A 72,089-nucleotide genomic window follows, 5' to 3' on the forward strand; every position below is an offset into this window, starting at 1 on the left:
GTGTGAAAACTTCTGAACTGAAGGAATTAAGTAAACAATTTCTTTTCTGCTCTAATGAACTTCTTTCAACACTTGAAATACAATGAGATTTAACTTTAAGGTTTGAAAATCTCTATGAAGAGCATAAATTGCTAAGAATAGAATTCACACAACAAGTTTGTGACTACGAAAAAAGGATGAATATTGAACGTCATCATGTAGAGACTTGTGAAAAAGGTCTGGAAAAATCTCGAGAAAAAATTTGTCTTCTGGAAAAAGAGCTTGATGACTCTAAAGTAAACATGAACTATCAACAAGAGTGTTTCAAGGAAAAATAAAAAGGTCTTCTTTCAAACATAAAATGTTTAGAGGAAACTCTTAACTCTACTCTTGATGAAAATACTTGATTAAAAGAGGAAATCTCTATGCTGAGAAAACTTAATGAAAGCTCAACCAACTTATCTTCCTTGTTGGAAATAGGCAGAAGTCATGGTGACACACGTGGTTTAGGATATGAAGGTAGTAGAACTGCTATTCCCAACTGTGAAATAAAGTTTGTCAAATCTGTGTGTACTCAAATAGAGGATTCTCTAAAAGGAAATACTGAACATAGCAGTGGAGAAACTAGTAGGGACAAAGAATCAATTGATGTTCTTTCAAACCAGAAGAAGAAAGCTCATGAAGAAAGGAAGAAATCTAATCCACGAAGAGTAGAGAAAAACAAAGGAGTTCTCAACAATCTTGCATGCACAAACAGGTAACAACCAATAATGTAACTCTTATAATACAAAATGTTATTATTCTTGTGGTAGTAAAAAACATGTTCAGAAGATGTGCAAGATTCGTAAAATGCAAAATGCTCTTCGTTTTGTTTCAAGAGAGTTGGGAAAAATAAACAGTATTCCTAGATTGTTAACCAACAAAGTAAAGGACTATTATACTGATTCCTGGTCTACTCAGTATATACCGAATCATACAGAAAGGGGCATAAGAAAAATGATTTCAAACGAGCAAGCTCTGCCTCTCATCCTTTTAAAGGAATAAACTCTGGATCATTTTTTGATTATGATGACATATCATTTCTCAAGGTGTGGAAGAGAAAGAACAGTCAAAAATAATGCACTGTTTCTTATGAACGAATTTCTCTGTACCCATACACTTCGGTGTTTGTAGAAATTTGTTTAAAATGGGTAATTCTAGTTATTTCCTTTTGAAAAGGATTATCGAAAATCTTTATATAAAAGGTTTCTTTTTATAAGTGGTTAAAATCTTGTAAGATCCGAATTCTTATTTGAATTTTTCTTGATTTCCAATAATGAAAGACCTAAAGAATGATATATCTAATTTGATATACTCATGTAGAGTTCATGATCTATTGACTAGAGAAATTCATATAATTCTCTTCACTGAGAACGAGAGATCATACAGTGAATTTGTGGGAGAATATTGTATCCAGGAAAGTGGAAAGTGTTTTGGATTCCTCTAATAAAGGAAGATTTGAGATCTGTTCTGGTTTGTGTTTTTATTAGATCATGCCATCTCTTACTGAAGTAACGGCTACAAGTTTATGTGAAGGAGTTCTTGAACTGATAGGAAGAAAGGAACTTCTGAAGGAATTATCTTCTGTTGCCCGAAAGGAAATTATTTTTCATGATGTTTGTTGGGCATCTTATAGAGACTTTCGTGATCTTCAAATGATTAATTTTCACTCTACCAATCTTGAAATGTTTGAAGAAAACCTTGATGAAATCATGGAAACTGAGGATAATAAGGATGAATAAGTTTAAACTCTTGTTCAAGGAAAATACACATCAATTTTTTTATTTTCAATGATTGTATTAAGTCTATTATGAATAAAACTATTATGAATAAAATTATTTGATTTATAATTTTTTTTTGTGATGGTTTTTGATTTACATAGCCTGTGCTTGAATGCTTTATTATTGCTATGGATGTTTATGGGATGTTTGATTTCGGTTTTATTACCTTGATATTCGATCTCATAATGTTGTGAACCCTTATGGTTTGAGTGACCTTTTGATTTCGCAGGATTAGGTTCTAGCCCATGTTGGTAGGCATTATCAAAGGATCATGAGGGGTTCTGGAAGAAACAATATGTGAAAAGTCACAATATGTTGAATCGGTTTGGTTTAGCATAAAAGCATATGTGTTTCGACGGTTTTCAACTTTTGCTTGCAATTGTTAAAACCGGTTTTTAACCCTTCTCTGGTAAAGGTTGGTTGTTGTTATTCTTTTGTTTTGCATAAGGATGACAACATAATGATATTTCGATATCAATTCTCCCTGGAAGAAGATGCAAACATATTGGAGAAGTGGATGTGAAATTTGAGGTAACAATGTTGTTAGTTAATTGTTTTCTTGTTTAAGAAAACCCTGATTTTTATTTCATATATATTTCGCTCTTGCTTAACAAAATTTCGGTACAATTGATGTTTTATTCCATGATATGTGTATGGATGTGTGTGTGATTCAATTGGTTCTGGTTAAGAAAAACTATTGTTATCTTGCTTTATTGTGTGGTATCAATTGTTTAGGCTTACAAAATTTCGGTGCAATTGCGGTGTTTTAATGCTTATGTTGATTCAATTGCTTCCGGTTGAGGTGAATAATTATGCAAGTTGATTTATTTTGGTTTGTACGAATTATTTATGGCTTAACGAAAGAAAAGGTTAACGTGATGGATTGTTTATTCCAATTCGATTCCGGATAAGAGAAGCTAAGTTTATCTTAGTTAAATTTATCAAAATGGAGGTTTCAGTTATTCAAGTCTAATCAAATGCCTTAACAAGAAATGCTAGTTAACTAACCTAGTACTTGTCTTTTGTAAAATTTTAAAGGTCTAAGTTATATGGATAATTAGAACCTGATGAGAAAAATAGAGTTATCTTCATTTTGGTCTTATCGAATGAAGCGGTTCTATTTGTACAATCGGTTTAGCAAAAAGGGACTAAGGCGCTTAGTTTATTTTTGGTTTGCTAACCTAAATTGGGAAAATTGCTTCGGGAAATTATTTCCTTGATAACATATAAAAAACAAATTACTTTTTAGTTTCGGTTTTGATATTGGTTATCAAAAATGGTGTATGGAACCCTCGTGCTTAACTTGCAAGTCTATTTTGAGATTTGTAAGATTCTTTCCGTGTTGTCCTTTATTTTTTCGTTTCTTTGTCATTTTGTGACAAATAGGGGGAGAAATATATGGATTAAACAAGTGATACTGGTATTGGTTTTATATTGATTGGTATCACTAAGGAAAACAACAATTGTGCTTAAACGTTTATCTAACGAAAGAGTGAAAGCATAGACTAAGGGGGAGTAGCATATAATTTAATTCGTATAACAAAGACGTGCGGATTGATGAAATCTACCTATCTCACCTTTAGGGGGAGTATTATCTTTGTTATTATAATGTCAACAACGACATTTAAGGATTGAATGAATGCAGGTTATTGTGCTGTTGAATTCGGGAATCAAGCGTATGTGTAATGAATTCTTGTAATTTGTTTATCCATATGATTGTAAGAGTTTTGTCACTAAAATTGACAAAGTGGGAGATTGTTAGAGCATAGCTCGGTTGAACCCACCAAGCGTTGGTATGTCAAGTTTGGTTGTCATATTTTAGCAAATCAAAACTCATTTAAGAGTCACTTGATTATGTACTAGAGTCAACTTTGTATAGGTTAGCCTGAAAGTATTAGGATATGAGACATTACAAGTATTGCGAAGACTTGAAGAAGTGAAGAAGTAAGAAGCTACAAAGACAACATCATCCTTCCACTTGAGGTTAGTGATATTTGACTTGAAATGTTTCATTCCCTAACGTATCTTTCAAGTCGTGCACATTGAAAATGAAACTGCGAAGCATGAACACTCTAGATAGACATAGTATTAAGGAATACAATATGAAGTTTATTGCTTAACCATTAAACTTTGTAGATAAGACATTGACATAATCGTTTAAATGCTATTGTGATTATGTATGGGTATGAGGTAAGGCTTCACAAGGTACGGTATGGTCCAGTACTCTTATGGAACCGGTCCTTGTACCTGGTGTTGACCGGTACCTCATTTTGAGGACCTGTACTTGTACCTATAAGAACGGTCCGGTTCCAGACTGGTACCGGTTTTTTACCTGAATTTTCAGACACAAAAAAAGGCTAACAACAAACTCAAAATACAAAAATTGACTGTTCAAAGTTCAACATTACAACTTAAGTTCAAAATAAACAAATGTTTAAAACAACATTACATACTTCAGTTCAAAGTTCAACATTACAAAATAGTAAAAACAACACTTCCGTAAGTCTGCAACAAGAAATGAAAGGCAACAAAAAATGATGGGGGACTTCTCAAACAATGGTATTGGATGCACAGCCTGCACTTGCAATCCTAGGCCACAAATATGCATATTCATCTCCAATAAGGCTAGTGATAGCACAACCTCAACCTGTGTGTATTACAACCACAAATAGCAAGCAAATACATAAGAATTTTTCTGAATGTATACATTGGGCCAAATCAGATTTTTTCAAATAAATAAAAGCAACCACAAATCTGCAGATTTTCCTATCTTCTCAAACAATGGGCCAAGTCAGATTTTTTCAACAAATAGCAAGCAACCACAAAACAGTTCCAAGTTTGCACAAACGTGTATCCATGGAAAAGATAAAGAAAGTTACCAACCTTCCATTTCTTATCAAGGAATGAACTTCAAGCTTTTAGGAGAGCTTCAATTATGACTGCAACAAGCAAAAAAGAAGATAAACAACAAAGTAAGAAAGTAAGTACCAATACAAGAAAAGTAAGTACTATTAAAAAAACAAAAAGAACAAAAACTTAAGTAAAGTACCTTCCGTATCTTCACCATCATCATCAGGTACATAATCACATAGAAGATCAAGAGCAATGGGTTTTTGTAAAAAGCTTTGTGTACAGAGCAATAAGTTTACAATTCTGACCTAGTTTTGGAGGTGGCATCAATAGAGATTGTTGTCCCTTATCTTTCTTCTTGTTGGGATTACTTGCACATCTATTCAAATGCTTCCTTAATCCAGAAGTGCCATTTACGTTATTGTGAGCAGCATATGTTCCCTTGCAGTGATGACATCGAGCATTAGTTTTACTAATCCTTGTCATTTCCAACCAAACACTAGATCTCACTTTGCCCTGCTTCGCTTTGCCATCACCAACTTCAGCCGCTTCAGGTGTACTTGTTGGAGTTGCAGTTTCATCTTCAATTGGTGTGAGATGCATCTTGAGAGGAAGATACAACTTATGTTTGTTGAGTTGTACTTGTAGTTGGAGTTGCATTTGATGTGGTCATCTAACAAACATTAAACAGAAACACAATGTTAGACTGAGATAACATTAAACATAAACACAATGATTAATTTCAAACAAAGCACACAAATGAAGATTCCTACATGATTCATAGAAAACCATAAATTCTTCTTGTTTAACATAGGAACTAAAACCAAGTAGAGAAATTCCAAGTAGCAAGACTTGAAACAATGTGAGTGAAAGAAAACAAACTAATGTGTAAATTACTATGTTATCATGAACTTTAAGAACATCTAATCAGACCTAAAACAATGGTAGAGACAATCAAATTACCAAAAGATAAAGCAGGCAAAGCCTGCACCATTCATTCACTGCACAATGCTCACAAAGTAAAGACAAAACAAGCAGCGTCACTCTGAGAAACAAGAACCACAACACTAAAGAAACGACACTGTGAAACCATTATAATGAGACAGATACATATTGTAAAGAAGAAAATAACAAGAAACAAAGATGATGATTTGTTTTTCGTTAATTTTTGTATACAGAGTATAGGGATAGATAGAAAATTACATATCTCTGTTGCAAATATCAAAAGATAAAAACATCCCACAACCCTAGCAGACTCAGAACCCCTAAAACAATTAGAACTTTAAAGAAGAACCAACACTAAGCTAAATAATAAAGTATCCAAAATGGTGGAGAATGAAAAACCAATCCCACTTTCATTTTTGTTAATCTCTGATGCACTAGCTATCTACTAATAACTTACTTTGTTTTTTCTCGGCATGACTGTAAATAAAACCTCTAGACTAGAGCCAAAGAGCACCAACTTCTTTAAGTTTAGGAACAAGAGTACCATTAATATGAGAAGCCATAACTCTATCCATAGCACCAATAAGTTTACCACCAATAAAAACAACAGGAACAGCAGAAGAAGTGCCTAGTAAACTCAATATCTTTACATGTTCTTGGATCTTCATCTAGTTCATAAACAGTTGGATTCACACCCATTCCATAGAATAATCTCTTAATAGCATGACACATACAACAATGAAAGAACCAATCTAAATAAACTCACAACAATGGAACATGCTAATAAGTTCAGATTAACAATGAAACATTTTAACAGTAACAGATTAACAAAATATAAAACAAACTCACAACAATGAAAGAACCAATCTAAATCAATGAGTTCAGATTAACTTATAAGTTCATCTTTTCAGATATACCTTTATTGAGTACTAGTTAGAAGACCAGATCATGAGCTTCTGCTTCCAAAACCCACCCAATGGTTGATTTCTGTCAAACAAACACAAAACTAAGATTTAGCAAAACATCAAAATTTATCAAAAACCAAAACCCATTTTAAAATAAACACATAAATCAAAGAACATATACCCATTTCTGGACTAAACTTTATAGCAGAAATCAATGAAACCCCTAAATCAATCTATTAAGATTATTAAATTTAAAACCCTAACCATGAAAACCCTAAATTAATCTACAATCAAAACCTAAATCTATCAAGAAGGAGAAGAATAATTATTAATTACCGATGGTCTTTACCTAGAATGGAAGAAGTGATCGAACTCAGAATAGATATGGAGATGGTGATCAAAAGAGAACATAGAAGAGAAAAAAAGAGTGTCGCTGCTCTCCAAAGAAAAAAAGAAGAAGTAAAATGACGACTGGTTCATGATAGTCTTTACCTAGAATGGACGACCGAGATTAAAAACAAATCAAGATCTCAACGACTCTTATCAACCGGTTCTTGTGGTCCGGTACAGGCCGGTCCTCCCCTAGAACCGATCCATGTACCTGGTCCTATCCCGATTCTCAAATTCTGTCCCGGTCCCTGTACCGCCTAAACCGGTTTCGTTTCGGTACAACCGATTCCAGACCGGTACAGGTGACCGGTTCTTGTGCAGCCTTAGTATGAGGTGAGCATTTCATCCTAGGAAACAAAGGCCTTACTTTTGTATTGGTATGACTTTTATTAGTGAATTCGATCTTAAGTAATCACCTGAGATGGTATGATAGATTGTGTGATTTTGTGTATGACCGAATCTGGGTAAAGGGGAACCGATCCTAGTAAGAGGTACAACCCATCACAAAAGGGAATCAATCATTGTATGAGGTGCAGTAAGTTTTTAGCAGAAAGGGGAACCGATCCTATGGACATGTGCAACACGTTTTTAGGCAAAGGGGAACCGATCCTATGAACATGTGAAACACATATAAGTTAGATACCATATATATGTGGGGAACCGATCCTAGTACCTAGTCAACCGAATTTTGGAAAACTAGTGTGACTATGCACAATACTCACATGGAGGTAGAACCGAAACTTGTTTTGGTAGAACTGTTAAACCCATGATTTGTGATTGAGTGCTCTTGATCAATCACATAGTTCTTGAAAGTCATATGAACCAATTCTAAACTTGTTTGGAAGTGTGGAAAATCGGTTTCAAGGTTGTAAGTATGAAAAATGACTTACAAAGTAAGGATGTCGATATACTTTGAACACGTACAGTAATGTTTATCTTTTATTGTTCAAAGTTATTCCTTAATAGCTACAGGAAGAAAATCCCAGGACCGAAATATAAATAAGTTAAAAATATTTTAATTAAGGTTGTTAATTTTATTTTAGGAAAATGAGAATTAGTAATGTGCATTTACCAGTTGAGATTTTCCAAAGAGATTTTCGGTCATTATTTCGGACAGAGCATTTCCAGGAATTTTGGAAACCGAATGTGGAATACATTGAATATCTTTGAGAATATTTTCGGTTTTGGAAATTCCTTGGTGTCCAAACTTCCTTGTCTATAAATACTTGAAGTTTGCATTTCTAGCAAACTAATCCTTCGTGACAGCAAACTTCTTCGGTTGTGTTGTTACTGGTGTAGCCGCCTATTCGGAGAGGAGAGTAACCTAATTAGGCGAAATCTCTTACGGCCGCTCAGTTTAAAGTCTTCTTTGTGATTGAAAAGCTTTACGAGTACCGTTGGTGGGAAACTAGATGATTGCGGTTTATCTTGTGTTTTCGATTGATTTGATTGACTAACGGTGGTTGAACTTTGATTGCACCTTGTTTGTTTATGCTTGAGAATCTTCTCTTCTGATATAAGATTCACTCAAACTAGATCGAAGTTTCGACAGGGATCTTTAGACTGTTGTTAGTGCTAAAGACGATCTTGTGATAACCATTGTTAACAGACTCCGTTCTGTGCGTGATTGATCAAAAGAGATTCAAGTTGTTGTGTGCAGGTGTTTATTGAAGATCTAAGAAGATTTGAATACAAAGAAGATATTGAAGATTTCTGATTTGGGGTTCATAATCTTTGGTGTGCACAATACTTGTTTCGGTATAAGAGGATCCAACTATAATCGGTTTATCCTTGTGGTAGATTGGATTGATTAGTTGTATAGATCGGCATCAATACAATTCTTTGTGATTAAAAGTATTGATTGCAAAATCTTAACAATTACTTCGGTAGTTGAACATAAGATAGATCTAAGGACCTGACGAAGGAGTTGATGTTAAGATAAACAGAAGAGCCTTTGTCCGACTCATATCACTTGGTTGAAGAGAGTTGATACCAAACAGATTTGTTGTTCCTTTACTGTTTGGAATACGAACCAAAGGAATTGTTCAAAGTACGTGACTTATTCATAAGTTGGAGGCATGAGAATACAGACGGAACTAGGTGAACTATAGGTTTAGTTGCTTGGTCTCAACTTACGAAGTTGGTTTAATTTTGTGTAGAGGCTTAATCCTGAGAGTATTCAACTCTGGACAAGGTCCCGGGGTTTTTCTGCGTTTGCGGTTTCCTCGTTAACAAAATCTTGTTGTGTCATTTAATTTATATTTCCGCACTATAATTGTTTTATTATGATTAAAGTAAATCACACAAACGTTAATTCCTATTTACTTGATAAGCAATCCTATTGTGTTTGGTTAAGTCCGAACCTTTTTATCAAGTAAAAATACTTCGTTGTTGTATTGTCTCGATCTCGTATCCATAGACGATCACATGAAGTGTGAACCGATTAGTTGCATTGTCTCGACTCAGTCCATAGAAAATCACTTTTGGAGAAAGGAATTATATGTAGGAAAAGTTTTAACTTGAGGTATATTTGGGTACCCTCGCCTTTTCAACATTGAATACATTAAAATGCCGTAATCATTCCGCAAAGAAGATTTTCTTGTAAACAACAAAAAAAGTATACTGAAAAAAAAACTAACCCAAAATAATACAAAATCACAAAGCCAATAAAACCGTTACTTGCCCCCATCTCAAGCTATATACAGATGCGGTAGAGCCAATCTTGTTACCAAGAGGCTAGATGGGCAGGAAACTGCTGACGCACCATCTCAGGTTGATCTTGTAATATGTATCAGAGGTATAATCATAGTAATGATGATACACATGGTTAATTGTCTTTCTTGACTCCTCTTTCTTATGATTAAGGGGTGAAATTTTCCGATATTTGGGACTTGCAACAAACTCAATAGAAATCTTTTTATTGATTTTACATGAGTTGTTCAAACGGTTAGACTGCACTTCATAAATACATGACTTGACAGAATCACAACTAATAACAGGACAACCTTTTTCCTTAATTGAATTGAGTTGCTCGAAGAACTTAAACATATCTTCAAAAGCGGTAAATAGATCTTTGTCGGTAGATCCATCATGATAGTATTCCTCGAATAGACTGAGTAATAATATAATGAGATTCTATAACATTGAGCTTTTGTTCACACATTTCTTGCAACGACTTTTCTTAGCAGAGCCTTTTCCTTTTCCTTTGGGTTGTTTCATCAGCTAAGATTTTTTTCTTAGTTGGATCGAGATTATCTTGAGAGACCAGAGGTCTTGAGGAGAATAAACTCTGAACAACCTTTAAGGATTTTTAGCGTCCGTCACAGATGCACATAACAAGTTTCCCAAAGTTATTTCCCATTAGAACAAACTTTAGGATCAAACAAACATAAACTTATTAGATTATCGTGTTTGCCTGCTCTGATTCCAATTGAAAAAACGAGGGTATAACAACCACCCCTAATAATTCGTTCGGAAATCTATATGGACTAAACTCCAATTTAATTCCGAGAGCACCAACTTAAAAGCGAGACTCAATCAAGAATTATAACAAAGAGTTTTTATCTCTTTCTCAATACAATCAGCAAATCAAACATATAGAAATCTGCGAGCCTGATTGATACGAGACATAACTTGGACCGTACCAAAGACCAATGCCCAAGTTTCAATCAAGTTCTGTCCAACAAACAAGGTAGAATTTATCAAATGATTGAACTACGCAACCTGTGGTATTTCAATTATATAAAAGTATAATGCGGAAAATAAATAACACAGATACCAGAAATTTTGTTAATGAGAAAACCGCAGACGCAGAAAAACCCCGGTACCTAGTACAGATTGAACACCACACTGTGTTAAGCCGCTACAGACTCTATCCTACTACAAGTTAACTTCGGACTGGAATGTAGTTGAGCCTTAACCAAGTCTCACACCGATCAAGGTACAGTTGTGTTCCTTACGCCTCTAGAACCGCGCCAGATTCTGCGCACTTGATTCCCTTAGCTGATGTCACCCACAACTAAGACTTTCTACGACCCAAAGTCGAAGATTATAAACAAATCTGTCTCCCATAGATATGGATATCCTTTATTCTGTTTTTATTCCGTGTTTTTTTACAAAGATCAAGGTGAACAGGAACCAACTAATAATCAGGTCTTATACTCCCGAAGAGCAGCCTAGAAATATCAGTCACCTCACAATAACCCAACTGATTAACATGAAAAGTTATTGCGGAATCACAAGAGTCTGAGACGAAGAACTGTTGTGATTACTTTTTATATCTTACATATTAGAGATAAATCTCGATTAAATCTTAGATAAGATAAAACTCAATAGGATAGAACAAGTAAGATCAGAATACGCAACTAAAGAGAAAATAGTTGGATCTGGCTTCACGAATCCCAAATGAAGTCTTCAAGTCGTTAACCTAATAATGGTTTTGGAAAAACCTAGGTTAAAGGAAAATCGATTCAAGTTTGTAACTAGGACACAAGAAAGTGTCGAGATTAGGTTTTCCAGTTGCTAAAGTTCTCCCTTATATAGTCTTTCAAATCAGGGTTGCCTATAATCAAAGCTAAGATAGCTTAGTAAAAAAGTATTCAATATTTACCGTTAGATGAACTCCTGATTCAAGATTCAAGCTAAGTCTGCTTAGAAATTAAGCAATCAATCTCCATCATTAGATGATCTTAGCTTGCTACACGCAAATGAAATATACTTATATTTAGATATGGGTTACCGTTCCTAAACGTGTATATTGAGTTGGCTCAATAACAGTTAACCGAAGTTAGCCATATGAACACTTTTATCTTATCCGTATTCATCCAACACTTCTAGATCAAGTATGAAGATCAATAAATCATGATAAATAATCAAATAAATTTAATTGTGTTTCAAATATGGTTGTTCAACTGTTCATTATCTCATAGAAATATATATGAAAAATTGAATCGAAATCGGTTTGATTCGTAATCGTACGAAGTACTTATACAAGAATCAATTCATGAACATTAAGCCACGGTTTGCAAAGATTGCATTCCTTAAATCATAAATGTTTTAGTTCATGAGTATGAGAATCATACATAACCGATTATATAACTTCAACACTGTGTTCACAAACTTGGTACACGAACAGCAGCTCCGGACCTTGGCCTAGTCAAGCCGTTCGCAAACCCGGTTCGCGAACATCTGTTCGGACCCAACTCAGGTAAACCCGTTCGCATACTAGGTACGTAAATAAGAGTTCCAGACCTAAATCATAACAATACAGCTCCCGTGTTGTATCCATACATGGGTAATTGTTCTAAACTCTCATTTCAATCATTGAAACATCCCTGGAAGATGACATTGGTAATCTCATACATACCATTAGCTTCAATTAATTTTCAAGTGATTGGTTAATCAATACGAAACTTCCAATGCTAACATCAAATGACTGTCTCACACAAATCATATAAGATGTCCAAGGTAATTTTCACATGATCATCTTTTGACTTAATATTTAGTTTCCAACAAATAGATTGTTTCCAACTAAACTCGTCAAGAATACGATGAACATAGCTAAAGCGAAAGGCTTCCAACATATATTTCGAGAAATAGATAAGCGAGATAAACTCCACTAGAAATATCAGATGTGTGTAATGTAAAAGTCTAAATAGCTATACGACTTAGTCTCATTAGAAGATAAAATATAATATACTTCCGAGTGATAGATAAGTTTTAGTATCCACATACCTTTTGTTGATGAAGTTCATCCAAGCTCCTCAGTAGATCTTCTTCTTCAATTGATGACACCGTGAAGTCTAAAGCTCAACTACACATTATTCTATCCTAATCCAAGACATAGCTATAAGTAAACTACAAATCAAATATATAGTTTTGATCAACTAAACTTGACAAACAAGCTTGAGATAGCAACACTTGCGAGTTCGACCAAGCAGTGCTCTAACAAAAAGAGTGAGCAATTTTATGGACCACTATTATATTATCAAAAATTTGACTAGAGGAAAATAAAGCAATTTCAAAAGGTGGGGTTATTCTTTCTAAGAAAGATTTTATTCTATTAGCTAGAAATTTTGATATCATTTTATAAACAATGTTACAAAGACCCATTGGCCTGAATTGATTGTGTTTTTTTGGTTGTTTTATTTTAGATATTAGGAAAATGTGGGTTCTATTTATTTTAGGGTGTATTTTCTTGTTTAAGAAGAAATTTTGAACGGTAGAAGTAACTTGAGAACAAACAATTTCCCAATTGTGTAAAAATAAACTAACTGGGAAACCATCGGGGTCATGAGACTTGTTAGGTTTCATATTTTTTAGAACTAAGAAAATTTCTTCTCTTGATGGAGTTGTCAAGATACTGGAATTTTTTAGAAGAGTTAAGACTGAAGAATGTGTTTGAAGATCGGGTCATTTGTAGTCTGTTCAGTCAAGCTTTCAGTGAAGAGAGTTTAAAAATAGTTAGTAGAATTTTGCTAATCTTCATTCTATTCTTAGTAACTATATTCTGTTTATTTAACATACTTCCTATGTTGTTCCATTTACGTATTTGTAAGGTGATTGTATAAAAATATTTTGTGATTCTCTCCCCTAATTCTATTATGTTATCTCAAGATTGTTGTTTTGTTATTGCTTCTCGAGTGTCATAGAGATGTTCTAGTTCCACTAGTTTCTCCCACGATCTTTTTTGTTGATACTCTGTATGCCTACTTTCTTTTATATGTTCAATTTCTTTTTAGAAGCCTGTCTTTTTTCTTATAGGGAATACCAAAGATATTCATTTTCTAGTCTAGTATGTTGATGCCTAAAGATTTCATATTCAGAACTAAACTTCGAGAAGAATCTTCCTTATTTGAATTTTTTCATGTTTCTTTTATTGTTTGAATACATGAGATTTCTTTTAACCATGTATCACAAAATTTAAACACTCAATCTAGTGTAGGAACAATATTATCTAAAATAAGCAAAATAGGGCAGTGATCTGAGCCAACAACTACTAGGTAATTCAGTAAAGCATTGGAAAATTGCGTGTGCCGATCAGCATTAATTGCATCTCTATAAAGTCTCTCATGAATATTGTGACTACCCTCTCTATGATTATCCCGGGTGTAATTAATCATATCCAGAAAATCCTAAATCATGTAAACCAGCCCTTTAAAGAATTTGATAATAATATTCATCATTAGATAAGTTTAAAGGTAGGCCTCATAGCTTTTCTGACTGGTTAAATATAATGATGAAATCCCCTATCACCATCCATGGCATGTTTCTAAGATTAATTTGTGTGCTTATCTCTTCTAAGAAGTCCCAGGCTATGTTTCCATCTATTGGATATGGGCTACCATAAAAGCAGGTTAGAAGCTATTGTTTTGTGTCAAAAGAGGTATTTGCTACTATATTGATCATATTAGAATCCATTGTACTATTTCAAAGTAAAATCCATCAATCCAAACTACAACCATACCAACTTCTTTACCTATAGTGTCTAAGGAAGATACTAAGGATTTTACTAGATTTCTCTGATTTTTTATTTCAGAAAGGAAAAGGACTTCTATTTATTCTTTATTGATCATATTTTTTAAAATTCTGAGTTAAAGGATTTCTACATCCATGAACATTCCAAGACATGATTTTCATAATAAATTGAAAGCAGGATGTCTAAAATGTTTTAAATAACCAGAGGAAACTGTGATTTGAGTCTACACCAATAATAACTAGTTAACTTAATGTATACTAAACACATCAAACTAATAAAGACAACAAATATATAATGATGAGCGAAATTAGTTGTAGGTTTACTGCAAGAGACAGTGCAAGGTGATTGTTATGATGATTATTATGGATTGTGTCAATAATTTCCTATCTACTGAGAGATGTCTAGGGAATAAGGATTATGTTAATTCTATATTCTACTTCAAAAATAGGATATTATACTAGAGTTTGGAATTGGAAAAATTGAAAAAGATAAAAATGTTGACAGAAAATTAAAAAAGAAAATCAAATTTGGGAAAGTACATGTGTCTCCTCTTGTTGCTTTGAAGGGGTGAGTAATGAGAATTGATTGGGAGATAGGTATATTATGTGATTACTGGTTCTTGAAACATACTTGTCGATTTCTAAAAAATTCCCATCCGCCGAAGATGATAGGAAATCTGAAATTGAGATTTTAAAAGATGATTTTGGCTGAGTAATAGGAGTTTGAAAAGATGATGCAATGAAATTGGGATTAACAAATAATGCTTGAGATACAACAGGAGAAATTATCAGCGAAGATGATAAGATAGAAAATGAGGATTCAAATGAATCCATAGCATTCTCATAAGACGAGCATGAAAGCCTCCTACCAATTACAGGAGAGGGAACAATTGGCCCTGTTTGTACCAGATTTGGAATATCATTGATTAAACCTGAACCATTTCTCAGCATCGATTCTGCAACTCATACTGATTCAATGACTCGGTGAGTTTCTGAATTAACTGATCGGAACGATTCAGAATCAGACTCAGCCAAAGGAATAAAATTTTCAAGAGAATTGAAGGGAAAATTTCTTTTTCCTAAAACTGAAGACGTTTCCTGAGACATTTCTGCATCAAAAATCACCGGCCCTAAAACTTCATACGATTGGGAAAGAAAATGAGATGAGATTTCTTCTTCAACATAAGACCTAAAAATATCATTGAAAGTTTCACGCACACCAGGTTGGCTAAGGTAGGATTCTACAGGTATTGTCTCTCCATGATGATCAAAGTTATCCTTAAGGTTCCATATTTGCACTTTCATATAGTTCAACCAAAAAATGGCATCACCTTGGTATGGAGAATCAACTGATATATCATAAATGTCTTTTAGGGGTCTACCTTGTAAGATAGCACATCTGCTGACCTTAGGACTAAATCTCATGCAGTGACTACAAACTTTAGAGGGTAAGTTTAGATAATCGAAGAAGATTTCCGTTACAACATAGTTTCCCACTTTAACTAGAAGCATGTCTATAAGAGGTTTCTCGATGTTCACCCAGTGCACACCCTTGCTACCTGACCAATCTTACTGACTATCATATCAAGCATTTTGCGACCTCTGTATTCATGTTTAGTATTTGAAATGGAAGCCCCTAAAAGAATTTCCTTCACCTTATCGGCAAAAATGCTCATTCCTTGATACTTTGTTGTCGCAGCAAGCACATTACCAAAAGGATACCATGGGTCGTTTAGAGAAATCCAAGATAAATCTTCTTTAGAACGAAAAGATATAATTAAGATATTATGATCTACCTCCCTTATCTAAAAACCTAGATTTGTTCCCTAGAATTTACTAAGAGCTCCCCTTACTTCTCATGTCTTTAGAATCTAGGTAGAGAACAGTCTTGCTAGAGTACTATGTTGCTTTATACCAAAGTCTCTAATAAACTCTGGTGGTGTAGGTAATAATCCTGAATTACTTGGTTGCCAAAATGTTGAGATAGAGATAAACTACTAAGGTGCCTGTAGAGATTGAAATGATCACCCATAATGAATTTGAGAAGAAAGAAAGCACTCAGAGAAAGATAGGTTTCAAGAACTAAGGAGTTGTAGGTAAAATTTTTTTCTTTCTAAGAGACCATAAAAGACGCAAGAAGTTTAAGTCCCGTGAATGATGCTAAGAACTTAAATAAAGTTATCTAAAATTTTAGCCAATCTAAGGTCGACAACCTACCAGTGTAGTCAAAACCGTTCTCCAAGGACGATTAGTCGCCAAGGAGATAGAGGAAGTGATTTATGAAGAAGATGTAGAATCACCAGTGGAATCTAACATGGCAATATCTCTTCATATAAAATAACGAGGGTACTATCTTTTCGATATCAACCTAAAAGTCATATACTTTTCGTGATCTACTATAGACAGAAACTGCTAAAGACGATAGCAACCACAAAGTATATACCTTGTTTTAGATAAAAATACGTTAGGTTTTTCTTTTGAGTTAGATATATAGATCAGTAAGGAAGGAGTATATTTGACTTTTTGCTTCAGATTAGGTCCTCATATCCACATTTAGGACATTAAAATGCTACCTAACCCCCAAAGTCCAACTCCCAGGCAGATTCTTTGAGAAGGCACGGACCAGGGCGCCATTGAGAGAGGCAACAGTCCAGGCTTGGCACCTGAGTTGTGCCCTGAGTTGTCCCTAGAGATTTGGGATTCAAACCCCAGTAAGATCAAGGTGGGGGAATATTTTCCTTTTTTCACGGCAGCAGGCTGAAACAAATAAACAAGGTGGTGTAGAAAACATGTCATGACGGTGAAAGATAACAAGTCCGGAGTTGAATTGCAATCATAAAATAGGGCAAAAGGTTGTAAAGTTTTATCTTCGGTTGAGGAATGACTGAAGCTTGATAGGATGTACTAGCCTCAGCCAAAGTCTACGTGACTACGTCCCTTTCGAAACAAAACTGCTGTGATGTTGCTCCTATATGTTGTTAATCTATTGGCATTCTGTTTACTCACCCAAAACAGAACAGTAATTACATTTTTTTTTCTATAAAACTCACATAAGTCAGATCTCCGATGAGATTCATGAAATGCAATTTTTTACAGTCTAAATTTACTGAACTTTTTTAAATGTAGTTTGTCAGATACAACTGTTCTTTTCCACTATACAACACGATACGAGAATAAGTGTTTTCTTTCGAAAATCACAGTAATACCAAACTCAACTCCAAACTCGTAGCAGCTATAGCTTGCAGTGCAATGATTTCGTTGCAGAACTGGTGGGATATAGGTTGTAAATCCCTCCAAGGGGCTTCAATTGATGTGATAACAACCAAAAGGTTGTATTACCCTTAGGCTTTAAATTGAGTTGTATTAAGTACCAGCAGAAGGATCTTTGATTCACCTATACTGGAGTTGGTTGAGGAACATCGATTAGCCGCTCCAGAGTTTGCAACTGATCATACGGAGCAATCTTCAAAATAACATAGAAGATATGAGTTAGGCCACTACACATTACAATGTCCATGAAATTTTCTTCTTTGATGATTCTAACAACATATAGACCACATGAAAGCGTCTTTAAATCTCAACACCAAATATATATCTGTGAAGTCATAAGTGGATTGTGTTTCATCAAGGGGCTGTTTGATTAGCTTCAGGTCATACTTGTCCAGGGTATTGTGAAAATGCACCAATGCACTAAGTCAGTCATGCGTACTTTTGTGAGTATGTAGGCAGCAATGTACTGAAGAATCACAAATTAGGAAGAAGGGTGACACTATATGAACAACGTTAGTTGACCACATGCATTGGAAGCTTGTCTACATTAATTGCAGCAACCAAGGTGAACATCATCTAGTCAAGTCATGCTAAACCAGAACAGTCAAGTTCAGTTGACATGTAGGCATTATGTAACCATCGGGAGTATTATCCCTATTAGTACAAATTTAGATAAGAGGGTCAGTATGCACCTGACTAAATCCATCGGGCCATGTTATGGAAACAGCATAGTTCCCCATTGGTCGAATATCTTCCGGTTCAATATCTTCCAGGACATCAGTGTATTGCAATGTTTGTTCTCCAGTCCATTCATCCTGTTTTCGGGAACAATTCACGACAAGGAAGGCATGAGGAAGATACCAAACATGAATATATACATCTTAAACAGCATAGATGCAGAATAGAGTGAGGCATATGCAGAAAACCCAAGGTGCCATAGCCACTTACAAAATGGGAATTAGCTTATGGGATGGAGGGAGGGACAATACTGCATAAGATTATTATAAGAGGCTAACTAGTGGTTCATGAGTTTTTCTAAATAAATTAGCAAACCAAATTATCAAACAGATAACAATTTTTAGTAATAACATCTACTTACAACACTTTTAGCAGACCGATCATTCCGTCTAACTGTTGCAGGATGCAGAAGAAATTCTTCATCCGAGTCTGGCACCTTCACCCTAATTGCTTTAATGGATTTATCATATGATACTGCTGTTGATACTGAAAAACCATAAAAAAAACTCCAATTACAATACATCAACAAAGCTGTAGAATCTTTTGAAATTCTTGTCATAATTCCTTATGAGAACATTAGAATCTCAGTAGAGTTGAGAAACACCACCAGAAGTTGCAAATACCTTGTTGCCGAATTTTGGCGCACTGTTGAACAACACAAACACCAAGCTCTTGAAATATCTTGGAAACATCACCTTGAGGATCAGCCGCAACTTCAGGAACTCCACTATCTCCAGAAGCAGATAGCTGTCAAATGAAAGTTTCAGCTTAGTCTAAGTGCATCGGATCAAATATAGATCACTAGCTGAGCCGCATTCAATTTTTATTATACTGCACATTTGAGACTCTTTTCTTTCTCCGTGTAATCATGCTAAGCAATAACGAAACATAACCGCAATAAAATTTATCATGGTACATACAGTTGGTCTTATAGGTAGATCAAACAGATGCGGAATTCCAAACTGTTGGACAACCTGAATATACAAGCAAAATCTGTTGTTAGGATAGAATACTGAAATGTATCAACAACTAGAAATATTTCATGAAGCATGTACACACATATCCAACTACATAAAGAAAAGAATATATGATTATAGCTGTGCTGATATAAAATTTTTTTTGCAAGATAGTTTCATGCCTGAGAACCTGAACCTCTACCAAATGGATAGTAGCGTTTTCCATCTGCATCAAAATGGCACATGTTTTCAACTACAGCTACACATGGCACCTGGAAGAAAAAGGTCAAAACTCAAATTTATAATAGCAACTATTAAAAACAAGCCTGCGAAAAGAATGTTTCGTTTGGTACAAGAATATATTTTATTAGTTAAATTAGGTAGGACCGCACCTTAAGCTTCGAAAACATACGAACACCTTTTGCAACATCAATGAATGCTAGCTTCTGAGGAGTGGTAACAATGACGGCAGCAGTTAATGGAACTACCTGGATTTCGGTTTTATACGGGTCAAGTCAGATCGATTATGCAAATTTGGAAAGAAAACTGATTTTGCAGTAACTAAGCATGAGAATACTGATTAATCGATTGTTCAGCTTGGGTAATAGAATGCTAGTATATGAGAAGATGCACCTGACACAAAGTAAGTTGAATGTCTCCTGTTCCAGGAGGCATATCAATAACAAGGTAGTCCAACTCTCCCCTGTTCAGTTACAATGATTAGGATTCCTAACACTGCATGAAAGGGATCTTAGACATATACTATATACTAACTCAAAAATTACAAACTCATCTGTTTGTATTGGTGAAGAGCATTACCATTCAGTAGTAGTCAGCAGTTGATTGATGACCCCAGAAACCATTGGACCTCGCATGATAGCACGACCTTGGCCAGCAAATCCAAAAGATACCAATTTGACTCCCAAATATTCAGTTGGAATAATGGTTTTCTTCTCTGGATTCTATAAGAAGCTTCTTCAGGATCACTAATGAAACTTCTATCTACTGCAATTCGATATAAAATTTAAGCACATACAAGATTACCATTTCTAATAGCCGGTTTTCAGGAGAAACCATTGTCGGTAAGCTTGGACCGTAGACATCTGCATCAAAGATACCAACCCTAGCACCCATATCTGCTAATGTATATGCAAGATTCACAGCAACAGTTGATTTCCCGACGCCTCCCTGAAAAGCTTAAAGTACAAGCAAAGGCAATAATTAAGATAAATGAAGTAAGGTTTATGAACAAAAGGGTGTAGGCATCAAAATATACAAAGTTGGACTAACAGCGAGAGCTTGATAAAAGAAAGATTTCTTAATCCGTGTTTTGGATATAACAGGAGTATATAAAAAGTCTACCTTGCAACTTGAAACAGCTATAATATTTGAAATAGCTTGTAATCCCATAGGAAGTTCCCCAGCATAGACAGGTTTGGCAGGTTGTGCTGACATCGTGACGCTAACTTTCCTGACCCAAGGAACAGCTGCAACAAGCTCGTTTGCCTGCTTCTCAAACTAAAAAGGCGCAAAACATTGTCAACATTTTGTACCAAGAGATCAATATCATTTTGAGCAATAATTTTTTCTACCAAGTGGGAGATGGGTGCATGTTTAATATTTACTTACCATATCCTTGACTGGACATGCAGGCGTAGTGAGTTCCAGCCGAAATGACACCTACCACAAGCAAACTAGGTATGCATCATTAAGAAGCAAACAGTTTCTCATAAGAAAAAGGCGGGAAAATGTCCCTTGATTTTCTTAATTACCTCTCCAGCTTCTTCATTAATATCGAGGTCTTTCACAAACCCACATGAGACGATATCAGTTCCAAAATCTGGATCAATAATCTGGGACAGGGCTTTCAATACATCTTTTTCTCCGGTGCCTGCTGTTATCTTTGATGTGTTTGCTATAAAAGACGAGATGAAGCAAGTAAATGGAATTGTTATGCACAATAGATTTCGGGACTCCAAATAAGACCGAGGAATGAAGCAAGTAAATAGACTGTTCGGCTTAACCCCAAAAGGGCCAAAACCAGAGTTTGCATATCACAATTCTACTCCTAATCTCTCCGACTGCCAGATTAATATATACAATTGGCGCAGTTTCAAATGAACTTAATTTTGTAATTCTTTCATTTTATATTATCCATTAGACTATAAACTCAGAAACTAAACATTTAACGGGAGAAATGCTAAATTTCACTACCTTTTTCAAATTTCTATGATAATTCCCCAAACTGAGTGTTTAATAGGGTCTGGAATTACAATTACCTTCAACAGAAGCTGCTCTTGTCGAAATGGAGCTTGAGATTGAGCTATTAAGAAGTAGCCAATTAAATCTTTCATGTCTTTGAGATGCAACACAAGGATTAGAGTTTAACAAAAGAGATGATTTCCTTGGTAACAGCAACCCTAATTGAATGACAGCAAATAGAAAAAAAAAACGAAAAAAATGAGCGAGGGAGTGAAACACAGTAACCAACTCTGAGCAGAAATCTAGAGAAGAAAAAGCAGCTGGAAAATTTACCTCCATTTTTTGGTGCTTTTGAGATGAGAAATGGCAGCTTTGGAGAAGACTGAGCTTGAAGAATTTTCATTTTTAGAAAGATTGGAAGAGTCTCTCCAAGATGGAAGGAAATTCAGTGGGAAGAGTTTCTGAACCTCAGAAATAAGTATGACCAACAGAATTTGAAACAAGTCATCCAAAATCCAATCCTCTCCACAAATTTTTAAGATACCCCTCGGCTATAACTTTATTTACAAATCTCCCCTCACCTATCAATAAACTTTAATTTTTACAAAGCATTTCAAAACTAGCCAAAAAGAAAAGAGGCTCAAGTTACAGTAATATAGTAAAAGTGTACAGACATTGTGACATGAACACTGTACATTTTATCTTCACATCTCATATTCTACCATCAATGGTCCAGGTGAAAGATGAACAAGGAAGACACTCTCTCAAAATCACTCCCTCCGCCTCTGAACGGAAAAATCTAATACTGTTACAGATACACACATCTAACAACTCACCCTGTAAGATCTTTGAATGAGCATAAAACAATGATCAGGATGCCTGTACAAACAGATAATACAAGGATGAAGAATCAAACTCAACATTTGTCACGATAATAAATAGGAGGTCAAATCAAGGAGACCTTTTATCGCTCAACATAAATCTGATGCGATAATTGCATCTTCAATCAATTAGTCTAGCTAAAATCAATGCCACAGCTTGCTGCAGAAACCATTACGAGGTCTCTTGCTGGAAATAATTTCTGAAAAAGAATCAATCAGTTGTCCTGCCAAACTACTAGGGTCGTCAATCAAAGTTTTGATAAATGTGTTCACAACTCTACGTTCCTGATCTGTGGACCTTAAACTAAACCATGTCAGAAACTTCATTCGAAATTCCTTCTCGATATGGCCTCCACATTCAAGCCACCTGATAATCTTCACACAATATTCATAACTTCTGTCCAACTTAGCAGACCCACCTGAGAATCGAAAAGGTGAACCATTAATTAGGGTGCTATCACTGTCTTCCTTGGCGCTTCGTGCACGTTTCCCACACAATCCTGATCGCGATTCTACAGCTGGGACCTCTCTGATCGGTCTAACTAACCATGTCTGTGAGTCTCCACTCCCATTAGATCTTACTAAACCATTTTTCTCAGTCCCATGAGAAATTACATCATCTTCAGCTGCTTGTTCTGAGCTACATTCGATGTCTTCGTCTCTTGAATCTTCTATTGGAGTTACTTCCGCATTAAGATCGGGTACTGACGCAACATTTAAATCGAGTTCACGTGCAACAAATGGATGCTTGCCTTCATCGGCTGTGTCGGATTTCATGGGACTGTTCCCACCACAGCATTCTTCTACATCATTACTGCAAAACCCATCAAAGCAACCTTCTTCTTGTGCCCAAGCAAGACGCAGAATCTTTCCTAGGTCACGGACCTTGAATCCAGAAGACTCAACAGCTTCTTTGGTCTCTCCCTTACCACTAGAACTTCCTTCTGCATCATTCTTACGGTCCATACTTGATGGGGAATCAAATATTTTGTGAAGTATTTCGACACTCTTGGTGAAACACTTGGCCTCCGAGTGACCCAAGTCTCCAGAATCTGAATATGATATAATACGGAAGGTATATTCGGTGCACGGTTGTAGGTTTGATATTAGAACCCTTCTTTGAGTTCTAGGAAAGGTGCAAACGGGTTCCTTTGATTGTGCTTCATCTCTGCTTTTGCAATACCATAGCTTGAAACCCGTGATGTTATCGGATGGGGAAGAACAGATCTCTTTCAAGACAATTATGAGAGATGAAGATGATACTTCTTCAAATTGGAATCTGCAAGCAGCAGGAAGTGAATCCTCTGCAATAGAAACAGACAATCAGATTTGTTAGGAGAAGGAATGCTAATAAAAGCTAGAGGTGAAAAAATGTGCTAGAAACGAAGAAAATGAAATAAATTAAAAACTAGAAAAGAAAATTGCCAAATGCTAGATCACCTCTGTGATGTGGGGCATTTGATATGGAGCTTAGCCATGAATCTGCCTTCTCAATTGCAAGGGAGCAGAGCCTCTGCAAATCAGCAGAGATCGATAATCTGCTGACAATGCCACGAGCCATTCTGGCGGATACTCCATCAATTGAACCAACCTCTGTTTCAAGTTTAGCCTTAGCGTCTCCAACAATTTCAAACAATTCTTTATACTTGGAAGTTCCATCCAAGAGCCTATAACTCAAAGCTATTCTATAGCAGAGGATATCCACGCGTCGAGCATCCTTAGCTATCACCAACTGTTTCTTCCAACATCTGCATTAAAGATATAAGGCTAGGCGATAATGAATCCACAAGTTTCAAGAAAAACTTTTTATGGAGAAACAACTAACCCGAGTATCCCTGAGACTTTTCCACAAGAAGCACAACAGTAACTACCATCTAGCTGCATCAACTGCCCTAGATCTACAACCCCAACCTTTTGGCGTCGAAGTGCACATTCAATGTGGCAAGATAACCCACATGAATCCCGATCATCCAATTCAGATGTACAGACCAACCAAAGACTAGGATCTTTGTTATCATCAAACAAGTGACAGATGCAACAAGAGCACCTCTTGCAAAATGTGTCGTCCAGTGATAAGGTGGCTCTACATGCAGCATTTTTACATATCCAAGTGTTTGAACACCCAGCATTTGGAGATAGATCACTATGTGTCTGCAGTCGAACAGGATTTTCCCCCTTCCGCTGTAGTTTCTTAGAAGCCTGATTGTGGGCTGACAATGACTGACTTAAAGAAATTTTTTTTGAATCCTGATTCTTACATCCCTTGTTACTGGTTTTGGGGGGTTTGTCCGTAATTTTGTATTTGGACGAGGCTGAGTGCTTCTTTTCCTTATCAAAGAAAGTATGAAGAAGTTCTCCCTTAGCACCATTTTTGAGATACTCTAGGAAGTCTTCACCTCTTGAAGCATCGTTTTGGTGTCCTTTTTTTTCTGGAGTGCTTTGAGTACTTGAAGAAGGAGTCTGGACACCAAAAGCTAACCAATGAAAAGATGGAAGCTGGTCAGTTATAAGTTGAACTAAAAATGATACTTCAGGCAGACTATGCACACGATTAAGATTAAATAGAACAAAGAAAAAAAAACTAGTTATAGATGAAAAACAAGCTGAAGCAAATGGCATAAAAATAATTTGAAGAAGAAAGCTATAATAACGAAACTACAGATTCAAGAGAAGCATGTACAGAAGGAAAACCACCAAGTAAAACATAAAACAGGATACACTAGCCAATGAGATATATCAATCAAACATAAACCACCAAATACTGTAAGAAACAAAAAAAAAAACGACAAAATTCCTGACCAATTCCATCAGTCTAGTTCAACTGCACCAACTGTAACTTCTTTCACTCTTTAATCCTCTTCCAAACATACAAATGATTCAGTATGTTCAATATTGTAAGTCAAAGTTAGTATCAAAATGTGATAACTCTATATCCCAACTGCCTAAAAAGTAAAAACTTCTTTGGCATACGTGTGCAATGATAATTTATATGAGAAAATTTTACTCTCTTCTCAATGCATACTGTTTGTGCGCATTAAGGGATCCTTCATGTGCCAACCTTTTCAACGTTACTATCCTATACACTTCTTTATTAAATTCAGACACACATCTCCATTAAGAACCTTATCCTTAAGCAAATCTTTATCTCTTGATAAATCTGAAGGGTAACCATAACCTTAAGCTTTTTATTTCAGGCTACACTGAAGACCCCACTTCCGAACGAAAATGCTTGTCAAATATCAAGAGTTCAGTACATGATAACTGCTCGACCATATAGTGCCATTTTCAAATTTCTTCATACAACATTATAGAATGAATCTAAATTTCTTGGTTCAAAAACATCAAAGGGAGTAAATTTAAGCCAGATATCAATAATTGCCTTATCACCAAAAGGTAACAACTAGTAGAATTGAGCATATAGAATCACAAACACATAAAATGAATAATGTTATTAATTCCAGTTATTTGAATAAGTAACAAAAACTATCCAGGATTTGTGAATTTTAAATAAAATCACATAAGCTGCACAATATACTCAAGTATAACTTGGACAAATACCTTTAGTAATCACTATATCTTCAGAACCCATTTTTCTGAGCCACAATGAGTGTTTAAGTCATCTTCCCCTGTGAAAAAATCATCCACCATAATAACACATCAGGATCATACTTTTGAAGATAAGACAAAACTCAACAATTCTGGATTGGCATGTAAATATTCTTAGCAGAATAACTTTACCAATATCATAAAACAGTTAACCAACTGGTAGCGTTTTGAAAAGCAAATGATAGTTTGTTAATGTATCATATACAAGTAAATGTTTCATCTTCCATTGTTGTACACAACAGATGTTTCAATACTAACAAAACCAAAAGCACATTTCAACTATACATGAGTATATGATACATTATAGAAATCAATCAGAGCAACCACCACCAGATTATACAATAGCGAAAATGTCATAACTAGACCTTAATTGTTTTCGGCTTTCTCGAAAAATGAAAGTAAATTGCAATTTCATCATCACAGAGAAAAAGATAATTACCACACTTAATAAGGACAATATATTACCGCCACATGCTAAAACAAGTCCAGATTATTTCAAAAAGAACTGCATTTCTATGTTTCTAATACAATGTTGAAGTGTTTCAATTGATTTACTACACAGTTAATAGTCAATCAATCATAAGACCTAAAAACATAATCAAATGAACAATATCATGAATCAATTATCATCATCAAAAGTCAAGGTCAACTAATTCAAAAAAAAAAAGAAGCTAAAACCTTTAAATTAAACAGATCTACAAAGAGGAAGACGAAGTTTCAGTAGTACCAAATACCTTATCAGTAGTAGAGAATGTAACAGAGGACGAATCAGCAATCTGAGGGGAAGAGTTTTCTACGAGCAGAGGGAAAAAAAACCCTCAGAAAATAAAAATACTAGGGTTTTTTTTATTAATGGAGGTTGTTGTTTGTATTGAATCGTTAAGAATTTCAAACCAAAATAATAATTATTATTGTTGGAGAGAGAGGTTACGACGGAGGATTGGTGGAGTATTGAGAGTACGGTGAGATTGATTGTACAGTGAAAGAATTTTATTTTTTTGATAACGGCAGCAGTGCACTGATAATAAAGAGCTAAAAAGACTGGAGTGATAGACTCAATGGTTAGATTGTCATGGATTTTCACAGAGTACGATTACTGTAACTTTTTAGCTTTATTGATTTATTAACTGACAGTGTTAAAAAGAAAAAGATTTTCACTACGACTGCCCTAAATATGGAGACAAAGGAGACCTGAACAAGAAAGACCCGAAAAAAAGATCTTTCAAACAGCGCACATACAGATTCTGTGTATATGTTGATATACACGAAGGTAGTAGTACTCAAGTCACTGGTATCATCACCCAGTGACTTTACTACCATAGAGCAGTGACACTAGACATCGTTTTGTTTGTTGCTCCAGTAAATACCTTTGGGTTCTAGGCATGCAACTACCAACAGACATTTACCGGCAAACAGGACACACTGGCTTCTGGATCTGGGACCTTTAGACGACCTACTTCTACAGTACAAGTAAATTTATGGATGAAAACAGTCTGGCTGAAGGTGCATGTACGCGGCCTAACTATTAAATGCTTAAACATCTCTGTTACACCCTCTGCATTATGTTGTGTGCAGTGCACACTTGTAGTGTAGTGAATAAGTATCATCCAGAATCCCTGTCCCGGACTCCCGCTATCATTTTCAAACTTCTCTGTCACTGCACCAATGAATAGGAAAGGGGAAAGGGATTCTTGTTTCGTTATGTGGTGAACTACTCCCATCCCTGGGTCTGTATCAATCTTCCCACCCACCCACACCTAACTTAAGTCTTAGACTAGGCCTTGTGGCCTTCAAAAGAAGGTTCACAAGAACCAAAAGCGTCCCTCTTCACAAGTTGGTTCCTCAAAACGAGGAAATACAACTTGCGAATCCAAACAAATGTGTGTGTAATGGTTTTTTTCTGTTGGAAAATTAGGTGGCATACTTTTTTTTCCTTTTTTTTTTTTTTGATTTTTGCAGCATTGCTTATGAATCTTGTGGATGCATACCGTAAGACCTAGATGTAACTCATTGAATTACGCTGAACAATTTTCTGTTTGCAAATCTGAAACTACCAATTGCACTGGTCTTGTGTAGGTTTGAGCGAAAGCTCTATTGTCCTCTGTGTAACTGTGGAATGTTTTTAAAAGAATTACAGGACAAGAAGTTGTAAGATAGAAGACAGTGAGACAGTTTAACAATCATCACCCAGCGATTCTTCAAAAAAAATATAAATATCATCACCAGTGAAGTAGACTATGATCTTCATATTCTCCACCAATCTGAATGTGACCACTCGAACAGAGACCAGAGCTTTAATGATTTCCATACAAAATGAGTATATACCTATTTCGATAATTCAGAACTCAATATTGTCACAGCTCTGCACATTATTATATCATGGGAGTGTTTAAACAAAACACTAACAATATTCGATTCGTACTTCATAGAACTAAAAACTAGGTTCATATATATACAAGCAGAAAGCAAGGAATCCCTAAATATTCTTCGAGTACAATAACAGATATAAGCTGGTGATAAATTCAACTGTTATGGATTAAGTCGTGGGAAACTAATAATACAATGATTCATTCACACGATAGTTGGCAGCTTTCACTTTCACTTCCATTTCATAATTATAATGATGGAATTCAGCAGGAATCCCAAGATGACCTGCAAGAGACGAAATAAAATTTAGACGAGAGCTATGGTTACCCGGGGAAGAAACAAGTAGTCGTTCAATATAGCGTCACCATGAATTCTTTCACATAAGGTGATGCCCTATCCTAGCTATTACCACCAATGGTTCAAAGTTCGAACATCAAGCTTATTAATGGATGCTGTGGTAAACAATGTATGCACCTATATGTTTACAGGACAAAAACCGAGTTTCTTGAAAGATATTGAAGACCGTATGAAGAGTTAATGTAAAGACTAAATTGCTAACATCAAACTCTAACGTGCGCGCTTTTCTTTTTGCTGGTACCGTTAGCATATTCTTTCAACAAAAGATCAAAAAGCTTTATCAACTTAAGAACGATTATGAGAAAAAAATTTGGTGGATTCTTGTTGACTATATATGATTATCAAATTTATTGAGAAGTGTGGTAGTTACCCACGTAGACGACTCTGGGTGCCTGGTGGGGAATGAAGTGGCAAGTTAAGTGGAATCCATAACGATAGATAAGGGGCACAAATTTGAAACTAACAATCGATCAAAATACTCTAACGGCACCTCCTCCTTAATTGTTGTTATTAGCATATTCTTTCGACAAAGGATTGGAAAGCTTAATCAACTTAAGGACAATGACATGGAAAAATTTAGTGGATTCTTAGTCAAGATTAAGAGTGAAACAAACAACACAACACATCCAACAAAAGAAAATAAGGGAAATCTTTAAAAAGGGTAAGGATAAAGTATCTATGTCATGATTCAAACAAACCAATGGATGCAAATTTAATAAAATATGTTTACACAGAATTCACACACGTCAAATCAAGCAAACAAAAACCAACTTCACAACACTAAGAGCTAAATATTTCAATTATGATCCAGTGTTTAGATATAAGATTAATAAGAAAATCACTACTGTCCAGAGAAAGGATTTAACATATTGCATCATACGACATCTTATACAGTAGTTTGATCAATTTCTTAACTTAGAAAATCAACAATTATAAAAATTCAGTTAAAGTTAATCTATAACTTGTTCCTAACTTGAACATTCAGTAGTTACCATTCATATGCTTTGACCCTTAACTGATGGTTACAGTTAACTAAAAGTCTAGAACTACTACAAATTAAACATACCCATCAATAAAAACCCGAGAAAATTCTAACAAACTATTATTATTAAACTCACCTTACACTGTTTGTATGAGTTAAAGTTGATCAACTGATCCATGACTAAGACTTGTGTGGGTAATCTACTGAATATTCGTCATTCAAACCAACCATTCTTTAACTTTTGATTGGATGAAATTACGGCATGAATTAACCTTTTTTTTTCTTTTTGAAGCATTGAATTAACCATAAATGTAATTGCTTATATAAGGATCGGTCTGCATAATCATGGGAATTTCTATTAGAATGATCTACTCAAGAAATTTAAACCATGGGTCAACTCCATATTGCAAAAAAGGTGGGTGTAAACAGAGTGTAAAAACTTAATAAAAAATCTAAATTCCCAAATCACACAAATAAAATTAACAAACCCTAATAAAAATTCAATCTTTACTGTAAAAAAATTAATCAAAATCAAATTTGAGTACAAGAGTGAAAGGAATCAAACCCTAGAAGTTGTTGCTTGTCTTAGGAAGAAGAATGCTTTCCCTGGCACTCAGGACTTTCATCAAAATTCTTAGCTGGATATTTAGCAGAAACCATACCAACTTCAAAAACCAAATTCTCACCACTAGATTTAATCCCAGTAATAGACCACCACTGGAAAAAAGCCCAAACTCTAATCCCTTTCAATTCACCAATTTTACCTTCAACAAGTTTCCCAGTAATTTTCTTTGAATAAGTAGCTTCATAATTATCAGGAGGAAGTGTAAGTTTACATGTGTAACCAAGATTTACAGAGAAATCTCCAGATGTTTTGTTCAGAGAATAATTTAAGACATTTTTTGGTAGTAAACCGATTGGAAAACCATTGGTTTGTAGTTCTTTGTGTGCTGATGATGGAATGAAAACTGGGTTTTGAATAGATCTTGCTGATGAATGATCGATGAAAAGTATAAGGAAACAGATGGAGAAGAGGAAGAAGGTGTTGTGAAGAAGAAATTTCGCCATTGTTGTTTTCTGTTTGGGATTTTTTTTTCTTCCTTTCTGTTGACCGAATTTTATCCTGATTCTTGACTATATACGGTTAGCAAATTTATTGAGAAGCGTGGTAGTTGCCCACGTAGACGACTTTGGGTGCTTGGTGGGGACCGAAATATCTAGTTAATCTTGAATCTTAACCCTCTCAGTTGGCCGATAATAACTTTCCTAACAAATTTCGGAAAATTAAAACCATTGCCCCCTAAAACCGGGTCTTCCGAGGTTCCCCAACCTCTTGCGAGCTGAAAAAATCATTGCTCCATGGACCCTGGGATTGGGTTGTTGAAGTTTACCAAGACGATGAAGATGGTGAGGATTTTTACATGTTTTTTTATCGTTGTTGTTGTAGTTGAAAATGATGAAGATTTTCTGTTTTTTCTTTTTTGGTGCTGTTGTTGTTGAAGATGATGAAGATTTAAGTTTATTTGATATTTTGTTCTTCGATCTCAGATGAACTTTTGATTTTTATGGATTTTTGTTTTGTATTCATGTTAAAGAATGAACCCTGTTTTAGATCCTGAATTATTAGGTGTTCATTCGAAAGAATGAACTCTGTTCTAGGTTTGAATTAGTTTGTTTTTTATAGGTGTTTATTTTGACGAATGAACTTTGATTTTTGTTCGTAGTAATGAAATTTGATTGGTTGTTCATTTGAAAGAATGAACTCTGATTTCAAATTTGATTTAGTGTTCATTCGAAAGAATGAACTCGGTTTTTTGTTCATAATAATGACTTGTTTGTTGTGTTCATCTTTAAGAATGAACTCGAATCTACAAAAAGCACTACCAAACACCCGATAGTTCATCAAACAGTATGAACTCCTACTAGAAAATAAGTAGGAACTTTAGAGTTCATCCGAGAAAATGAACTCAAGTAATTATGGAAATAGATAAGTTACGAAAAATAATGCTAAAATAATAAAAAAGGGTATTTTTGTCCATTTTATGTTTTTGAAATAACTACGGAACATGAAACGCCTTATCCTGCTAGACTAAACAGTCTTGGAACCACCTAAAAAAGGACCAAATGATAATTTTCCCTTTTATTATCCTAAGGTGAGGGTTGCCTTAATTGGCTTGTGTTGCTTATTTTATCAAAGATGATTGTTGCGTGATAGACAACATGTGTTGGTGTATGAGTGATGTTTGATTCATGTGTGTTGGTTGGTTTTTAGCTCTACGTGGCGATCTACAAGCCTAGTGCTCCTTTTTAGTCTCGTCCCTTATTTTTCTTTGTGCAAGACCTTGTGTTACTTACTTATCGAGATGGCTCCAACCTGCCAACAAGTGAATCCAAGCTCACAAGATGAATGGGAAGATGTCTCTTTTGTCTGGTTGCTCATCCAGGAAGTTGGCTAATGCCCCTTCGTCATGACGAAAAAGAAACGAACCCAGGGCGCGAAAAGTGTCAAAGATTAACTCTCATGTGTACCTTCTTACTTTACAACATGTCCTTAGACAGGAAAAAGGAAAAGGTAGTGATAGGCTCAGCAAGCCAATGTAAAACTCAACCATATCTCCAAGAAATGAAAGGACTCTCGAATTGTAGGGAGTTAGACTCAGTATGAGTAAAACTATGTATTTGAAATGCGAATTCAACAATGTTAGGTCTGAGCGTCTGACGATGGGGATATCTATTAAGCCGGGAAATTAATGCCTAGGCTAAACTCATTTTGACATTTTGGATCAATGCTTCAACGCGATGGTGAAATTGATGAGGATGTTAGCCATATGATTCGAGCGGGTGGGCGAAATAGCAGCAAAAAACTGGAATTTTGTGTGACAAAATTAAAAGTCTCGCAAAAGCTCAAAGGCAAGTTTTATAGGACGATAATCAGATCGGCGATATTGTGAGGCGGAATGTTGGGCTACTGAAAGTGAAAAAAAGCGGGGGTCTAACAACACCACTCAATATTTCGATTAACAATCTGTATGGACTAACTCCGAAAACACTTACTAGAGAATCAACTAGACAGTCAGACTCAATCTAGATAAAAGTATCTCAAGGAGTTAATATCTCTCTCTAATTTTGATTCACTCAAGCTAATAGAAATCAGCGAGTTTATAATCAAACACAAGGAATAACTTGGACGGCACCAACGACCAATGTCCAAGGATCAATCAATATCAATCAACAACCAAAGGTCGGAATTCCAATTGGTTGATTCAAACGCACAACCTGTATTATTTCAATTATATAAACAAATATAATGCGGAGATAGAAATAACACAGACACCAGAATCTTGTTAACGAGGAAACCGCAAATGCAAAAAAAACCCTGGGACCTAGTCCAGATTGAATACATATTGTATTAAGCCCCTACAGACACTAGCCTACTCCAAGCTAACTTCAGACTGGACTATAGTTGAACCCCAATCAGTCTCCCACTGATCCAAGGTACAGTTGTACTCCCTACGCATCTGATTTCAGCAGGATACTACGCACTTGATTCCCTTAGCTGATCTCACCCACAACTAAGAGTTGCTACGACCCAAAATCGCAGGCTTTAACAATAAACAAATCCGTCTCATACAGACAAGTCTATCAAAGGATCAATCTGTCTCCCACCGAAAAACCCTAAAAGTTTTTATTCCGTCTTTTGATAATAATCAAGGTGAACAGGAACCAATTGATAATCCGGTCTTGTATTCCCGAAGAACAACCTAGATTAATCAATCACCTCACAACAATCTTAATCGTATGGTAGCGAAACAAGATGTCGTGGAATCACAAACGATGAGACGAAGGTGTTTGTGGTTACTTTTATATCTTGCCTATCGGAGAACTCTCACGATCTCTAGCCAATCAATACGATCGTACTATTACGATAGAAGATGCAAGATTAGATCACACAACTACGATAAAATAAGTATCGGTCTGGCTTCACAATCCCAATGAAGTCTTTATGTCGTTAACCTGGTTTTAGAAGAAGAAAACCCAAGGTTAAAGGAGAAACGACTCTAGCACGCAAACTAGTATCATACGTAAGGTGTGGGGATTAGTTTTGCACAATACTAGATGTCTCCTTTATATAGCCTTTCAAATCAGGGTTTTGCCTTAGTTACAAAGCAATCAATATTCACCGTTAGATGAAAACCTGATTCAGATTAAAGCTTATATTTCTCAAACGTTAGACCGAAAACTTAACTTGTCATAGACAAATGATTGTACGCTTCTAGGTTTGTTAATCGCACCCAAACGTGTACATTGTTGGTTCAACAATAGTCTACCCAAAGAGGTTAACCATATGAGCGTTTCATACCAACCATGATCTTCTTCACCATAACTAGTTCAATTGACTCAAATGAACTAGTTAAGAGAGTTGTTCAATTGCAAGGAAATCTTATGTAACTATACAAGACACAATTGAAGCAAAGATGATTTGATTCACTCGAATCGTTCATGAACTTTAATACCCACGGTTTGCAAATGCATTCCTTAGTCTTTTAAGATTAATTTCAGAAATCATCTTTAGATATATAACCTTCTCAAGTTCGCAGACTAGGTTTGCGGACTTAAGACACCGGATAGAGTTTACAAACTCCAACAGAAATTCTCGGGTTCGAGAACTACGCCGGTTCGTGGACTTGGCTCACGCAGGTAGTTTGTCAACTCCAGCAGAAACTCTCGGGTTTTAGAACTTCGGCAGTTCGCGGACTGAGTTCACGGACTTGGCACTTGCCATACTTCTGGTTCTCTTGATCAACAAAGTTCGAAAACTTCGGTTCAAGGAATCCATTGGTTTTTTAATCTAAACTCTCATTCCAATCATTGAAACATTCTTAGAGGACGTTATATAGTTGTTACACTATTTCTCGTCAAAGCGAAAAGATTACCAACACATATTTCAAGATATAGATAGGAGAGGTATACTCGTATCGAAATACCAAATGTGTATGATCTAGTCTATATATATAGCATACGACTTTTGTCTCAAAGAGTAGGACATAGAATAGATAGACTTTTGAGTGACAGATAAGTTCAAGTCTCCATATACCTTTTTGTCGAGAACACCGGTTCCTTGAGTAGATCTTCTACTAGTATGATGAATCGCCATGAAGTCCTTGAGCTCAACTACACTTACTATCCTAGTCCGAGACTTAGCTATAAGAGACTATAAATCAAGACTTACAGTTTTGATCACTAACATTGACAAATATGCTTGAGATAGCAACGCATGCGAGTTTGACCGAGCAGTGCTCTAACAATCTCCCCCTTTGTCAATTTTAGTGACAAAATTATCAATACATATGGAATATAAAAAAGATAATGAAACTTTAGTAGATCCTATTCCACATGTCTAATCTTCAACATTCCTCGAAATCTTCGTTACTTCCAAGTACTCCAATGATCCCAAAGGTTGTAAGTTTAGCATCATCGTTGTTGAAGATCCGTAGCTATACAATGAGAAAGCATCGATCTCGATCATTGTTATACAGTGTCATAGTATTATTACATAGTGTCAAAGTCCAATTGTATCACAACTGCAACAATAATACTATGGTGATATGTATCACTCCCCCTTAGTCAATACTCCATCTCATATGAAAACCACTCCCCCTTATACAATGATCCGAAAACCATATGTATTTGTAGTGTGAACTACATATTAATTCTCCCCCCTTTTGTCAATAAAAATGGGAAAGGTACAAGAACGGGACAATAATAAAATTTCCGTAAGAGACATTTCATGACTGAGAGAAAGAAACACACATCATCTTATTTAGATGCAATCATATAGCCGAAGCTAACAACATTCATCAAGGAGTTTAAAGATACAAGATAACCCCTCTAAAATTACAAAGCCGCACACCCCTCAAGATATGACCATTAATCACAAGTTCAAAAGAAATCTCCCCCATTCTATGTCATTCCCAAGGGAACAACAACGAGCGACCTTAATTTCAAGAGAAACGAAGGATTTTATTGGACACCAAAACCATGAGAATGATTTTTATATCCAAAAACTTAATTAAATTAACCACAAGAAAACCCATGATTAATTTAACCGGAATACATAATCAAATTAACCACAAAAGTGATCAATTTAATTCATTGTGCTCAACATAAGTAAACTTATGGAGCAACGACTAAGATAACCATACAAGAGAGTGATTGGCTTAATCGTTCATGTACCCAACACAAGAGAACTTGTGGAGTAATAACTAAATAACCAAGAAGATGATTAATTTAGTTCTATATGCTCAACATAATGTACCTTACGGAACAACCAACCAGGCTAATCAAAATAATCAACTTAGTTGTATCGTGCTCAACATAAGACACATCACAGAGCCTTACGGTAATACAAAAAGATGGATCAATGAAGATCAATACCGTGGAATACACAAGGATTCATTCTTTTGCACAAGCATATACAATAGCAATAATCCTTGGATACAAAAGATTTTAACCTATCTTCCGTCAAGGGTTGACAATATAGGCTTAACTTTTGTATATGTCAAAAGTCTATTCATTCTTAAACCAATAAACGAATACCGATCGTGAACGACTTTACTTTTGACAAAAATATGGGACAACAAAGTTCACGGACGTAAACAAAAATATCCCATAACAAGTTGCAATATAACAAAATCAAAAATATTGCAAAACATCATCCTCCAAATAGTTTTAGAATTCAAACCAACAAATCTAAAAACATGAAGATGAAAACATTGGACATAGTTATGTGTAATCACAATTATGGCTATTCCAAACTCTAGTTATTCTTCTCAAAAATAAGAATAAATTCTCATAAGAAGTTTCTTAGGTATCAAGACAAACTCGTAATGCACATACAAGATGATTTGTCCTTAGCGGGTAGAATCAATATTTTTCGCCCGGATTTATACCAAGAATAGCTACCAAAGGCGTATAAAAATATTTTATTAACAAAGAAGAACATACAAAGTCAATCACGACCATGCACCATAGTTCACAAAGGATGATTGTGAACATTCAAGAATTCCATAGCACTGCGTACTACTTTCCATTCTTGAACTTCCTTCTTTGTAATTCACCAAAAAAATTATTGTAAGAGCTACAATTAGCTTAAAAGAGTAGTACTCCAAGAATCCAAGTGCCCAAGTTCAAGAGAAGTGGAACAAGTGCAACGAAACAGAGCAAAATACCCAAAAACAAGAGTCAGGACAAATAACAATATTAACTCATCCAAATTCAAGGTTTCTCATCTCCATTTTTAAGAGAATTCAAAGATGAAGATATTGCAAAAAGAATGAGGTCAATCTGAGTTCGGATGAAGAAGTTACGACCAAAACAACTTTACAGAATATCGACGTCAAGTATGCATACGGGTTTGGAAACGAATTTTCGTATCCTGGAGCAGTTTGCAGACGGGGTTTGCGAACTTAAGCCCCTGGATTTTGGTTTTAAAAGATGTTGTGCATACTTGGTATTTGTACCATGAAGTCCAAACATCCCGAACTAATGTTTTCAAACCTAAACATTTAAGAACCTTAAACACAGATCAAGTTAGGTACAAATGAACGATAATCAAGGTACACAGATCATTATAAGTACTCAAACAAGTAATAAAAACATAAAACTTGCTCAAGTTTATAGACATACCTTTATAGAAAAGTCCAATTGAATTCTACAGCCTTACTGAATATAATCTATGCGCCCTAGTTGTTATGCTTCCCTCACCGTATACATAGCAGGGCATTTCTTGGTGAGGATGCACTTTCAACATAAATAAGTTGTGTTGAGGTGAACAATGTCTTGCTCACCATGACACCAAGAAAGAGTTTTTTTCCAACAACTCTTAAATCTTGTAGTATTGAGAAACACCCAAGGAACTGTTTTTATAAGTCTATCAAAGAACTTCAAGAGAACCCAAAAAGATTTGTGTTTCTGATTTCTTGTTTCAACTTATAAAAAACAGTTTGTGCAGATAGTTTTGAGTAATGCGAAGGGAAACTCTTTTGATGAAAAGAGACGTCCTAGATTCTTTATAAAAGAAGACAATACTATTATCTTGATAGGAAGTATCAGGAATTGAGCAACGAATCAATTCATGTTTTGAGGTGATACACTCAGATGACTGAGATTTAAACTCCTCTCGTAATTCGTTTAGTTTATCACAACTAATTGGATTATGATAGACGCATTTATGTGTCTATTTTCATCTCTTTTGTGTATTTTGTTAGTACCCATTTTTGCTTATTGTGGTGTTTTTATGTTTGTTTAGGTGTTTTTGGAGAAATACCCCTTGTGTAGAAAGAGTTGCTCAATAAGTAATGTTTTACACCCCGGAGAAATGCACTGAAAGGCACCCCAGAAATGCACCGGAAACGTCCCAAGAAATGTACCGGAGGATCCCAGAAAAATTACTATTTCCACCCAAATTACTATTCGCACCCCAGCACTCTGGATAAGGGGCACCTTCTTCTCAAATTCAAATAAACTTTTTGGCGGGAAAATTGGTTCATCAACTGGCAGATTTTAAATCGACAAAATGAAGGTGTTGTGTTGCGATTCAATGGCTCAAACTTGGTAGGAAGATGTGATATAGCTTAAGGAACACATTGTGGGCATCGGATTTGATCGGAATTGGCTGGAAATCCTGGTTTGAGTCACGAGCTCAAAACAGAGCAACGTGTCCTGTAACACGAGTTTGATTGTGTGTTTTCCATGCATGGAGTGTTTTGGAGGAGTTCGATGACTTTGGAGGCGTGGGGAAGGTTAACTAGAGCGTGCAGGATCAAAGTTTACGTGTGTAGAAGCCAAAAATGGAAATTATTGTTAAATATGGGGAGCGAGCAATGACGGGATTAATGGGAGATTATACGGTGTTATGGTCGGATATTTTTGTTCTAAAACACTATAAATACAAGGCTAAAGAGTTGAGAAGAGTTAGAGAGTCTGGGGGATAGTTTAGGAGTCGAAAAAAATCAAAAAAAAGAACACGCAGTGAAGAGTTTTCTGCTGGTGTAAACTGAAGAACGCGAAGAACAAACGCGTAGAAGCAGTCGTTTTACCCAAGCATCTGCGACGCTCAAGTGAGGGACGTATTCAACCAGGAAATGACACTTCCCTTTTGTCGCTGTTCTAACAGCTGTTTGTAACGTTTTTATGCGTTGCAAACAGTGTTGTAAACCATTTTTTCTCCATTTTCTCTTGATTGTAAACAACTTTTGAGTATCAATGAATCATTTTGAGAGGTTTTTCATCATGAGTAGCTAAATCCAATCCCAGGGGTGACGGAGGAAGCCGTTCTTCCAAAAGTTATGTGGTAAAATTTATTTAAATTTATTTATGCAACTCTTTTATGATTAATTGCACCGAATAAATATGGAGTAAATGATTTTTATTAATCAATTGTGTTTTCTCTTGATGGAGTATGCTTAGTAAATTGCTTTTGATACTTCATGCTCGCGATTAACAATGGATGTTTTCAAAATCTAATTTAGGCAATGATTAGAATCACAATTCCCTTTGATTGGAGTTATATTGTCTAGAATTGCATGATAAGAATTGTTATTGAATCACATAAATTTTGGTGGATGGTGGAATCCTGACCCCCAGTAAAAATTCTCTCCCATATTTTGTTAATATTGTGCATATAATTTTATTTATTTAAATCTAGAAAAAAGTTACCTTCACAAGTTCGAAAAGAACCCAGTTTTCACCACTATCTACAACAACATTTGAAAAACATAATTTTTGGCGCCGCCGACGCGGACCTGTGCTTAGGTAGAATTTTTTTAGGTTTATTATTATTTTTTTTCCTTTTTACGTTTCTTTTTGTCTTTGATTTGCAGGTTCGAAGTGGAGTACTAAGGACCATGGAAGGAAAAGCTTAAAGCGAAAGGAGCGAAAGAGGAATTTTTTTTTTTGTTTTATATATAGAAAAGAGAGGAAAAAAAAGAGAGATTTTATATATTTTTTTTTAGGTTATTTTTTTTTTTCTTTTGCACTTTACTTTATTTGGACTTTGGACTTTAAACAATTGGACTTTATTTTTTTTAACCCTACGGAAGGGTATTATTATTAAAAAAAAAAAAATTATTATATAAACTGTGTGCAGGGAAGGACGACGATTACTATATCGTCTCGGCCCCTCGGGTTCGCACACGGCATAGGAGTCGTGGCCCGAGTCGACGACAACGGTTCATCGCCCGTCTGGTACGGGAGGTAAGTCCAATCGAAACACCCGCGAATCTCCTGCAAGCGGGTTACTGTCTCCTTAAGGTGATAATTGTTTGAGGACGAACCAGACTGTCTTTATTTTCCTAGTAAAGGGCAAGGCCTGGCCTAAACAAGATAAGGGTTCGGATTTCATCACCGTTCCCTTCTTGCCCGCCTTAGGAAAACAAAACCTAACGCGAACCCAAGCTTAAAATTTGGAATAGAACGAGACCGATAGGGTAACGAGCTTAATAGGAAACTCGTTCGAAAAATATTGGTTGCTCTTTAAGCACACTCCAAAGTTCATGATGGTTTCTGTGAGTTGAATGCGTGACTGCGCCGCCTTGTGATAGCGGTGAGGCCTTGGGTATCAAAGCTCCACTGAGCTTCCCTCGCCTCAATTCAACTTACTTTGACTCGGATTGATTCCAAGGGGTTTGCTCAAATTGCAACGAATTCCCTTTCGAAAGATAGAAGGTCTAGAAACAATCTAAGTGGAGCCATCATGCTTTTTGTTTGCTAGAAATCTTTAGGTTTGCTTTGGTGGAGTCGAGTCGGCCTTGTTTGTGATTGTATAGAATCCCTCTGTAGTTTATATTTCTTCGGTGATGAATCCTTTTGAGGAGACGCCACCTGCGATGACGTTGCGAGAATATATGTCTAGAAATTCTCGTTATCAAGAGACTCTTCGGAAATGACTCTTGGTGAATATATGCGTGGGCAGCGATATATGGATACTCCAACTTTTATTGAGGAATCACCTCTAACGATCTATGAGAAATATTATAAACATAAACCATGTAGTTTGGAACAAAGATTGAGAATTCTTGAATTTCAAAAATTGTATCATGATGATGAGGATAGTGATGATGAAGAATCTGAAATATGTGGGAATAGTGATCAGGAATTTGTTACCCCAGTTGAGCCTTATAATGATTATATTATTTCTGGTTCAGATCCTAATAATTTTAAAAATTATTCACCTATTCAAAAGGACGAGGATTTGACTAGAGATACCTGATGAGTGCTAAAAAGTGCATATTTCTATATATTTTTCTTGGCATTTAACTCATCTTTTGTGCATTAATTCTACATTTTATCCCATATTCTGTATTTTCATTGTTTTCAAGAATAAATATTTTTCTTACTTAATTTTGCATTTTTAGGAAATAAATAAAGTCTGGATGACTTGCGGAGCGGAAAAGAGCTGAAGAGTGGTGAAAAGCCGGAAGAAATTACGCAAGGAAACCGCGAAGAACGTTGTGCACAAAACCAAGAGGCTAGGAATGGTCTTGAAGAAGAAGAATTGTCCTTAAAGAAGATATGGGATTGGCATACCCAAGGCCCAAAACCCTTACTCAAACACATCTCCACTATCCAAGCCCGTCTCGGATTTCAGCCGTCAGATCGAAGCATCTCAGCATCCTACGGTCGCTCCATCATCGCACATAAAACTCCGAATCCCCCGCTTTACATCGCAACGCCCATCTCCATCTTGGGTCGTCCGTTTTGCTACATCCCTTCATCCGACGGTCGCTCCACGCTTACCTCCGTATCGCCGTTGGATCCACCTACCATCTTCACATCCGACGGATCTCCTCGCTGCGCATCAACTTCAGATGATTCCGCTCAACACCTTAGCCATCAAACCCATCGACCCAAAACAAACACCCACCTTCTTCTTCCCCAAAACTCACTTCCCCCAAATTTCTCCTCTTCCCCCGACCATGGAAAACACTGCCATGTCTGCTCCGCCGTCTCCATCTCCACCACGACCACAAGGACACCACCACCATCACCTACCTCTTCCCTAGTCGTGTCTGTCTTGTTCTTAGAATTAATTTTTGATGCTACCAAGAAGACAAACATAGCTAGGGTTTCACAGTGGAGAGAAGAAGGAAATTGGAGCAACGTTCGAGTAGAGGATTAGCAGAGGAGGAGAAGTACAAGCATGGGTCGAGTCTATTTGCATCAGAGGGTGAGTTAATTTTATCGAAACCCTAATCCTGCTGATTTGGGGATTTTCAATTTAGGGTTTGTAGAAATTTAGGGTTCTGTAAACTATAAATTGATGTTATGGGTGTTGTAGAAATCATCTCTGGACTAGCCAGTAGACATTTTGAAGAAATTCTCTTTACAATTTCAAATTCAGTTCCTTTATCACAGTTGTTTCTTTTTGAATGTTGTGTGTTGTGGTTGAATTATTTTGTATGATGAATGCTTGTGTGTGTAACATGTTTAGCATGAGCTAAACTGCATTAGGCTGAGGCTCAGTGAAGCCTTGTGCACTGTCAAATGATAAGTTGCTAGGATAGTTAACTCCTTGCCCTGTTTTTCTTGAGCATTGGGAAGAGATTAATGCTCATAGTGCCTGTGATTGATTGTTCTGTCAAAAGACAGTCAATGCTAGGGGCAAATTAGGGAGCAAATTAGTTTTCCTCCCATTCTAGATGTATGCATAGGATTTTCAACTCAACCTAGAAATATGCTGTTTGATTATGACACAAGGTGGATCCTAAGCCTTAGCTTAGCCACAAATCCTTTGCAGTCACTTAAATTCAGTTCTATTTTGCTCCTTGTTCAGTTTATCTCCTTGCCTGTTTTGCCTGTTTTTCTTGCATTTTGAAGTTGTTGTGCACTGAAATCAGTGCACAAACTCCCCCTGCCCTTGGCTTACAGCCTTGGTTCCCTGCTTTTGTTATTTCACATCCTATGCCATTTAATCTTTGCTATGCTGCCTTCTTGTGTTAATTGCTTTGCTTTGCTAACTGTTTTAGTGCTATTCACTGCCTTCATCCATCACTGGTCACTGCCATAGTGCCTTGTCTCCATTGCTAGCTTAGGAAAACTTCTTGTATGCTCCCACTCCCTGTGGAAAAACCCCTACTCATCCCTATACTATAAAACTTGGCCTTGTATACTTGCAAGTTTTGTGTGCAACCCCATTTTCACACCAAGTTTTTGGCGCCGCTGCCGGGGAGTGGTGCTGACATCTGCTGATTTCCTTTGCTGTCTTTCATCTACCATTGCATCTCTGTCAAGATCATTGCATGCCATTCATTCCTGCCCTGCAATCATTGCACAAGATCATTGCAGAGTTGTCTGATATCATTGCACTCTTGTTCACTTGCAGGTGCCACTGAGTTGCTGCTGCTGTTGCTGTTGCTGCTGCTGTTGCTGCTGCTGGTGAACCAAGCCTGCTGCTGCCAAGCCAAAGCAACTGGGCTGCCAACTGAAGCTGCGGCTCTGCCTTATGCTGTGGGCTTGTACTTCTCGAACTGGGCTTCACCAACTTGAACTGGGCTTGCCAAGTGCTGCTGGGCTCTGCCTTCTTTTGTTGCTGGGCTCGTGGTCTTCTGTGAGCTGGGCTTCGTTGCTGCTGCTGCTGGGCTCTGTTCCACCTGTTGTTGCTGGGCTTGAGCGTGAGCTGCTTAGGACGATCCTAAAGCCCAACTGGGCTGTGCAACTAAAAGGGGACCAAAAGCCTATTTTTGGGCTTCCCTCCAAAAATCAAGTAAGCCTAACCCATGAGTTAACCCACTTGGGCCTCATTTAAATTCAAATTCGGGCTTGTAATAATTAATTTAATTATTTAGTTGGGATTGTAATAATTTTTATTTTTCCTTTATTTTCTTTTTTTTTTCTTTGGGACTGTAATTATTTTTTGTCTTTATTTTTCTTTTATTTTTTTTTTTTTCTTTCATTTTCTTTTATGGGCTTGTCTTAATTATTATTATTGTTTTTATTTTCTTTTATGGGTTGTGCTAATTTATGCTAGGTTTAGTTCAAAAACTTTTCCAAAGCCCAATTTTAAACCAAAAAAAACCAAAATCCCTTGTTAGTCCAACACCCATTCAAAACCAAATCTTCGTAACCCTTGTGGGCCAAATTGTTTCCGATTGCTCTGTCTGACCAACATGTTAGTTGAGGTACCTACAAGGACATGATTGTGACCTATAGAGACCAAACAAACAGACTTGTTAGAATTAATCAAGACGAACCTATCGAAATTCTAAGTTCTGAGGGAGACAGTCCAGATCAACCAGAAACAATGGGAGAACCCCGTACCCTCAAGGATTATATGTACCCAACTAGAGCCAGTCAACCTTCTTGTATTGTGCTACCCGAGGCTAATGGCCATTATGAGCTGAAATCAAGCACAATACAGATGCTTCCTATTTTTAGAGGTGTTGAGAATGAAAACCCGTACCACCACGTGAGAGAATTCGAGGAAATTTGTGGAACTCTGCGTTTCACTCAAATGTCCGACGAAACCCTAAAGTTAAGGCTCTTTCCTTTCTCCCTGAAAGATAAGGCAAAGGCCTGGCTTTATGCTTTACAGCCTCAATCCATCATGACATGGGATGACCTCATAAAGGAGTTTTTCAAAAAGTTTTTCCCGAATCACAAGACTGCGACAATTCGTCAAAGTCTGAATAGCTTTGTGCAATTAGAGGGTGAGACCTTAGCTAGATACCTGGAGAGATTCAATGAATTATTGCTCCAATGTCCCCATCATGGTTTTGAAAAATGGAGACTTGTGCAAATTTTGTATGAAGGTCTAGATGTGTCCACCCGAACAACGGTTGAGTCGATGTGTAATGGTCTATTCGTAGACAAAACTGCTGATGCGTCTTGGGACTTCTTGATTGAAGTAGCTGGGAAAGCCATCCGTGAACCCAGAAAGACTACATCCGAAGCTAAGGCTTTTAGGATTGAAGCAGATTTCGAGGGAAGAGCAAACATGGCATCAATAGTTAGGAGATTAGAAGAGTTAGAACTACATAAAAATTCAAAACCTTCCACCACTACTCTCCGAGAACATGTCGCTTCGTCTGTATGTGCCGCTTGTAACGATCCCAACCATCAATTCCAAAATTGCCCCGATTTGCTTGCAGTCCAGGAATCTAGGCTTGAACAGGCACATGCCATGTTTCAAAAACAAGAGCATAACCCCTATTCACAGACCTACAATCCAGGATGGAGAAACCACCCTAACTTTTCATGGTCCAAAGGACCCACTCAGGGAGGACCATCTCAACCCAATCAGAGCTATCAAAACAATCAGGGATCTCAGAACAATCAAGGTTATCAATATCCTAGGAACCCTCAACAACAATCAAACTCTCAACAACAATCATATCCTCAACACAATACCGACAAGAGATTATCCACCTAGAGGAGATGTCCAGAGTCTGTGCAAGGTCAGAAAAATTGATCAAAAGATGGTCAAATCTGTGATTCCATAGTGAGAGAGAAAAGGGTAACTTCCTAGCCAACCCCAACAAAATCCAAAGAGGATATTTCAAACAGGCACAACATCCTGCACTGAAACCTCACCCGATCAAGTCCATGCCATTACCACCCTCCGAAGTGGTAAATCATCGAGAACAACGTGGGCGAACCTAATGAATCTGATACAAATTCCACGCTGTCTCCACAACCCCAGAAAACCAAAGAATCTGAGCAAGTTGGAAAGCCTGACAATTCTACTGCTGTGAATGTCCCTTTGCCAACTCATTCTCCTGTTGCCCCATTTCCTCAAAGATTGATCTATCAACAGAAAAGTACCCATTATAATGAGATGTTAGATCTGTTCAAGAGAGTCAACATCAACATTCCTTTTCTTGAAGCAATTAGGCAAATCCCGCATATGCTAAATTCCTCAAAGACTTGTGTACTCAAAAGCGCAAGCTTAATGTGCACAAACGTGCTTTCTTAGCTGAACAGGTGAGTTCCATCATTCTGAACAAAACTCCACCCAAGTTTAGGGATCCAGGATGTCCAACAATTTCTTGCACTATAGGAGAACACACGGTCAATAAAGCGTTATTAGACCTAGGTGCAAGTGTTAACCTTCTGCCATATTCTGTTTATGAGCAGTTAGGTCTTGGGGAGTTGAAGCCAACATCTATCACTCTACAACTGGCAGACCGATCTGTCAAGATTCCTCGTGGAGTGGTCGAAGACGTTTTGATCAAGGTTGACAAATTCTATTTTCCCGTAGACTTCATTGTCTTAGACACTCAACCTGTACAAAACCCAGACTGTCACATTCCTGTCATCTTAGGACGTCCTTTCTTGGCTACGTCCAACGCATCATTAATTGTCGTAATGGAGTGTTGAAACTGTCTTTTGGCAACATGACGGTAGAATTGAATGTGTTCGATATTAGTCAACAACCTGTGAATCTTGATGATGATGATGTGCATGAAGTTAATATGATTGAAGGATTAATACAAGATTCGTTGACTAACATTCTATCCGTCGACCCCTTTCAAGCATGTATGGAGAACTTTAACTCAGATTCCTATGATGATGCATACTGTAGTGACGTCCTATCTCTGCTCGAATCTGTACCTCAAATGGACGTCACTGAAAAGGAAATATGAAGTGGAACCACCCTTACTCTCTGATTCCAAGCTCATTCCATCCATTGTTGAGCCACCCAAGCTTGAATTGAAAACATTGCCTAGTACGTTGAAGTACGCATTCCTAGGTTCTTCTGATACTTACCTGTCATTATTTCATCATGTTTAGACACGGAACAGGAAAGTAAGCTTTTAGAAGTACTTAAGGAACACAAAGAGGCCTTAGGATGGACCATCTCAGACCTCAAAGGAATAAGCCCCACCATTTGCATGCACCACATTAATCTCGAAGAGAATGCCAAACCATCTAGGGAAATGCAAAGGAGACTTAATCCTAACATGAGAGATGTAGTCAAAGGAGAAATCCTGAAACTACTTGATGCGGGTATCATATACCCAATACCAGATAGTAAATGGGTTAGTCCCATTCAAGTTGTGCCTAAGAAGTCAGGCATTACTGTAGTTCAGAACGACAAGAATGAGTTAGTCCCCACGTACAACCACAGGATGGCGAGTATGTATCGACTACAGAAAGTTGAACACAGTAACTAGGAAGGATCACTTCCCGCTCCCTTTCATAGACCAAATGCTAGAACGTGTGTCTGGACACAGTCACTACTGTTTTCTAGATGGCTTTTCCGGTTATAACCAAATTCACATTGCACCAGAAGATCAGGAAAAAACTACGTTCACGTGTCCCTTTGGGACATTTGCTTATAGACGCATGCCCTTTGGGTTGTGTAATGCACCTGCTACTTTTCAGCGATGCATGATGAGCATTTTTTGACATGATAGATAGTTTTCTCGAGATCTTCATGGATGATTTCTCCGTGTTCGGTTCTTCGTTTGATAAATGTTTAAGACATCTTACCCTTGTGCTGTCCAGATGTAAGAAAAGGAACCTTGTTCTAAATTGGGAAAAGTGCCATTTTATGGTGAATTCAGGAATAGTTCTAGGACACATCATCTCGGAAAAAGGCATTGAAGTAGATAAAGCTAAAGTAGACCTCATCCGACATTTACCAAAACCCCGCTCTGTGAGGGAAATTCGATCATTTTTAGGTCATGCTGGTTTTTACCGGCGATTCATCAAAGACTTTAGCAAAATCTCAAGACCTCTGTGTAGTCTACTCGCCAAAGATGTTACCTTCAATTTCGATGATGCTTGTGTGAAAGCTTGGGAGGAATTAAAAACTCTTCTCACCGCCGCTCCTATAGTCCGACCACCCAACTGGGAACTACCGTTTGAACTCATGTGTGATGCCTCTGATTATGCTGTTGGTGCTGTTTTAGGACAGCGTGTTGATAGACTACCATACGTGATATACTACGCTAGCAAAACCCTTAATGATACTCAACTCAATTACACAACTACCGAGAAGGAATTGCTTGCTGTCGTTTTCGCATTAGACAAGTTTAGATCTTATCTCATAGGATCTAAGATCATCATATACACTGACCATGCGGCTTTGAAGTATCTTCTTTCCAAGAAGGATGCTAAAGCTCGCCTTATTCGATGGATACTCTTATTACAGGAATTCGATCTCGAAATCCGTGATAAGAAAGGTTGTGAGAATGTGGTTGCTGATCATTTGTCTAGATTAACCATTGAGTCTATTGATGAGTCCATGCTAATCAGAGAATCATTTCCTGATGAGCAATTGATGTCTGTATCAGACCTCCTTGGTTTGCCGACATCGTTAACTACCTTGCTACAGGTAGGATGCCCTCACATTGGTCGAGACAAGACCGCTATAAGTTCTTGGCTGAAGTTAAACATTTCCTTTGGGATGACCCATATTTGTTTAAGTACTGCCCGGACCAAATCATTAGGAGATGTGTCCCCAACACTGAACAGAAAGATGTGATATCTTTCTGTCATGACCAAGCATGTGGAGGCCATTTCAGTGCCAAGAAAACCGCTGCAAAGATCTTGCAGTGTGGATTCTATTGGCCATCATTGTTCAAGGATTGCCATGATTATTGTGTTGCTTGTGAACGCTGTCAAAAGCTAGGAAGCATTTCGAGGAGAAACATGATGCCATTGAACCCCATTTTGATTGTGGAGATTTTTGATGTTTGGGGGATCGACTTCATGGGTCCATTCCCTATTTCTGACGGTAGATTGTACATCCTAGTCGCAGTTGATTACGTTTCTAAGTGGGTAGAAGCCATAGCAACCAGAACAAATGACCACAAGGTGGTACTTTCATTTCTAAAGGAAAACATATTTGCACGTTTTGGTACCCCTAGAGCTATCATCAGTGACGGCGGTTCACATTTTCGTAACAAGTACTTTGAGTCTTTAGTACGCAAGTATGGCATAACTCACAAGGTTGCTACTCCGTACCACCCTCAGACGAGTGGACAAGTAGAAGTTTCTAATAGGGAAATTAAGCACATTCTCGAGAAGACAGTTAACCCGTCTAGGAAAGATTGGTCATTAAGATTGAATGATGCTTTGTGGGCCTATAGAACAGCTTATAAGACACCAATTGGCATGTCCCCCTATCGTCTAGTGTATGGAAAGCCGTGCCATCTACCTGTGGAATTAGAACATCGTGCCTACTGGGCAATCAAAGAGCTGAACTTCTCTCTGGACGAAGCTGGAATTCAAAGGAAACTTCAACTCAACGAGTTGGAAGAATTGAGAAATGAGGCTTATGATAGTGCCAAGTTATATAAGCAGAAGATGAAGATGTTTCATGATAAGCGTATTCTGCGCAAATCCTTCACTCCTGGTCAGAAAGTTTGCTGTATGACTCCCGGTTACATCTTTTTCCGGGAAAACTGCGTTCCAGATGGAAGGGTCCGTTCCTAGTACGCACAGTTTTCCCTCATGGAGCTGTGGAGCTAGAAGATGTCTCCAACAAGAACATTTTCAAAGTCAACGGGCAGAGATTGAAGCCATTCCTTGAACCATTCCCACCCGACATTGAAACAACCAACCTGGAGGACCCGGTCTATGTGGACTAAACTGGTCCACTCTTTCCCTAAATAACCAAAAAGTTTTCCAAATGTTTCCCTAAAAACCAAAATTTTTCTTTTTCCCATCAAAACCAAATGTTTTTCTCCCATAAAAACCAAAGTTTTCCAAATGTTTCCCTAAAAACCAAAATTTTTCTTTTTCCCATCAAAACCAAATGTCTCCCGACAAAACCAAATTTTTCCCAAAAAGTCCAATCCCATTAAAAACCAAATTTTCTTGTAGATAATGTGTTAGTTAAATTTCCTTTTGTATATATTTTGTGCTCATCCATTGTGACTCCTAATATGATGGATTTTTGCCTTGAATAACGGAGTTTTAATCGAGCTTTCGCCGTACAATCGGGTATTCTCTCTCCTTTTACTCTACTCAGCATGTTCCTCTTCATATATTTTTATAATTCTTTCCATATTTTGAAACATTGAGGACAATGTTTAGTTTAGGTTTGGGGGTATAGAGTAGATACCACGATAATATGCCATAATTGAAAACAAAACTCCATCTTTTTGAAAAAATTGAAAAATTCCAAAAAAATTGAAAAATCAAAATAAAAAATTAAAAAATTAAAAAATCATAAAAATGGAGCTCATTTACCTTGAAATGTTGACTCTTGTGCAAATATGTAATTTTTAGGAGTCTTAGTCTAGATATTTAGGCACCCTGATTCTAGCACAATTCACATAGTGATAAGAAATTTGCACGCGCACGATCTACCAATACATGTATGGCCTCGATCTTCAAGGTGTTTGATAGGAAGTCACGATTGCCAATCACTTTAGAATACTGAACGAAACTTGACTAGCTTGTTCTTTGGTTGGTTGGGATAGAAGGTGGAGGTTACATTAAGAAAGACAACCATCGAATTTAACTGGGTGCATCAAAAAGGGCTACCTCTTGCAAAGTGTCATGTAATTTTTTGTTTCTTTTTGTTATGTATCAAAAGAGCTACCATATGTAAAAATCAATTTCAAGTTCTTGTCAAAAAAAAAAAAAAAAAAAAAAAAAACGATGTATATATTCAAAAAAAAAAAAAAAAAAAATCAAAACAAAAAATCAAGTATTTATCAATTCCATCTCTCTTGTTCCAAAAATAAAAGAGAGTAGTCAATGTAAATAAGAGTCATGTAAAGAGTCATTTTGTTGTTTCATTGTAATAAGCAAGGAGGGTGTATGCCATTGATGTACAACGCGAGTAATTGTGAAATACCTCCAACTCATTCACAATTCTCGTAAAGTCCGGACAGCTAGCTAGATTTCGACCTTGGTTCTTAGCCTGAGAAACTATCTCTTGGTGATTAGTAGTCATAACATCCGATCTTTCTTTACACATGTGTAGATACACTTTACACTCTTATCACATGTCTTTATTTGTTATCAGTGCTAGGATTGTGCCTTCGATAGCTAGATTGACATCTCCATTTTGCTGTGAGCTTAACTGACTTGCACATGTCACATTTGATGGAATCTGAGCTTATATTTTGACCTAGAACTTTGTAGGTACGTTCTAAGCAAACCTTCACGAGACTTCAACTCGTCCACTAGGGACACTTAGTGGTTTAAAAGGCTTAGTGCATACGCTAAATGCATTCGAGAGACCAGCGACAGTGGTATAGGTAGGATTTCCTTAGTTTTGTTTTACTTGAGGACAAGTAAAATTCAGGTTTGGGGTATTTGATGAGTGCTAAAAAGTGCATATTTCTATATATTTTTCTTGGCATTTAACTCATCTTTTGTGCATTAATTCTACATTTTATCCCATATTCTGTATTTTCATTGTTTTCAAGAATAAATATTTTTCTTACTTAATTTTGCATTTTTAGGTAATAAATAAAGTCTGGATGATTCGGAGCGGAAAAGAGCTGAAGAGTGGTGAAAAGCCGGAAAAATTACGCAACCGCGAAGAACGTTGTGCACAAAACCAAGAGGCTAGAAGGTCTTGAAGAAGAAGAATTGTCCTTAAAGAAGATATGGGCTTGGCATACCCAAGGCCCAAAACCCTTACTCAAACACATTCCACTATCCAAGCCCGTCTCGGATTTCAGCCGTCAGATCGAAGCATCTCAGCATCCTACGGTCGCTCCATCATCGCACATCAAACTCCGAAGCCCCCGCTTTACATCGCAACGCCCATCTCCATCTTGGGTCGTCCGTTTTGCTACATCCCTTCATCCGACGGTCGCTCCACGCTTACCTCCGTATCGCCGTTGGATCCACCTACCATCTTCACATCCGACGGATCTCCTCGCTGCGCATCAACTTCAGATGATTCCGCTCAACACCTTAGCCATCAAACCCATCGACCCAAAACAAACACCCACCTTCTTCTTCCCCAAAACTCACTTCCCCCAAATTTCTCCTCTTCCCCCGACCATGGCAGACACTGCCATGTCTGCTCCGCCGTCTCCATCTCCACCACGACCACAAGGACACCACCACCATCACCTACCTCTTCCCTAGTCGTGTCTGTCTTGTTCTTAGCATTAATTTTTGATGCTACCAAGAAGACAAACATAGCTAGGGTTTCACAGTGGAGAGAAGAAGGAAATTGGAGCAGCGTTCGAGTAGAGGATTAGCAGAGGAGGAGAAGTACAAGCATGGGTCGAGTCTATTTGCATCAGAGGGTGAGTTAATTTTATCGAAACCCTAATCCTGCTGATTTGGGGATTTTCAATTTAGGGTTTGTAGAAATTTAGGGTTCTGTAAACTATAAATTGATGTTATGGGTGTTGTAGAAATCATCTCTGGACTAGCCAGTAGACATTTTGAAGAAATTCTCTTTACAATTTCAAATTCAGTTCCTTTATCACAGTTGTTTATTTTTGAATGTTGTGTGTTGTGGTTGAATTATTTTGTATGATGAATGCTTGTGTGTGTAACATGTTTAGCATGAGCTAAACTGCATTAGGCTGAGGCTCAGTGAAGCCTTGTGCACTGTCAAATGATAAGTTGCTAGGATAGTTAACTCCTTGCCCTGTTTTGCTTGAGCATTGGGAAGAGATTAATGCTCATAGTGCCTGTGATTGATTGTTCTGTCAAAAGACAGTCAATGCTAGGGGTAAACTAGGGAGCAAATTAGTTTTCCTCCCATTCTAGATGTATGCATAGGATTTTCAACTCAACCTAGAAATATGTTGTTTGATTAGGACACAAGGTGGATCCTAAGCCTTAGCTTAGCCACAAATCCTTTGCAGTCACTTAAATTCAGTTCTATTTTGCTCCTTGTTCAGTTTATCTCCTTGCCTGTTTTGCCTGTTTTTCTTGCATTTTGAAGTTGTTGTGCACTGAAATCAGTGCACAAACTCCCCCTGCCCTTGGCTTACAGCCTTGGTTCCCTGCTTTTGTTATTTCACATCCTATGCCATTTAATCTTTGTTGTGCTGCCTTCTTGTGTTAATTGCTTTGCTTTGCTAACTGTTTTAGTGCTATTCACTGCCTTCATCCATCACTGGTCACTGCCATAGTGCCTTGTCTCCATTGCTAGCTTAGGAAAACTTCTTGTATGCTCCCACTCCCTGTGGAAAAACCCCTACTCATCCCTATACTATAAAACTTGGCCTTGTATACTTGCAAGTTTTGTGTGCAACCCCATTTTCACACCAATACCCCCGTTTCAGACGATGTAGTATATCCTGTTTACGAAACCGATGATGGTTTAGAGGAACCAGTTTATCTTGAGATCGAGTCAAACGATTTAGAAACAATAGTCTTAGATGAACTCGTAGAGATTAGCGAGGATGAACCTGACTTAGAAAAATCAATTGCCGACCTAGAAATTAGGGAGGTTATGACCAGTCTATCTAGAGACGCCGAAAACTCTAAGTTTGGGGGTGAGTATCATTCTCCATGTGCTTTAACTCTTAGTAAGGTCCCTCACTTGGGACTTGACATCAATGCCTCAACCATCTTACAAGATTATCTTCATAATCGTTTTCCAGAACCTAATGATATCCAACAAGAGTCTCAAATGTTAGAAACCCATCCTCTGGTTGATGTGGTTAACCCAGGCAATAATACCAAGATTGATTTTGTTTTCCCACCAAATAGTTTTCTTCCAATTGTGGGAACGTATAGATTTCAAATGTGTCACTTATTAAGTTGTGAGACTAAACCTAAATGCCTTAGAAAATTAGAATCGACACATTTGCTTAAGAATGACCACAATTCTCACTGTGGTCAACTTTGTAAGTCATATCTGACTGACTTAGAGGATCCGCAATTATTTAGGTTATTACTTCGTGATTCTAAGTTCGTATTTGAGTTTTTACAGACTCTAAGACCTAGTGATTCGGATCCCATCTATGAAGAAACGCAGCCAATGAAAATATTCTATTTAGACCATTTCATAGAACCTGAACCTGAACTATGATGAGTGCTAAAAAGTGCATATTTCTATATCTTTTTCTTGGCAATTAACTCATCTTTTGTGCTTTAATTCTCCATTTTATCCCATATTCTGTATTTTCATTTTTTTCAAGAATAAATACTTTTCTTAATTAATTTTGTATTTTTAGGTTCTAAATAAAGTTTGGATGGAATTACGGAGCGAAAAGAGCAGAAAAGTGGTGAAAACCGAGAGGAATTACGCAAGGAAGCCGCGAGGAATGTTGTGCACAAGACCAAAAGGCTAGAAATGGGCTTAACAAGGAAGAATTGTTCTTAAAAAAGATATGGGCTTGGCATACCCAAGGTCCAAAACCCTTACCCAAACCCATTTCCTATATCCATACCCATTTCCCTTTCTAGCCGTCAGATTGGATCACATCTGAATCCAATGGTCGCAGCATCGCCAGTACATCAAAGTCTGAAGCTCTTGTCTAACACTACAGCACCTAACTCCATCTTGAGCCGTCAGTTTCGTTGTATCAGGCATCCGACGGTCGATACCAGCCTCTTCACTTGTAGCCGTTAGATCAATCTATCATTTCCGCATCCCACGGCTCAGCTTCGCGAATCATCGAGACTTGATGAAAACCGCTCAACACCCAAACACCTAACACCTATACCCGCAGAACCAAACACACCCCTATCCCTAATTCCATCGACTCCACCTCCATCTTCTCCACTCCGTCTGCAACAGCCTCACCTTCACCACCAACTCCGCCAACTCCACTGCCTCAACCACCAAAAGCCATCATGGCTTCTAACAACCACAACCCATCATCACTACCACGTCCTACATCTTCCTCAACAACTAATTTCATCTATTTTCACGCCACTGAACCCTAGGTGTGAAGTTGGTGAAATAGGTTGATGAGCTAGAAGTAATTGGAGCAGGACATGGAGCGGGAAGAGAAATAGAAGGATGGGTCGACGTGATGGAGCAGTTATTTCATCGAATTAGGTAAGATTTGGTAAACCCTAATTTTACTGTTTTTTTGGGAATTTGGGGATTTTGTTTGTAAACCCTAAATCGATTAATTGGATATAAATAGGGATGTGTGGGTGTTGTAGAAGGTATGCCTGGACTAGCCAGAGCACCACCAAGAGGCCTGGAATAGCCAGGACCTCAACTGTTAATTTTGTTTTCAATATCAGTTCATTTTAAATTTCAGTTGTTCAATTCATCATGTTCTAGTTTAATTGCTAAGGGGGAGATGAAATCATGATGCTTCTGCTAATTCAATCCAAGCTAGATATTGTGCTTGTTGTGCTGAAATGTTTAGGATAATCTTAATCAAAGAACATCCTTTAGGTTGTTAAAACACCTAAGTGGCTTCTCTGCGGGTAGTTGCAGTGTGAGAGCCCCAACTATCACAAGGTTTAGAATTATCTTAGTGCCTTTAGCATCCTTTCTAACCCAACCCTTTGATGAGCAGCAGGCATAGAACCTCCACTGCCATCTAGTTAGTCAGAAAGCCTAGAAGCTGACTGATAACTAACAAGGGACAAGAGCAGTATTGAACTGAGATTTCCTTAGCATAGGTAAAATGGTGGATTTGAATCCTTAGTACCCTGCCACTGTTACCTTTACTTTCCGTCACTATTTCAGTCACATACCAAAACAGCTCAGTTGTGTTTCAACACAACACAAAATTCATTCCCACTGTCACTAGAAAAGTAGAAACAACATTTGCACCCTCCAAGTCCCTGGGGACTTTCCCTTTCTTCCCATCACTAGCTACATTCGACCATGTATACTTGCAGGTGTAGTTGTAGGATTTCTTAAAAACCTACCAAGTTTTTGGCGCCGCTGCCGGGGACTCGGTAGCGGTGCCATTGTTGTTTTGTTTTTCTTTACTCTACCATGTACATATTTTGTTTAGTTTTTTCTTTTCAGTCATTGCTAGTGTAACTTAGTGTAACTTACTTTTGTATCTTTAGCTGTAATTTTTGATTTTTAGTTTCTGCACTTTGTGACTTAGTGTAACTTCTGCCATTTGCATATTAGTATCACCTGCCATATCACATAGTTTTCATAGTTTAATTTATTTTGTAGCATACTACTGCAACTGTGTAGTTCTGCATCATTTGCATACTACTTGTATATATGTGTTAGCTGTACTTTTAGTTGTAGTTTTAGCTCTTCAGTCAATTGCATCATTGTTTTATCTCACATTTAGTTTAAGTCACCTACATCATAAGTCCTGTGAGTATCTTTAGCATATCTGTTAATTTTTCTTGTGTTTTCTTTCATCTTGCATCTCATGCTGTAGATTTTAGTGAAGCCAATGTCCTGTAACACATTGTTTTCTTAGTAGTGTTAAAAGTTGTGAAGCCATTGTTCTCTTACTGTCTTGACTGCCATCTTGTAGTTGTATCTTATAGTAGCTGCATCTTAGACATACTTTTTAAGCTGCATCAATTCATACATCTTGTCCTGTTTTTTTTATTGTAGTGTAACTGAAGTTCATATCCATCATTTCCCTTTTTCTGTTCTAGTAGTTGTAAGTATTTTGTTGTGTGTCTTGTTTTTCTAGGTCACTTCTCTTTTGCACTTTATCCATAACTGCATATTGTGTCAACCCCTTTGTCAGTCCAAATAACTCATTGCCATGCAGTAAATTACTTTTAGTTGCTTACTGGTATCAATATTGTTTGAAACTGTCTCAATTCCAAAATTTTGAGAACTCATTCTCTTCTTTGAGTCACCGGGTACCTGTGTTGCTGCTGCTATTGCTGCTGTGCTCCTGTTGTTGTTCCCTGTTCCTGTTGCTGCTGCCAGCCTCTGCTGCTGCCAAGACTGCTACTGTGATGTTGCTGCTGTGCTGCTGCATGTTGCTGCTGCTGAGTGCTGTGTAGCCATGCTGTTGCTGGTGCTACTGTGCTGCTGAGGAGAAAATCACAAGCCCAACTGGGCCTGCTGAAGTTGCTGCCAAGCTTAACAAGTTGAGCCAAGCCCAACTGGGCCTGAACAAAGACAAAATCTTAGGATGATCCAAAGCCCAACTGGGCTTTTACAACCAAACTGAGCAGCTGGGCTGTGCTTAAGCAAGTAAGCCTAAACCCATTAAGAGAACCCAACCTGTGAGCTTCCATTTTTAATTTGTGGGCTTGTAATAATTTTTTCCATTTTTCTGTTGGGTTTGTAATTAATTTCTTGTGGGATTGTTTGTTTAATTTCTTGTGGGCTTGTGGTGTTAGATTGATTTGGGCCTGTAGTTTTAAATTAGAAAAACTGAACTTTTGAAAGCCCAACTGGGCCTCAGACCAAACAAGCAACAGTTGGGCTATTTCAAAAGCTACATTGGGCTTCAGTTTGCATACACATTGTGGGCTTAGTTCACCTTCCCTTGGCAAAGCAATTTCTCCCACCAATGTGGGCTTGCTCCCAATACTAAAACCAAAATTTTTGCTCCCAATTAAAAACCAAATTTTTCTACCTCTTTAAAACCAAAATTTTCCCATAAAAAACCAAATAGTGGGCTTTGTGTCTTTTCAATATGGGCCAACCTCGTGCTCTCCATGAATACATGTATCCCGCAATAAAAATTCCATTATCATGTATTGTCTTACCTCAAACCAATAACCCTTTTAAAATAAATGCAAGCATGATACAAATACTTCCTATATTTCGAGGGTTCGATTCTGAGAATCCCTATACTCATGTAAGAGAGTTTGAACAAATTTGTCGGACTATGCAACCTGATCATATGTCCGAAGACTCTCTGAAATTGCGTTTGTTTACATTTTCTCTAAAGGAAAGGGCCAAAACATGGTTTTACGGTTTGAGACCACAATCAATCAACACTTGGGACCAACTCACAGATCTATTTTTCAAAAAATTCTTTCCACATCATAGGACCATCGCTATTCGTCAAAGTATCAATTGTTTTGTCCAATTGGATGAGGAAACTGTTTTTCACTATTTTGAACGTTTTAATGATTTGTTGAGCGAATGTCCGCACCATGGATTTGAGAAGTGGAGACTTGTCGTCATCCTCTATGAGGGACTAGACTTTAAATCTCGAACCATGGTTGAGTCTATGTGTAATGGTAAATTTATTGATAAATCTGTGGATGATGCATGGAAAATTTTAGCTGAAATTGCAGAGAAAACCCATCAATGGGAATCTGTTAGGGAAACAGGGACAACGCCACATGGTATGAGTCACCCCCATGAGTTAGAGTCTTATTCTTGTGATAGATCCGACCTTAGGATTGAAAATTATCCTAGATTGCAAAATCCCTATCATGATGATGATGATGATTATGATGTTATGTTAGAAGAACATGTCTATACTGAAAATGTTATGGAACCTTTGGGTTCAAATACATTAGGCTTCTCTGCCTCGACCTTCATGAATGATGTTTCTTCTAGTACTCCATATACATGTGATGTTGATACTGATTTTGAGCATGTGCATCTGTCCTATGAAGATGACTTAGGTAATATAGAATCTTCTGTTGACACTAATATGCATGAAAATATAATTGTTGTGTCTGATTCTCTACCTGGGTCACTTAGTGATGTTTCCACTGATTTGCCGATGCATGAGAATAATTCTTCTGATGATGTTGATGATTCTGATTTGTGTGAGCATGGTGAGCATGTTGTGACACTTGTAGAAGACTTAGGAGATGTTGATGTGATTAATAATGATGTGCATATCGTCCTACATAAGTCACAATCTGATGGCCTTCCACCCAACCTAGATTTGGTTTGTACCGATATTGTCAAACCAATTTTTCTGAGAATGCCCAACCTAGGTTTGGAACTGTGTGCTTCCCAATTCCTTTTGGACTATTTTTCATCTAATTATAATATCTTTGAGGAGACACAGTTGGAATTAGCATGTTTGCCCGTCCCTAGCAAAGTTCATTTCGAGCTAGACCTTGTGCATGATGAACCCCCAAAACTGCGAGATTTTGTATCCAAAATTTTATCTGTTGAAACATCCAGGTTTGGGGGTATTTTATGAGTGCTAAAAAGTGCATATTTATATATATTTTTCCCTAACAGAGTCACAAAAACTTTGTTTTGGGTCAAGCCCACAGTAGAAACAGGCCCAGAAGCTCAGAAACAAAATAAGCCCACGGTTCAATTCTAGTTCAATAAATGGGTTTTAAGAGTTCTGAGAAGTAGTTTTACAAACCCACAATTAGTCAGCAAGTTCAGCTGGGTTAAGCCCATAATTCAAAGACACAAACTTATTACAAGCCCAGATTTCAGCTTTTAACACAGGCCCACAGATAATTGGGTTTAGGCTTACACTCTGAAGAGGGGAGCCCAGTTGGGCTCCTTAGTTGCACAGCCCAGTTGGGCTTGGTTCTCAGCAACATGCTCAGACCAGCAACTGAACAACAGCAGAAGGAAAACAGCAGCAGCACCAGAGGCTGGCTGTAGCAATGGCCCAAGCACCAGCAGCAGCAGGAAGAAGTAGCAGCAGAAGCAGGGAGAAGAAGAAAGTAGCAGCACAGCTGCAACAACAACAACAAGAGCACCAGAGGCTCAACACCAGCAGCAGTAAGTGGCAACAGCACCACAAGCTTGATCAGCAACACCTCATGTACCCGGTGATTCAAGGAGAAGCTCAGTTCTCAGAAGTGGACATAGTCAAGGGAAAGAAAGCATTTTTCATTATGTCAGTGCTTTGATCAACAGACAGATGAGTAAACAGATGAGACTGAATTCAACACAGGATGCTATCAGCAAAGGGTTATGCAAATGGATTGCAGAATACAAGGCAGGGCAAAGCTACAGTTGATGAGTAAATCCACAGAACAAAGCTACAGATGCAGTGATGCTTTGCAGGTATTCAGAGCAGAAACAAAGATGCAATATGCAAGATGCAAATGCAGAGATGCAGATGCAGAAGATGATGCAAACTAAAGATGCAATATGCTAATGATGCAGATGCTTACACTAAGATGCTTATCAGAACTACACAGCAGGTTATGCAAGAAAAGATGATGCAAGTGACAGCAAACTAAGATACATTAAGTTACACTAAGTTACAGCTAATCTACATTAAGTTACACTAAAACAGCAAAACAGCACAGTAAAAGGAACAACTTCCCTACACAGCAGCCAAGTCCCCGGCAACGGCGCCAAAAACTTGGTGGCTCTCTAAAAGAGTCACAAACTAATACCGCAAGTGCACGGTGTAGAGGTGTAGAACAATGCAAATACGGGTCGAATCCACAGAGACTAGGGTGTATGGTTGAAGTTTTTAAGCTAGTTATCTAAATTAACAGAGAACAAAGGCAGTAGCCAAAGGCAAGGCAGTAACAAGTGGTGAAGTAAAATGCAAGACTGTAAAAGTAAGAGCAACAACAACAAAAAGAGCCAGTAACACAGGCAGTGATAAAGAAATAAAGGCAGTGATAAAGAAACAAAGAAACAGTGAAACAATGACAAACAAACCAAGGCAGTGAGCCAAGGGAAATGAGCAAAGATTACAAAGGCAGGTCCTCCAGCTATGTTCTTGTCCCTTGTTAGTTATCAGTCAGCTTCTAGGCTTTCTGAATAACTAGATGACAGTTGCGGTTCAAAGCCGGCTGTTCATCTAAGGGTTGGTCTAGAAAGGAGGCTAAAGGCACTAAGATGAATTCTAAACCTTGTGATAGTTGGGGCTCTCACACTGCAACTACCCGCAGAGAAGCTTGCTTAGTGTTTTAACAACCTATAAGGATGTTCAATCCTAGACAATTCAAGCACAACAAGATCAAAGCATGGATAGGATAAAAACAATTGAAGTTTACAACATCATTTAAAATAAAAACTAACCCTTGAGGAACTGGCTATTCCAGTCCTCTTGGGTGAAGCACTGGCTAGTCCAGGCATAATCCATTACAACACCTAAAGACCCCTATTTATACATACAATGGAAATCCCAAAAAATCCCCAATTAACAGCAAAATTAGGGTTTGTAAAAAAATACAATTAAACCCAAAATTGGTTCACCTAACCTACTGATAACAACCCAATCAACCAACCCATGCTTCAATTAGACGTACAATCATGTTCCCCCAATTATCCCCAAATTATGAAATTAGGGTTTATAAGAAATAGAAATTAGGTTTACCTAATCACTGCAAACTCTTGATATCTCTCACCCATGCTTCCTTACGGTCTTCTGATGCTTCCCACGCCTCCAATTGATCTATATCATCAACTAATTTCACCAACTCACTCCTAGGGTTCAGAGGTGAGAGAATAGGCGAAATTAGTTGTTTGAGAGAGATTAGAACGTGATATAGGTGATGGGTCGAGTGTGTATGATGATTTGAGAAGAGATGGTGGTGGTTGTGGTGGTTGAGAAGGAGTTGGTGGCGGAGCAGGTGGTGGTCGTGGAGTTGCAGAGGAGAAGAAAGGGGGAGAAGAAGGAGAAGCCGATAGTTTTAGGGTTAGGGTGTTTTTGGGTTAGGGTATAGGTATTGGGTACTCGGGTGTTGAGCGGGTGTAGCAAATGTTGATGCGCAGCAAGGATGAGACGTTGGATGCGAAGATGATGGATCGATCTAAAGGCGAGACGGAGGCAGATCTTGAGCGACCGTTGGATTCTAGATGCAACAATTCTGACGTTCCAGATGAGAGTTAGGTGCTATGATGTTTGACAGGAGCTTCAGAATTTGATGCACTATGATGAAGCGACCGTACGATGCTGAGATGATCCAATCTGACGGCTAGAAAGGGAAACGGGTATGGATATAGGAAATGGATTTGGGTGAGGGTTTTGGGCCTTGGGTATGCCAAGCCCATATCTTCTTTAAGAACAATTCTTCCTCTTCAAGCCCAGTTCTAGCCTTTTGGTCTTGCACACAACATTCTTCGCGGCTTCCTTGTGTGATTCCTCCCGACTTTTCACTACTTTTCTGCTCTTTTCGCTCCGCAATTCATCCAAACTTTATTTGGTACCTAAAAATACAAAATTAATTAATAAAAATATTTATTCTTGAAAACCATGAAAATACAGAATATGGATTAAAATGTAGAATTAATGCACAAAAGATGAGTTAAATTCCAAGAAAAATATATAGAAATATGCACTTTTTAGCACTCATCAAACCACAATTAGATATAAATATCTTAATCAGGAAACTAGATAAGGGCATGTTATTCTTGTTCACTTTCTTGGGTTATTGTAGTTTCCTTTGGTCAGCTCTTTTTCGTTTTGAAGACCCACAGTTATTTCAACTGTTACTTTATGGTTCGAGTTGACTAATCCTTTCCTAAGTCTGGCTGAAGACTTTAAACTTAGCACTTCTTGGGAGGTAACCCAATCTCATGCAACCCGGTAATATCCTTCCTTCACTCTTTTGCTTCAAATAGTAACTGTCTCTCCTTGTTCATGCTTTTAATTTCATCTTTAGAACATTGAGGACAATGTTAGATTTAAGTTTGGGGGTATGGGAGAAACTTTTTAGTTGCAATAAATAAACTCCAGAGCCTAGAAATTTATGCGCATTTAGGATAGCACTAACCAATCTAAGTGGATGGAAACATTTTTGTTTTAGGAGTTGAGGAACCAATCTGACTAGATGGAAACATCTATAGAGTCTATTCATAAAAGCACAAAGCTCAGGTGTTAGAAATAACATGATAGTTTCGCCATATCTTGTCGAGTCCTTTTCACTTTCTATTTTTAGTTTTCTTTTGTTTCAAGTGATTTGGTGGGGCACACGATTCAAGTTGTTACCTTTGCTAGGGTGAAATAGAGTGACTGAGTTACCTTTTCCGAAAAAAAAAAAAAAAGACCGGACCAGTTAGACCAATCGGAATAAGTATCAACACTTGGATAACAATATGCGTGTGTTCTCCCTGTTTCCGTCGCCTAAGCAAGCGTGGAATGCAGGACCCGTGGGAACTATCGTGTAATCTGCTGACAAGAAGCATGCGCTTGGATCAAAAAGATCTATTCATGCCTTTAAGTTAAAAAAAAAATGGTTATTGTTCTGTGTAGTCAACTGCTGGTTCCCTTGTATTTGCCAGTTTGTTGATCTAGATTTAAGTTATTGACCACTGGTTCCCTTGTATATGCCAGTTGCGTTGATATTAGTCAGATCGGTATCTCAGTCCATTAGGATAGGTTCATTCTGGCAGTGGCCTTCAGACAGATATGTGAAACATCGATCATTTGGTTAACATCAAAACCATCTACACTTTTCTATTTCCATCTCCTTTTTCTATCCATATGATTAGTTTGACTCCGAATATGATGCCCATAGTGCAACTATCTGAGTAGAGCTCTGTCACTTTATATGAATTTTAGTATGCTTGAGTGCAAACTCGTGTACAACAATTGAAATTTCGCATCAGGGTATTTCCTCCTATAGTAAATAAGTATGCCAACCAAGGAGGTTCTTTAGTGCCTTCCAAGGTTCTGCGTAAATAGCTAGGGTCTGGAGTATTGTTTTTTGTGGGTACACCTCTGATAAACCCACCCGAGATTAACTCGGTCACTTTTCAAGAATAAATTTTGCTCGAGGACTAGCAAATAATAAGTTTGGGGGTATTTGATAGACGCATTTATGTGTCTATTTTCATCTCTTTTGTGTATTTTGTTAGTACCCATTTTTGCTTATTGTGGTGTTTTTATGTTTGTTTAGGTGTTTTTGGAGAAATACCCCTTGTGTAGAAAGAGTTGCTCAATAAGTAATGTTTTACACCCCGGATAAATGCACTGAAAGGCACCCCAGAAATGCACCGGAAACGTCCCAAGAAATGTACCGGAGGATCCCAGAAAAATTACTATTTCCACCCAAATTACTATTCGCACCCCAGCACTCTGGATAAGGGGCACCTTCTTCTCAAATTCAAATAAACTTTTTGGCGGGAAAATTGGTTCATCAACTGGAAGATTTTAAATCGACAAAATGAAGGTGTTGTTTGCGATTCAATGGCTCAAACTTGGTAGGAAGATGTGATATATCTTAAGGAACACATTGTGGGCATCGGATTTGATCGGAATTGGATGGAAATCCTGGTTTGAGTCACGAGCTCAAAACATAGCAACGTGTCCTGTAACACGAGTTTGATTGTGTGTTTTCCATGCATGGAGTGTTTTGGAGGAGTTCGATGACTTTGGAGGCGTGGGGAAGGTTAACTAGAGCGTGCAGGATCAAAGTTTACGTGTGTAGAAGCCAAAAATGGAAATTATTGTTAAATATGGGGAGCGAGCAATGACGGGATTAACGGGAGATTATACGGTGTTATGGTCGGATATTTTTGTTTTAAAACACTATAAATACAAGGCTAAAGAGTTGAGAAGAGTTAGAGAGTCTGGGGGATAGTTTAGGAGTCGAAAAAAATCAAAAAAAAGAACACGCAGTGAAGAGTTTTCTGCTGGTGTAAACTGAAGAACGCGAAGAACAGACGCGTAGAAGCAGTCGTTTAACCCAAGCGTCTGCGACGCTCAAGTGAGGGACGTATTCAACCAGGAAACGACACTTCCCTTTTGTCGCTGTTCTAACAGCTGTTTGTAACGTTTTTATGCGTTGCAAACAGTGTTGTAAACCATTTTTTCTCCATTTTCTCTTGATTGTAAACAACTTTTGAGTATCAATGAATCATTTTGAGAGGTTTTTCATCATGAGTAGATAAATCCAATCCCAGGGGTGACGGAGGAAGCCGTTCTTCCAAAAGTTATGTGGTAAAATTTATTTAAATTTATTTATGCAACTCTTTTATGATTAATTGCACCGAATAAATATGGAGTAAATGATTTTTATTAATCAATTGTGTTTTCTCTTGATGGAGTATGCTTAGTAAATTGCTTTTGATACTTCATGCTCGCGATTAACAATGGATGTTTTCAAAATCTAATTTAGGCAATGATTAGAATCACAATTCCCTTTGATTGGAGTTATATTGTCTAGAATTGCATGATAAGAATTGTTATTGAATCACATAAATTTTGGTGGATGGTGGAATCCTGACCCCCAGTAAAAATTTTCTCCCATATTTTGTTAATATTGTGTATATAATTTTATTTATTTAAATCTAGAAAAAAGTTACCTTCACAAGTTCGAAAAGAACCCAGTTTTCACCACTATCTACAACAACTTTTGAAAAAACATCAGATTACGCAGAGGAGGAGCATTGCTCTCACTGATTAGTAAATCAATATCAACCTCAACATGAATATTATTCATCATAACTTGATTTAGCATGTCAAGAGATTCTTGCTCTTTCTAGAGGTATAACTCAACATCAAGCGATAATCTCTCAAGCTTCTTTCAAGCCCTTAAAACACTTAAGGGGATTTTAAACCTGGTGGAGGTTTAGGTAGAATTTCTTCTACATATTTTATCAAATCGGTCATGAAAGAGAATCCTGAAATCCCTAGATATGGTGGTGCATTTATTGAGATACCACTACTGTCCATAGAGTCAGATCGCTACAAACACAGACTTGTAAGGTCTTGAACGTGTTTGCCTGCTCTGATACCAATTGAAAAAGCGGGGGTCTAATAACACCACCCAATATTTCGATTAGCAATCTAACTCCGAAAACACTTACTAGAGAATCAACTAGACAGTCAGACTCAATCTAGATAAAAGTATCTAAAGGAGTTAATATCTCTCTCTTGTTTTGATTCACTCAAGCTAATAGAAATCAACGAGTTTATAATCAAACACAAGGAATAACTTGGACGACAAAAAATACCAGTGTCAAAGGATCAATAAATATCAATCAACAACCAAAGGTCGTATTTCCAATTGATTGATTCAAACACACAACCTGTATTATTTCAATTATATAAATAAATATAATGCAGAAATAGAAATAACACAGACACCAAACTTTTGTTAACGAGGAAACCGCAAATGCAGAAAAACCTCGGGACCTAGTCCAGATTGAATACACACTGTATTAAGACGCTACAAACACTAGCCTACTCCAAGCTAACATCGTACTGGACTATAGTTGAACCCCAATCAGTCTTCCACTGATCCAAGGTACAGTTGTACTCCCTACGCCTCTGATCCCAGCAGGATACTGCGCACTTGATTCCCTTATCTGATCTCACCCACAACTAAGAGTTGCTAGGACCCAAAATCGCAGGCTTTAACAATAAACAAATCTGTCTCATACAGACAAGTCTATCAAAGGATCAATCTCTCTTCCACAAAAAAAAAACTAAAAGTTTTTGTTCAGTCTTTTGATAATAATCAAGGTGAACAGGAACCAATTGATAATCCGGTCTTATATTCCCGAAGAACATCCTAGATTAATCAATCACCTCACAACAATCTTAATCGTATGGTAGCGAAACAAGATGTCGTGGAATCACAAACGATGAGACGAAGGTGTTTGTGGTTACTTTTATATCTTTCCTATCGGAGAACTCTCACGATCTCAAGCCAATCAATCGATTGTACTCGTACGATAGAAGATGCAAGATCAGATCACACAACTACGATAAAAGTAGTATCGGTCTGGCTTCACAATCCCAATGAAGTCTTTAAGTCGTTAACCTGGTTTTAGAAGAAGAAAACCCAAGGTTAAAGGAGAAATGACTCTAGCACGCAAACTAGTATCACAAGTAAGGTGTGGGGATTAGTTTTGCACAATACTAGATGTCTCCTTTATATAGCCTTTCAAATCAGGGTTTTTCCTTAGTTACAAAGCAATCAATATTCACCGTTAGATGAAAACCTGATTTAGATTCAAGCTAATATTTCTCAACCGTTAGATCGAAAACTTAGCTTGTCATACACAAATGACTGTACGCTTCTAGGTTTGTTAACCGTACCCAAACGTGTACATTTTTGGTTCAACAATAGTCTACCCAAAGAGGTTAACCATATGAGCGTTTCATACCAACCATGTTCTTCTTCACCATAACTAGTTCAATTGACTCAAATGAACAAGTTAAGAGAGTTGTTCAATTGCAAGGAAATCTTATGTAACTACACAAGACACAATTGAAGCAAAGATGATTTGATTCACTCGAATCGGTTCATGAACTTTAATACCCACCATTTGCAAATGCATTCCTTAGTCTTTTAAGATTAAGTTCAGAAATCATCTTTAGATATATAACCTTCTCAAGTTCGCAGACTAGGCTCGCGAACTTAAGACACCGGATAGAGTTTACAAACTCCAACAGAAATTCTCGGGTTCGAGAACTACGCCGGTTTGCGGACTGGGTTCGCGGACTTGGCTCACACAAGTTTTTATTCAACTCCAGCAGAAATTCTCGGGTTTGAGAACTTCAGAAGTTCGAGGACTTGGCACTTTCCATACTTCCGTTTCTCTTGATGAACAAAGTTCGAAAACTTCGGTTCAAGGAATCCATTGGTTATGTAATCTAAACTCTCATTCCAATCATTGAAACATTCTTAGAGGACGTTATATAGTTGTTACACTATTTCTAGTCAAAGCAATTTTCAAAGTGATTGAAACATTGATGACTTTCGTCACTAGGTAAAGATAAACTTGGTCGAAGCGAAAAGCTTACCAACACATATTACGAGATATAGATAGGCGAGGTATACTCGGCTCGAAATACCAAATGAGTATGATCTAGTCTATATATATAGCATACAACTTTTGTCTCAAAGAGTAGGAGATAGAATAGATAGACTTTTGAGTGACAGATAAGTTGAAGTCTCCACATACCTTTTTGTCGAGAAGTTCCATATGTTCCTTTAGTAGATCTTCTACTTGTATGATGAATCGCCATGAAGTCCTTGAGCTCAACTACACTTACTATCCTAGTCCGAGACTTATCTATAAGAGACTAGAAATCAAGACTTATAGTTTGATCACTAACATTGACAAACATGCTTGAGATAGCAACACATGTGAGTTTGACCGAGAAGTGCTCTAAAAAAAAGCAGTAGCTTAGATCTACTCTGAGGACAAAATTTGAGTTCACCGAACTTTGCCTGAATCTGATCGGAAAAGAAGAAGAAAATTACTTAAAGCAGAGAGGGAAATGAGAGATAATGTGGTTTTATGGTTATATATGGAGATGTGCATGTAATCTAGTCCAGCTTTGTGTACATGTGCACAAAATAAAAAGAATCATACTGGTTGGACTAATCAAACCTACATGATAAACATTTTTTCTTGTTTTGCTCTTATTTAATTTAGTATTAGAATGGAAAGATAAGATATATCGAATTAAGACATACCAAAACCAAGAATTATCTTATATTTTTTTTAAAAATTATGTTTTTGTATATGAATTTAGAGGATACAATCATGATCAAAAAATGGTTTTGATTAAATTCCAACTTTGATTTAAAGAATATATAAATGGTTTAAAGACATAAAAATAAATTAACAACCGCAATTAGTGGAAATTGGTTTGCACCATTAAAAAAATGACTCAGAATCACTTTTGGCGCATATTCGATCGACTTCAACGGGCTTTGTTAGAGCATTGCTCGGTTGAACCCACAAGTTTGGCTATCTCAGGCTAGTTGACTATGTTAGGTGATCAAAAATATATCTTGATTTGTAGTTTACTAAGTCAAGTTTCAGATAGGTTAGAATTGTAGTTCAGCATCAGAGATCGCCCTTGAAGACTGAAGCTCGACGAATATGTGAAGACTAAACCATTCTATTTTACTCATCATAGCATCATTATATCTATTGAGACTATGTCGTATGACTTGTAGTAGATTAATAAAGAGAAAAATCTCGAAATATGATTTAGAGATTGGATGTTATATCACTTGGGAATGTTTCAAACATTAAGAAAGAGAAATATGAACTTACTGAATTTTTACTCAGCGTAGGTTGGCGAACTCGGTTTGAAAACCATATATATCTGGGATTCAAAAATATAGGAAGGTACCACTAGTTCAGTTGGGAACAGTTCACGACCCCGGTTGGCGAATCGTTGTGAACTGCATTTTATATGTTGGATTTATTGGCTAGCAGTTGGCAAACCTGGTTCATGAACCGAGGTCAACTGAGTTCGGTAGTCTAATAGGGTTGGCGAACCCAGTTTACGAACTGAGGTCAACTAAGTTCGGTAGTCTAGTAGGGTTGGCGAACCTGGTTCACGAACCGTAGCACCCTGACTTGTGAACAAGCCTTGCGGTTAGTAAACCATTGTACCAATTGTTCCAACAATGTTTAGCAGATGCTTAAAGACTTATTATTTTAATATGTTTAACATTGCTAGAACTCTCTTAAACACTTATAAGCCTTCATTGATTTATTAAACACTTATGTGTTCGAATCATAATTAATTTCTCAAGTAGCTTTTAGTTCTTTGGGCAACTTGCCAAACCAAACAGTCATTATACACGGTTCGGTAACCGAACCTATGTGTATAGTCTTCTATTGTGGTTTGAAGACCTATTTTGCTTGCTTGATTATCAAGTTATCTTAGCTTGAATTCTAAGCTAACCCTGATCTTTGAAAACTATTAATAGAGCATCTCTGTCAACTAGGTAAATTAATCCCTGATACTTTGTGTCCTATTTGATTCTAGAGTCTCCTCTATTGACCTTTTAGGTCTACGACTAAAAAAACTTCACTTGGGGATTCGTGAAGCCAGGTCCGACTTTCTTTACCTTGATAGTTCATGTATCCTGATCTTGCTTTCAGTTATTGAGGTTTTCGTAATCTCTTTCAGCCAAGATAGATAGTAATCAGAAAATTCTCTTCGTCTCAGACTTTTTGATTCCTCAATATAGATATCTAAAGACTGATCTTAGTTGATCTTTCAACAATTTTTCATGAAAGATGGTTAAGAATCTAGGATGCTCTTCGGGAGTCATAAGTTCTTGATTTGTGAGATTTGCTAGCTTTGCTTTGCAAACAGATTTCCATACCTTGATCTTTGATCTAAGGGAAATCAAATAGGCTTGTTTATTAGAGGCGGATTGGTATCCAAACTCTTCACTTCGGCTGAAGCAACTCTTAAGATATAAAGGACATCAGCTAAGGGAATCAAGTACGTAGAACCTTGCGAGGTTCAAGAGACGTAAGGATCGTGACTGTAACTGAATCGCTTGGAGGGTGTATTCAGTCTCAATTACATTCCAGTACGAAATCTGGTAGTAGGCTAGTATCTGTACCGACTTAATACAGTGTGATGTTCAATCTGTATGAGGTTCTAGGGTTTTTCTGCTATTCTGGTTTCCTTGTTAAATTTTTTTTATGGTGTCTTATGTTTTCCTTTTTACACATTATATTGTTTATCTCTATAAAAAAAATGAACAACGTTTACAAACTATACAATCAGAAGACAAAGTACACAAATAAAACCCGAATATATACATTCGGAAGTAAGAGGACACATTTTGTTCCCGAATACAAAAAAAATCGGAAGATAATTAAATATATGTGCTACCGAAAATACATCAATTGGAGTTCAGAAACTCTAAATTATTCATCTTATATAATCGGGTGTGTAAAACATTATATTGTCTTCCGAATATATGCTGACCCCAAAATGGGATTTGTCCTAAATCACAATTTTGAGAATTTTTCTTCATTTATATATATATATATATATATTCAGTAGTAGATGAATATCCGAATACTATGTTCCTACATCAACATATTCAGAAGTAAAAATGAATCTTAACCTTTGAATATGTCTATCTAAAGTTACAGGAAGAAATGACCTAATGTATCCGGGAGTAAACCTATACAACTATCTCCCGAATACTGTCGATGTTCTTCAGAAATGAAGAACACGACTATATTCGGAAGTTTAAGAGACATACATATCTTCCGAATCTGGTAAATTCAGAAAACCCTAGAATATTTTTTTAGCGATTTGTCGAATTAAAGCGACATAAACCCAGAAATTGATGAAAGCTTACCTAATTGGGGCCATTTGAAGTTGTCGGAGTGTTTGACTATCAGATTCGCCGCCACCAACTACATCCGCAGCTTCGTGTTCTTCGCGTTCTTCTTCATTTTCAACAACAATTTCTTTATTTCTTGTTAGAATTCCAATATGTGGATCCACACCGCGAACTACGTTTTTCTTTCGAGCTCCTCCTTTGCGTTTATCTTTTGTAGATATCGTTGAAAAAATGAATCGATGATGTTTTGATTTTACGATTCACAACGACGATGAGTTGAATTGAAGAACGAGGAAAAAAAAATCCTCCACATTCGGGAGTGAAGAGGAGAAGAAGAAGAAGTGAAACTGATTTTGAAATGAAAATGAAAGGGTTTTAAGTTTTTAGGTTTTATTACTGGAAGGGCATTTAGGTAACTTCAATGTCCTATAGGATATCCCTTAACTAGTGCCCTGGGTTGGGTATAAATTGTTGGCCCCTAATTTTTTTTGAGTGGCCCCTAAAAATGCTAGGTAAATAAGGCAACACTTGGTGCATTATATCTTAAAGTGAAATTACTAGTCACATTCCCTACTCATTTCATGTAACGATCCAAAAAGGAGTTACCAAGAAGGAGAGAATGCACCGACTGGACATTAGGAGAAGGAGGTTAACATCCGAAATGGTTTTAACAAAATAGGATTAGAAAGAAAAAAAAGAACAAGCGCATTAAGTAATTTGTTCTAATTCAGGACAATAAGATTTTCCGCATGCTAACCCGCCGCCTACTGATTCATAAAACCACGGCACCATTTTCCAAAAGCCAATAACATTTATAGGCTCCAAATAAAGTAACCAACTGAACTTGAAACACTTCTCTTTTGAGTAGGTGATGCCAACTCCTACTCTCATAACCCACAAAGTTGTTTTAAAAGAGAGTTGAAACTCGAAACTTCCTACAACTTTCCTTGTTCCCATAAATAGAGGTTGGACACTCGATGAAGCAGAAGCATATAGTAAAGATGACTTGATATTCCACTAATGTTAACAATTGATGTACGCTACCTAACTCACAATTAATGTTCACCAAACCATTATCAATCAAATTTTATCTCTCTGTATTATCAAGTTTACTTGAAACTAACATACACCTTCATGGTTTTAGAGCTGTAGGCAAAAGTTACAGAAGAAAAAAAAAATACTACTACTGATAAGCTTATGTCGCCATGATTGGATGATCGGTGTTAGAGGAAGAGAATTACTGTGCAAATGTAAGTCAAATATTGCATTAACGATTTTGGTTTGATTTCCTCTTTCTATTTGGTTTAATGTGATTAATTAATTAAATTTATTTTCCACACAGAGAAATCGTCTTTCAAGATAAAATGGAGGAAACTGAACTGCAAGAACTCGAAATCTCTACTACTTCCGGTAATGGTACCAATTTTTTCACTTGGGAAATCTGTTTGCAAATAGTTCCGGTGGATAAGCAATTCAAGAGCATGGAGATGAGTGGATGCTTGCATCCTTATTGTACTGATTGTGTCGCCAAATATATTCAAGAAAAGGTGATCCAACACAACATGTCTGAGATAAAGTGCGCTAATCCCGACTGC

At 37.1% G+C, this 72,089-nt stretch overlaps 4 protein-coding genes and 1 long non-coding RNA gene across 6 annotated transcripts in view; 1 reads left to right on the forward strand and 4 right to left on the reverse strand.

The window, feature by feature from the left end:
* Nucleotides 1-4,178: 4,178 nt before the first annotated feature.
* On the reverse strand, nucleotides 4,179-6,087 carry LOC113293451. The gene is made up of 3 exons (XR_003332313.1): nucleotides 4,849-6,087; nucleotides 4,683-4,738; nucleotides 4,179-4,446 (listed from the first exon to the last, which is right to left on the reverse strand). It is a non-coding gene; the product is annotated as an uncharacterized LOC113293451 (long non-coding RNA).
* Nucleotides 6,088-17,425: 11,338 nt separating this feature from the next.
* LOC113299763 (fe-S cluster assembly factor HCF101, chloroplastic-like) lies at nucleotides 17,426-22,022 on the reverse strand. Its single transcript, XM_026548846.1, has 15 exons — nucleotides 21,865-22,022; nucleotides 21,609-21,749; nucleotides 21,102-21,244; nucleotides 20,959-21,009; nucleotides 20,692-20,847; nucleotides 20,374-20,517; nucleotides 20,149-20,291; nucleotides 19,963-20,032; nucleotides 19,722-19,817; nucleotides 19,512-19,601; nucleotides 19,294-19,347; nucleotides 18,997-19,120; nucleotides 18,735-18,859; nucleotides 18,328-18,450; nucleotides 17,426-17,828 (listed from the first exon to the last, which is right to left on the reverse strand). The coding sequence occupies exons 1-15, from the start codon at nucleotides 21,932-21,934 to the stop codon at nucleotides 17,760-17,762; spliced, it is 1,599 nt and encodes a 532-aa protein (XP_026404631.1). The 5' UTR covers nucleotides 21,935-22,022; the 3' UTR covers nucleotides 17,426-17,759.
* Nucleotides 22,023-22,145: 123 nt separating this feature from the next.
* Nucleotides 22,146-26,969, reverse strand: LOC113299762 (VIN3-like protein 1). Its single transcript, XM_026548845.1, has 5 exons — nucleotides 26,753-26,969; nucleotides 25,971-26,038; nucleotides 24,238-24,886; nucleotides 23,853-24,160; nucleotides 22,146-23,716 (listed from the first exon to the last, which is right to left on the reverse strand). Exons 2-5 carry the CDS (start codon nucleotides 25,999-26,001, stop codon nucleotides 22,557-22,559), a joined length of 2,148 nt encoding a protein of 715 aa, XP_026404630.1. The 5' UTR covers nucleotides 26,002-26,038; nucleotides 26,753-26,969; the 3' UTR covers nucleotides 22,146-22,556.
* A 1,243-nt stretch (nucleotides 26,970-28,212) lies between these two features.
* Nucleotides 28,213-30,852, reverse strand: LOC113299764. The gene is made up of 2 exons (XM_026548847.1): nucleotides 30,290-30,852; nucleotides 28,213-28,670 (listed from the first exon to the last, which is right to left on the reverse strand). Exon 1 carries the CDS (start codon nucleotides 30,790-30,792, stop codon nucleotides 30,310-30,312), a length of 483 nt encoding a protein of 160 aa, XP_026404632.1. The 5' UTR covers nucleotides 30,793-30,852; the 3' UTR covers nucleotides 28,213-28,670; nucleotides 30,290-30,309.
* A 40,623-nt stretch (nucleotides 30,853-71,475) lies between these two features.
* LOC113299765 (probable E3 ubiquitin-protein ligase RNF217) overlaps nucleotides 71,476-72,089 on the forward strand; it is a 1,520-nt gene continuing 906 nt past the window's right edge. Inside the window, exons 1-3 of one of the 2 annotated variants that reach the window (XM_026548849.1) lie at nucleotides 71,512-71,529; nucleotides 71,639-71,744; nucleotides 71,837-72,089. The exon at nucleotides 71,837-72,089 is cut by the window's right edge and continues 422 nt beyond it. In XM_026548849.1, coding sequence (XP_026404634.1) covers nucleotides 71,859-72,089 — 231 coding nt within the window. In that variant the 5' untranslated portion in view covers nucleotides 71,512-71,529; nucleotides 71,639-71,744; nucleotides 71,837-71,858. Of the gene's footprint in view, nucleotides 71,745-71,836 lie in introns of both variants that reach the window. The other variant, XM_026548848.1, reaches the window with a different exon arrangement.

Source organism: Papaver somniferum, chromosome 7, assembly GCF_003573695.1.
Source record: "Papaver somniferum cultivar HN1 chromosome 7, ASM357369v1, whole genome shotgun sequence".
NCBI classification, from domain to species: domain Eukaryota; kingdom Viridiplantae; phylum Streptophyta; class Magnoliopsida; order Ranunculales; family Papaveraceae; genus Papaver; species Papaver somniferum.

What these genes read in the sequence shown, in the direction of transcription:
- LOC113299764 (XM_026548847.1), bottom strand. Translation starts at nt 30,792, where the DNA reads ATGGCGAAATTTCTTCTTCACAACACCTTCTTCCTCTTCTCCATCTGT.
- LOC113299763 (XM_026548846.1), bottom strand. Translation starts at nt 21,934, where the DNA reads ATGAAAATTCTTCAAGCTCAGTCTTCTCCAAAGCTGCCATTTCTCATC. An exon ending in CTGCTGACTACTACTGAATG is followed by an intron (nt 20,033 to 20,148) that starts GTAATGCTCTTC and finishes GTAACTGAACAG; the next exon opens with GGGAGAGTTGGACTACCTTG. An exon ending in ATCTACCTATAAGACCAACT is followed by an intron (nt 19,121 to 19,293) that starts GTATGTACCATG and finishes TTCATTTGACAG; the next exon opens with CTATCTGCTTCTGGAGATAG.
- LOC113299762 (XM_026548845.1), bottom strand. Translation starts at nt 26,001, where the DNA reads ATGGGTTCTGAAGATATAGTGATTACTAAAG. An exon ending in AGATATAGTGATTACTAAAG is followed by an intron (nt 24,887 to 25,970) that starts GTATTTGTCCAA and finishes TTCATTGGTTAG; the next exon opens with CTTTTGGTGTCCAGACTCCT. An exon ending in AAATGCCCCACATCACAGAG is followed by an intron (nt 23,717 to 23,852) that starts GTGATCTAGCAT and finishes TTTCTATTGCAG; the next exon opens with AGGATTCACTTCCTGCTGCT.